Below are 72,089 nucleotides of genomic sequence, written 5' to 3' on the forward strand. Positions count from 1 at the left end.
AGTCGAAATCATTCTTACTCGTAGAATTTTCACTACTAGGATCCCTTCATAGCCATGGGTACTAATCATTCCCATCTGGTACTTGATTGCTTTGTAGCGGATCTAGCCGATTGCTAAGTACTTTCTCTTTCGAAACTTTGGGCAATTCAAAAACTTATACTCGGTAATACCGCACTTCAGACATTCTCCTTGTTTCCTCCAATACTCGGCCTCAGAGTAGTTAATCTTACCACAGTAATCTCAAGTTACATGAGAAATCACAACTTGACCAGTTTGGAAATTTCCTTTGAAATTCTACCTCATCCTGAGAATTATCTATTTTCTTATGCATTTTTTTTTCCAAAGTTGTCATCTTATCAGTTGGCTCTAGTCAAATACTAACTTGCTAGGCAGATCAAAGGATCAAAATGAGTAGTCATTCATAATAGAACTAGTCATATTACTCTTGCATACTCACTCATAAAGTTGCTCGAGAAGAAACCCTAACCTCTAGTTTCCAATAGTGCCCTATTTCATCCCTTCAAATCAATTCTTCTATTTCAAAATTAGATTCTCCACGAAATTCAGATGGAGCAAACTTCAAGAATCATTCTATTTTCACATCTCTCTTGATCCTTAGGTTGGCTTATCGGTCTAGAGTTTCGATACTCAACCAACCGTGCTGGAGCATCAATCGTATGGTCAATAGCAGTAGTTACATGATTGTTTCCTTTATTTCTAGGATTTCGGTTCAATCCAGCAGTCAATCAATAATCATCCCCTTGAGTTTGAGGTTGCTTAACCCCCCCCACGCTCTCGATCCATTTCACTTCTTTAGTCACTCATAAATTTAACATGTTTAAAGGCATGATATGAAGTGAGTGCACATAACCAGAGTTTGAAAAATGACACCTTTATCACGCCGAACAAATACAAGAATAGAAGGGGGACACCAAAATAATCGCAAATGTGTACATCTCAATCATGGGTTTGAAATCATAAAGCAGTAAAGTCAAGTATGTCATGTGTAATATTTAATTGCTTCAAAAGGTAGGAAACATAGTGAAACAAAACACAAAATGCAATGGCCTTCAAGCGAGTGCCACCCTGTCTATCTTTGGCAAAAACTATTAAAATAATTTAAATCACTAGTTTAGTAATTGGCGGAGCCAAAAGTCTTCACTACCTCCATAGGATCATTTTCATTTCCAGCACTAGGAGTTTTAATCTCATGTCCCTTATCAAGTATCTTGTCATTCTCCACTTGTTCAACCAAGGTAACACACCCAGTCATTGACTTATCCATCCGGTCTTTAATTTCGTGTACTACCCTAGCAAGTCAGTTCTTAGCTTTTTAAAGCTGCTCACTAGGAGTCTTTGTCTTTTCCTCGCTCCTCAAGTACCACAGTTTCCACTTCAAAATTCTAATAGTCTGAGCATCGACAATTGCCCTCGGTCCTCGTTTATCCTCTTGAACTACCCTAGTTTCCTTGAATAATCTCCTTCGATTATCGGTTATCGCTAATATCACATTATTTGGGTATAAGCAAGTCCTCTAGTAGTCACATAGAATTCTAGTTTGGCGAAATGAGTTATATCTCCAACGAGCTCCCTTAAGCCCTTCTCAACAATGGCCTCCATAACGCGTCCCTGAGACGGTTCATTACCACTGTTACCTTCCATAACTTACAATTAAAATTAAAAGCTTAAATGGGTCCAAGAATCTTAAACAAACTGGATTTGATCATCTCGTACTATCTCACATATCTCTTACAAGATCGAGACTCCCAACTGTCCATTAGTTCAAACCTAGGTTCCAATTTTCATCCCCACAAGTGGTCACCTTAACTTCCCAACCAGTTCCACAGTCCGGCATCCTAAACTTCAAGCCTAGGATACACTACAGAGATCTAAAGCCTAGGCTCTGATACCAACTGTGACGCCCCCACTTCTCCCTAAGGCGAACCAAAGGGTATCTGCGGGACGCCTGCCCAACTCTCGCCAGGACTCACGCAAAACATTCAAACTTATTACCAATCTAATGTCACAAGTACAATAACATAAATACAAAGATGCGGAAGCGTTCAAGTTTAACCATGGTCATCCATTATCCAACCCGTACATCGGGTGTTCAAAATACAACTTTAAACCCAAAATACCTTATGCCCAAATACTACATTCCAATTACAAAAGTACAACCCAAAACCAAGAGGCATAGTCAAAATATGATAGAAACCCTAAACAAAAGTACATCAGGAGGGTTTCTCCAATACGTCTCCGAATCCAGTCCTGTTAAGGAAAACAAATCTATAGGGTGAGCAAAACGCTCGTGAGGCCAAGAACACACATGCAAGCACATTGCTCAAATAACAATCTCAATTTACAAGTCAAGCAATAATATTGCAATAATTAACAATTCGAGCGGGAAAAGTAAACAGAAACAATTCAAGGATATAGTAGCTCTCAGGAGCTGAGTTCCACTTGCACGAGCAATAACCTCCACGAATTGACACTCCGTCAATCGGGTAGGTTTAGTCTGTAGAACTCCACTTAACCTGTCCCCTTTCACCTTACATACCCCTGTATCGGGCCCGCCTGTCATTAGTTTGTGGCGATACTATTCGAGTATGCCAAGCAAGACCTCTCATTAGGTCAAGCTTATATATCTCATGGTTCGCCAAGGTTCCCGACCAAACCCATGCCGGCTCGAGTCCAAGGTCGGCCAATGAGATTTGGGCGTCCCCCATGTGCACTTGTGTGTCGAGGAGATTCACTCCAACGACGTATGCAACTAGCATACCAATACATTTCATTCATTCAATGCATTTCAATCATTCATTCAATGCATTTCAGTCATTAAAATTTCATTTCTAATGAGAACGAATGTGGTAAAGTACACACTCGACTCCACTTTCAAGATTTCCAATTATTAATAACAATTAAACATGTAATAAGGTTACATACACCTGACACTCACCAAATATTAGGTGTGAGTAAGGTCAAGGGAAGTTCAAGCGTCCACCGGGGAATCCTCTTGAAGGTCCTCGTGTGTGCCTGAGCAAATAATAGTGAATTTATCATTCACATCCCAAATATCGAGGAATAATTCGTTCACTAGCATTAATCGAGGGAATTCCGTGAAAATGAATCTCAATTACTCGTAAATCGAGGTTCGAGTGGGGTTTGATAACGTTCAAAAGTATTTAAGTCTTTATCTAGGAAATCGGGGATAAAACGTTTAGATAATATCAAAAGAATAAAGAGTTCTTGAAAAACTCTATTTCCTTGAAATTGGAAAATTTCAGTTTTATTATGAATCTTTGAAAAATCGTAACTCACTCGGCACAAGTCGAGAATTGGAAAACTTTATACCGTTGGAAACCTCTTAGAAAGTACTATAAGTTCCTAGAAGACACTTTTCCATGAATCGAAGTGGAAAGTGCTCAAAAATGAGCTTGAAGGTACAGACTCGGTTTACAAGGCAGAATTAAGTTGGATTTCGGCCAACTTTGAAAATTCGGCACGATTCACACGTTGCAAACCGGCCTCTGAAATTTGTAACTCAATTAGAGTTGTAAGTGAGGTTTATAACAAAGCAAGCGGATCAAGAATCGGAGTTTCGAGTACCGAGATACGGTAACTCAAAGTTGGGGAAATTCAAGACTGGAGAAGAATTTCCAGATTTGAACCTCCAACACTAGAAATTTAATTAGGTATCGAAACGAACTTGGATTGGTACCAAAATTGGTATTATTTTACTCCTATGTGAAAGGTATTTCTCTATCAAATTTCAGGGAAAAATACCCTCGGGAAGGTAGTTAACTAATCATCCAAAGTTCCGGAAAATTTCTAAGGCAATCTGCCTTTTGACTTTCATTTCCCAATTCAAATCGTTTAACCAAGAAAGCTATCCAACCATGGTTCATTTGTGAAATAAAGGTCTAAGATACATCCATGATACCTTTGGTAATGGTTTAGCATCAAAAATTTCAATTAATAAGATCGCTCCCGGGTTTTGTCCCAAACCAGTCCAAATATTACGTTTTTCCAAAACAGGGCAGTCCTCTTGTTTTGGTCACAACTCTGTCAATTTAGCTCGGAATTGAGCATGGTTTATGGAGTTTGAAAATACATTCATAGGACTAAAAGTTCACAGAAGGAAACGTTCTGAAATTTGGCAAGCAACCAGCTCGAAATTGAGCCTCAAGTTGCTGCATCTACAAACCATTCCAGCAGATCCGAGAGACAGGACAGCTATCTTAAAACGAATGGTTCGGCTCCTACACATGGAATCAGAATACGCATTTTATACCGTTGGAAAGGTATGGATGTCTAGTTTCGAATGCCACTGACAGCACTCAATTTCGATATCGAAGGACAAAGTTATGGTCAAAATGCTACCGCTGGACAGGGTTATCCGAAAATAATTTTCCAGCTTGCCTAGTTCACGAATAAATTCATTTGCCCATCTAAACGTTAATGTTTTCCAATGAAAATTTTTACACATATAACATAACATATAAACATCAGGTTCACGCCAATAAATCACCAAAAATTGGCCTTATCATGGCCGAACAAAACAGGGGCAGTTTCGGAAATTTCTTGTCATGACCTCAACTTTGAGTTTCCAACAATAATACTCCATAAATCCATCATTTTAACCACTAAACTACCATTAAATCCAACATTAATCCTCTAATCAGCAACAACCCAAGTGTGGGAATTCATAGAGCCCACTTTTCAAATTTTCCAACAATATCAAGCCATCCATACACATGCAATAGCTTAAAGATGTATTTCTACCATCATAATCTAAGTTTAAGGTGTAGGATGAGGTTATACCTCCTTAGTGCTTTAAACCAGAAATTTTCGGTCCTCAAGAGGCTCCAAGAAACCGTGAAATGCAGCCCTTTAGTTAGCTAGATCCAACCTCCAAGTAATTTGCTAGATGGTCTTCAAGTTTGGTGAAGATTGATTGAAGTTTTGTGGTTAATTTGATGAAGAAATTTGTGAAGCAAGGGAGTGAGAGAGAGGGAAGGCTGGCCGGCTGTTGGTGAGAGAAGAAAGAGTGAAATTTGATCAAGGTTAGCTTCCAAGAGAAGATTAAAATGAGTGGTGTAAATTCACTCCAAAGTCAACCCTCATTAGGGCTCGTTTGGTGCGTTTAGGGCTCGATTTCTCTCGCGTTTGGTTCACTAGTGCACTAAACCTCTAATGTACTTATGTTCATATAAATATTATTCACTCTTAATTGTCTCGAAATAAGGGTCTAAAGTCCCTCAATTAAAATCGCGCGTGTGAAAACGCGTATCGCCAATTTGAACGCTATAACGCGAAACCTTCGAGAAATTCTTATAACGATTGTACTACTAACTATCACTTGAGTACTTAAACATAAAATTACCTATTTTAGGACCATTGTACAAGTCTTGAATATTCCAAGCCTATTGTACTCTCAATCGGATAAAATTTCCTAACGCGTTTTCATTTTTTCGCTAAACAAGCTTCCAAGAAAATAATTTTTGAAACGAGACACTTTAAAAATATAATGAAGCTATAATTCCATGTATTTAGGTCTAATAAGGATAGAAAATAATATTCGGGGCCATTGGCCAAATAAATAATTAAATAAGCTCGTAACTGGAGTTTAAAATAGGTAAATTTGTGAGTTCTTACATGAGTCGAGTATTAATTTCTCAATTAACTTTTCTTAATCTACTATTAAACATTCTTAATTCTCCAATATTAATACACTCCCGATTCAAGTATAGTCTCGAAAGACGTGCACTCGTTGTTCCAAACTAAACGAATTTTTGAAAAGTAAATTTTCCAACAAAACGCTTTAAAAACATAAAAGAGACGTTGTTCCATCTAAATGGATTTAAAATGGTCGAAATAAATAATTCGGAGAAAATGAGTGAATAATTATTTAAATAACCCGGTAATATTCTATAAAAATAAGAAAATTTTTGAGTCCTAACAAAAGATATATTTATAATTCAAGAATGGAAATTCTTTAGCATGTTATTGTTCAAATTCATATAATACGATACGATCTCCGTTATGTGACGAAACTCGTGATCAACAAGCCCGGATCATGATAGTGATATTCAAGTTTGACAGCGAATTAACCTCTGAAACTCGTGATTAACCTCCGAAACTTCTTGATATTATCTCAATTCACAGTCTAATGAGTTAGCAAACCAAGGTTTGGTAGAAGGCGTCACAATCAAATGTGTTTCTTGATTAATAAAACCAAGAATGAACACTCGAGAGAACCTCTAAAGTATTCAAAAAGAACTCACGAAAAGCTAAAAGAGAAACTAATACAATTTTCGTTATGTTACGAAACTCGTGATTAATTAGCCCAAATCGTAATGGTGATATTAAAGTTTGATAGTAGAAAACCTATGACCCAATCTAACCCTCGAAGTACGAATTTTTTGATATTATCTCAACCCACAACCTAACAAAGTTAGTGAACCAACATTTGGTAGAAGGCGCTACAATCAAGTACATTTCTTGATTGATAAGCCAAGAATGAACACTTAAGAGAATCTCTAAAGTATTCAAAAGGAGCTCACGAAAAATCAAGAGAGAAACTCTCAATTTTGCTGGAAAATTCATCTTGTTATTAATGAAAAATGTTTAAACTTTTTTATAGGCTTTTACAAGACACAAAATCTAATCAAACTAGGAAAACTAATGACAATTCTTGGCCTTATGTCTTTTTAAAGCTGGCCGACACTTAAAATCCTAATGTCCCTAAGAATATATATATATATATATATAAGTAGATATTTTAATTAGAGTTATCTCTCACTCCTATGTGGCATGTCTAATTCAAGAAAATTAACCGGTTATGGGTCATTTGGGTTTTACCCATATTCAATATTATATTATATATTTAAAAATTATCCCTAATTTTAAAATAACTTTAAAAATAACTAATCTTATGTTAATGATATATGCTTTCTATCAAATTATTACATAGAACTATAGTAAAACCTTTTTCAAGTCACAATTATTAAAATCTTACATATTCTATAAATTACTTCCTTTTACCATTATATTGTTGATTATTATTCAAATTGTTCATCATCTCCTCCCTTAATTGTGAATTAACTTAGTGCACAAAAAAAGAATTAACTATTACACTGATAGATTTACCAATGTTGTTGATTTATTGATGAAAAAAATGGATTGCTGGATCTTTACTACTTAATTAAATGTGAATATATACTTCTAGGTTTATGGTCATTATAAAAATTTTAATTATCTAAAAGAATATTTTAAAAAAAGAATGTCTATCAAGTTTTTGATATAAAATACATTATTTGACGTATATTATTATATTATAGTAAAAGTATGTAAACAAATTTTTAAAAATTAGTAAATAATTGAACATTAAGAATACATTAATTTTTAAAGTTAATATGAATGAACATGTAGCATTGTTGTTAATTTTTGTATTTAAATTATTCATATTTGTATAAATTCACAATAAATAAAAAAAGACCATGTTAAGGCATGGGTAAAATTCTAGTTGTTAATGAAATAACACAAAACACCTACTAATTAATTCGGACTTTAACTATGTGCAAAACTGTTTCAAATTTATTACATATACCACTTAATCAAATGACTAAAGTAAACAACTTTAATGACTTGCTTGTTGGACCACTTGAATCAAAGTAACAATTGAACGTTCCTCTTGATTAAAATTTTCAACCTTTTTAGAACCTTCAATTGATTCACGAACAACACGAACGAATGTGTTAAGTTGATCTTTAAACTTCTGGGTGCAAGCTCTAGTAAACAGTCTAACAGGAATAATCATTACTCACATAGTTTAAATCACTTGACACTTGGTCACCAACGTCTCCAATGTCACCATTCTTGCTATCATCATACATGTAATTGGAATGGAATATAGGAAAAAAAATCAAAGATTATAAGGAAAAAAAGAATAATAAAAAAATAAAAGGTCATGTGATAAATTTTCTCTAACCAAGGCATGATTTTTTTTTTGTGCTTTGTACATGCATTTGACTATTAGTCATGGAACAATTTGCATATTTTTTGAATTTATGAGTGATTTGTTACCGACCCCTTATTACAGAGAAGTAATATGTCATTCAGCCTTTGTATTTCAAACGTTAGTATAAAATTCCTTGCAAACTACATATTTACTATCTTATAGGATGCTATCTGGATAAAATATGGGGTATTTTACATTAATCATCTGTCTGTTGGTATTATTTAGTTGTATGTTACACATAACATCTATTTTCTTGATATTCTATACCACTTGAGATCTCTAATTCATGTACTTTTTGATGTTTTATTACGTGCAATTCAATTGAAGATTCATATATACGTACGGCAATTTTTAAATTATGTAGAATTTATTTCTTTGATAGTTATTTGATGCTTTTTGCAATTACATTTGTATCTTGATTTTTTTGGATTGTTCCATAAATATAGAAGTGAAGTAAGCACCAGGCACCAATAATATATAGCTGATATGTAGTTTAATTACATTATCTAAATGTTACGGTAGACCGCAGAATATGTTTGATATGATTTTTTGGTTTATAATTATAATTGCTTTAAAATATAACAAGAATGTAATCAATTTATCTCTGCTTGTAAGGATAAACCAAACCTTACAAAAATTTCTCAAAATTGATTGAAATGCACTCATCTTTAAAAAACTACCTCAAGAAATATTGGCCTTAATAGTGTTGATGCAAGTAAGGAATTATGGTGCCTTTTCACTACATTCAAGCCTAATTATCCCTAAGATATAAGGCATTACAATGAATGAGGCCATCCATATGCCCCAAAAAGAAAAAAAAAAAAAATGTCAATAGCTCATTACAGCTTATGTAAAATCTTATGTGAGGTCTCTAAAGAGATTAGTCTGACGACCAACCTTAACAGGCAACCCAAAATTTTGGTAGACTCTAATTTCACCTCCAAGAGTTGCTGCCACAATGACTGCACCCCAAGCAGTGGCTTGAACAGTATGACTTCCATTACTGTTTCCCAAATCAAAGGGAGACCACGAGGAGGACCAATATTGAGAATTTGAAGAGCTAGAAGCTGAAATGGAAGGCGAATCACCATATTTAATTGATGGACAAGCTGATGTAAATGATTCACTAATACCAATTCCTGAATCTATACGAGAGGAATTAGAAAAATTATCATCTCCGCAGCTAGTGGATCTTTCTAGCATGTTGTTGTTGTTAGTGTTGTCATCATCTCTTTTCTTGGGAAGAGGTGGCAAATGCCTCTTACTACTTTCTTCTTTGGTAGGAGAGCGTGCAGGAGATTTTGGAGGTAGAGTACTGCGTTTCGAATGCCTTTTTGAATGTATTTCAACCAATGGTGGCTCCTGCTTTATGGTACCTGACCATGGGATTGCAACCGAGACATCTCTACATTGAAAATGCTCATGAGATTGGATGGTAACCTTACTCTTGCCTTTTAGATCTTGGCGCTTCCAAATATAGACTTGACTATCTTCGCTTGCACTTATTACGTACTTTCCATCAGGACTGTATGCAGCTGGAATTTGACTATTAGTGTTTCGGAAACCTGTACCAAAGAAAAATTATTGTCATCAGTTCATAAACTTTTACTATATTTTAACTATTTAAAGTATACGAGAGGCTACCTTTGAATTTATGAGTGACAGCTAATCCATCTAAGATCTGAATCCGAGAATCAGCAGAACTAACCAATAATTCAGTTGGATTCCATGGAGCAAACTGTAAATAAATGTTTGCAACTGTTTATTGAGGGCAAGGGTTGTAGAAATTGAATATAATAGAATTTAGTACAATAAAAAAAGAAAGTACCTGGAGACCAGTGACCTTTTTAAATTGAGATTTTTTCTTGTTCTGGAGTTGAATTTGACCATTCTGCTCTAATTTGTAATCTTGTCAAACAAAAAACTAAACTAACATTATTACTACGTAGAACTACATTAACTAATTGATAAGATTAAAAATAGAATTAGATTGATCATTCGTACCGGTAATATTGTAGGATCGACAACTTCCCTTATGAGAACCAATTATGGCACCCTTTTGAATTCAAAATAAAGTTCAGTAGTAAGTTTGTATGCAAAGGAACTAGAGAATCATGATTATGAGACATGTATTCAAAGGATTATTACCTGGCCATCAGGAGTATAGCAAGCAGCGGTGACCATTTCATGAATATCAATCCAGTCCACCACTTGACGGTCAGATACATTCCATATACGAACCTTTGCATCTAGGGAACCACTGATGAAATAATCATCATCTACTGGATTGAAGTCTATGCATGTAACTACATACAATTTATTCATCAAAAGAAAAGAGAGTCAAACAATTTTTAGAAACAAGTGCCATTGATCTTTGCAAAATGTCAGAATGATCAAAAGCATGGCTTTCTTAACACCTTACCATAATCATTGTGTGCAAACATTTTTAAACAACTTTTTGTTTCCATGTCCCAAAGTCTTACAGTCTTGTCCATTGATGATGAAAGCAATTGCTACAAGGAAAACACAATCATATTAAGAATTATATATTGGAACCATATGAAAAATAAAATTTAATAGCTATGGTTTTTTACTTTAATACTAGACTAATTTTCTTCGTCTTGTGATTAAAACATGGCTACATAACTTCACTCTGATTTTAAATAAATTTTTTGAACTAGAAAAAGAAATTTAAGTTTTAAAAATATCATTCTAACCAAACAAACCTGATATCTTGACCAAGAAAGATCTAAAACATCATCTAGGTGACCACTGAAAGTGCATGTTGGTTTCTCTGAAAGCGCAAACACGGTTTCTGGTACGTGAGCATAATCAGGGATGGAGTTACTCTTTTTTTTATTTACACTTTTTCCCTTTTTCCTCTTTTCTGATGGCATGGGAGTAATTTCAGCTAGAGGAGGCCTATCTGTAACATTTGAAAACATTGGATGAACAGGTGTGCTATTGATAGATTTCACATCATCAAGTGGTTTCGTCGACATAACTTCACATTCTTGTACTTCCCATACATGGATTACTCTATCTTCTCCTGCACTCGCAAGGTAATGTGAATCTGTGCTAAACTTCATGGTCCATATAGATCCCTCATGTGCTTGAATTTCTTGACATAGATGCAAAGCTGTATATTCCTTGTATGATTTTCCAGTCTGATGCACTTTAACCCATTGGGAGGAATTCTTGCTAGTTTTCTGGTCCACAATTGAAGGACACTCTCTTTCTTTATCAACCTTTAATCCACTCATAGAATTTGCTACTCCTAATTTAATGTTCTTTAAAAGAGCAGCGCCCCTTCTTTTGCTATATCTGAAGCTTTTACTAATATATGAATTTGCTGAAATTCTTTTGCTCTCATCATCTATATTTTTTGAGAAATTTTCACGGCGCATCAACTCTTTCACAACAGGAGAATATCCCACGGATTTCTCAAATTCCTCCATGGTAAGCTGCTTTCCAGTTTGAACATCACTGAGCTTATTCCACATCCCTTGTTCGTTGGACTCTTTAACAATAAACTCCTTTCCAGTGTCTAAATTTTTTATCAAAAAGAATGAGCCAAAGCCACTGTCGGGAAATATGGATGATAGTAGCCCACCATTAGAAGATTTACATACCATTTTTGTAGAAGATACTCTGACAGGATGTGCATAAGGATATAAACCTGAATGGGCTGTTATTAGTACGGATAATGTTCTAGTGAGGCGTTGTTTAGAGACTGGACCAATTAATTCTTCTTTTCTTTTCTTAGTATTTGCAGAAAATGCTTCAATATCCCCATCTGATCTTGATCTCACCAACAGAATTGGAGTTGAATCTGGAGTTTCTTGCTTTGTTTCATCTTTCAAAGGAGAAGAAAATTCAAACTTTCTTGTAGAAACCTGACCAGTATCAATTTTTCTGGAAGTCGTTTGGACAATCTTAGCACTAGCAATTTTGAGAAGATTCTTGTTGCTTGACAACCCCATTCCGTGAAAAAGGCGCTTACGGCGCTCCTTGATATCTCCTGGCTCAGCCATCCACATGCCATAATCTTCCAACACGGGAGCAGAATTCGTTGCCACTTCAAAATCACGAAAATTATTGATGGGAACATAGGACTTTGATGAAATGCAAGAAGCAAAAGAAAGACGGCTGTCTTCAAATTCTTCATCATTATCTGATCCTGAGGACACCAAATCTAGAGGAACAACTGATGATATCCTATCATGGGATTCGAAGAATTGATCATCATCATCATCATCTTCTCCCAAGCCATCCCAATTCATCGTTAATGTTCTTTTGTACATTGTAGCACATTAGTTGAAAGAAAGTTTAACAAATTAAATCAAGAAAGAATTGGGAAGGAATTCATAGAACATATTTAATTTAGCGAATCTCTTCTTTTCCTCTATAGATCTAAATGGTACGGGACCGAGGAAGTGGAAGAGAGAAAAATAAGGGCCATGACCTCAATATTTTAACCGTTTGTGTACTAGTCTAATTGGTTGGAGAGAAATAAACGATCAATAGAGGTCGTTACCTCTCCTCACTTCTATTTTTATCTATTCTATATGTCTACATGGCAATAATATTTGGTTTTTACATTTTAACATGTTTATAATATTTATTGTTGATAAGTAAGTAACTAAAAATGAATTATGCAGTTAAATGTGTAAGTGAAATTAGCATATGTAACATTTTAATAAAGACAAAGAAAAATTATCATGTAATAAGTAAATACTTAATGAAAAATTTTACGCATGCAAAGTAGCATAAGAAGAATACATGGTATGCTACAAATATTAATTGGAATAACACATTTTGTTATATTTTGATTTATACATTGTTAAATAAGGGAAAGATTCCATATCTAACTTGTAATTTGAAGTAAGGCATTACTTATAGAGTAAATCTTATATACACTGATATTGTATACATTATTACCGTTGGATTTATGATATATGTATAAAAGTTGAATTTTAAATTCAAATTTTGCATATTTGTCATTCATTCAATACTAATAGTGTATAACCATCATTGTAGAAAAGATTAATCCTTACTTTATAACTTATTTAGTTATACTATTGTTTTCATTTTTAACTTTTATGATTTAATAAAATATTATATTGAATAAATTTTGATTTTAATTTGAATTTAACTTAATTAAAACAAGGATCTATCTAATGGCATCGGCACCCATTAAGATGTACTTTAGGTGTTATGATTTTGAAGAGGCAAGATTAATCATGGAAAGTATATAAATGTAAGGAAAGATAATAATTCTTAGTATGAGTATATATATGGTAGGTTGTGTGAAATTTAGGTATATTATCCTTAAAAACAATATATTACTAGTAATTCACCTGTGTATTTGCAGGAGCACTTTTTATGCTCTAAAGTTTTTTTTTATTTTTTCGAACAAAAATTGATATAAAATAGCTCAAAATACTATTTTATAAAATTTAATATACTAATTGTAACACAAACATTTAAATTAAATAGATTAAAAATAGTTAATTTATGATAACTTAATAATTCGTTTGAATCGAATCTTATCCCATGATTCAATTATGTTTAATCTAATTAATGATAGTATGTCAACATATGAGTAAAGAAGATATATTAGGAAATAAATGCACTTAATATTTGATTCTTTTACTATTAAAAATATTTTAAAAAGCAAACTTTAAATAATAAACTTATTATTTATCAAATTATTAAAAACTAACAAAACAAGTAATTTAGTAGAACATTTACAATCCAATGTTTATATAGATACCATTTTAGCCTACATTGAATTCCACTAGAAAGAGAGTACAAAAATAAAAGAATTTTAGGAATAGAATGATTATTTATACAATCTAAGTGGACTTGTATGAGTAATATACTAAAATTGAGGAATATAAATTCATTGAAAAATGAAAATTGTCAAACGTTTAGAATTGCAAATGAATAATCAAGTCAAATGATAGAAATATAATCAATGTAATTGAAGAAAATTTTAAAAAATAATGTTGATTGATTTAAAAAAAAGAAAAGCATAACTATCAATGTAAACATATATAATGTAGGGAATTAATAGATTTAAATTTGCTATAAATAAGGAAGTATTAGAATGATTAAAAAAAAAAGTGTTTGTCCAAATTTTAGTAATGATAATAAATGATCAATTCAATAATAGAAATGGAGAATGTGATTGTACGGAATTAAAAAAGGAAAGCTATTAACAAAAAATAAGACAAGGCATAAATTATACAAATGTATGCAAAGTAGGTAATTAATCGATTGTTTGAAATTTACTATAACCAAGAAAGTAATAAAGGACTATCATTAATTGTTATAAAAAAAATCCACCAAGAAGTATAAGCAAACACAAATTTTTCCTACATAGCAAAATAATAAAACTTCTTCCTCTTAAAAACTCGGGATAACCATTTTTTTTTTGGAATAACCAACTTAGTAACCTATCAAAGGAAAAAAAAAACTTCGTATGTAACTATGTAAGCATCAATATAGCATACTTTGTCCAAATTTTAGTAATGATAATAAATAAATAAGCCAATAACATGAATAGAAAACGTAATTAAAGAGGATTAAAATGAAAGATATGAGTTGATTGACAAAAAAATAAATAAGGTACAATCAATACAAATTTATATAGGATAGGTCATTAATAGATTGGGTAAAATTGACTATAAATAAGAAACTGCAAAAAAAACTATATAATTAATTGTTACAAAAAATCCACAAATCTATAAATGGACACACTTTTTTCTTCTAATTTAATTTGCCACATGGTATGAGAATAAAATGTCCATTTGGCAAAATATGGGAATAACTAACCCACCAACTTATCAAATCGAAATTGAACATTGTTTTACTATATTTATATGGAGTTTACTAATGAGTGCCAACTTAAAATTCACTTATCATGCCATGTATATATATATATATGGAGTTTACTTTTCCTATTTAATCTTACCTATTTTCTCTTGTATTTATTTACTTTTCCTAATTTATCTTACATTTCTATAAATATGACACCTAAAAATATATCTTAACGAATGCATAATGAGCATCAGTTAGGCAGACACGATTTATATGTATATGATTGTTCAATTTTTTTTTTGAAATTTGCTACTTATAAGTTGTAATGATTCCTTCATACATATAGGAAAAAAGTTTTATAAGTTTTTATTCAGTAAATAGAGTATATATAGTGTTTTAATATATGCTTTTTATTTAAATTATAGTTTTCTTAAAAATATCTCAATTATGAAAATCGAAACTTTATCCCTTAAAAGTAATTTATTGAATTTTGTAGTACATTTTTCATATGTTTGCTAAAAAATTTTAATGAGTGATTGTTAAATAAACGCAAAAGTTCAAAGCAAAGATGTATAAAACAATATAAGATTTATTAACAAGAAAACATGAAGATAACAAAATATAATGAAACCAAATATTAGCTTGAAATTATTAATAAGAGATGTAGCAACTCTTTATAGTGGCTTACAAGATAGAAGATGTAAAAATAAGAAATTTCATGATGATAACTAATGTTCACATACCGAAGTTGTCCTCTTACACTGCAAATTTACAATTCATCACAGTTTTACCTTTTAGCACTCTAGAATCTATCATCTATTAAAAGACAACTATGTTGACTTTCCTATATAGGACAAATATATTGACTTTCCTATAAATATCCTCCATTATCCTACCTTTTCCTTAATCTAAAATTAGTAGTATTATCCTAAGATCCTATGCCAATACACTTCTATCACTTTACTCTCCCTCATACCTTTATCAAAAACTAAAAATAAAATATTCTTGAAATAACCCAATTGACAAATTTATCTACATAAATTCTACACTTCTCTCCTCTTATCATTTGTTTCCTTTTGCGCCAAATCTAATTAGTTAACTCTTTTCTTATATTTTTTATTTTTCTTACCAAAATGAAGCAATTCCTAATTTCTTTGTCAATCTTAGCAAAATTGATAGTTTGTATCATTTTTAGAACTTGTGATTGAATGGAGAAAAGTTAATTGTTAGAATAATTTTAATTTTTTTAAAATTATACCTCTATTGTGAATTAACTATTTCTAATTTCTCATGCTTATTACATTAAAATTTGCAAGAGTTGTAATTGTTGATAATAGAAAAGTTATGGAAAGGGGAAAGAAAATAACTATAATTGACTTGTGAATTTTGTGAGATGGGAAAGGTTAGGGCACAATGACAGTGAAACATATTCTTCAAAAAGTTAATAAGAGACAGTAAAGCAGAAGAGGATAATTGTGAAGTGCAATTATCATTTGACTTTCATGAAAGATGTCAAACTAGTAAATTTTTTATCTTTGGAAAAATGAAATTAATTCAAGAATAACTAAATAAAAAGTATACATGTATATCTAATGTAGATACATATTATGGAACTCCTCTTGTTGCTATAAATTGTACAAAAAAATAACTAATTAGAATCAACAAAATTTACCTTTTGATAGATCGTCAAAATTTTTCTCCTATTTAAAAATATGAATTTAGGCATAATAGTGCACAAGAATGTATAAAATTTGATTTATCCAAATTAGAATTTAAACTTAGGTAAAGTAATCAAATAAGAATACCAACATAGGGTGCACACATGCTCATATTATTCTTTATCTTGCTCTTTTGGTATTTTAATGGTGGAAGAAAAGGAAAAACTAATATGAGAAAGTTTTGAATACTAAAGTTGACAAAAGTTGCTATAATGATAAATAGGATGTAGCATAAATTTTCTATTTTTTTTCACTAAAGGGTGAATCAAAGCCTTAAACAAATTATTTTTCCTAGAGAATTTGTTCAACATGTAACACAATCTTGAAAGACATTAATTTAGAGGTCCGCTTCAATTACAATACGATTTGAGAGTTCAAGATTTATTAAATTCATAAATTGCATATTGAATCCATGTCAAGATCTCTAATGTAGTTGTTAAATCTTACCAATGTATAATACCTTGCTTATCAAATCTTGTATGAATTTCTATATGTTTCTACTCGATTTTTAAAATTGTTGCTTAATACATACAAGAACTTAGATTTACTTTGAATGTAGATTTTCTTCCAATTCAACTAAGTAATCCAAATCTCTCTTATGTGGTTCATGTTATTCTAAAATGCAATATTTTGTAGTTAGTATTTCATGTATTGTCATTTGGTTTTAAAATTTGATACTAAAATTTTATTCAATTTATCTATTCATCATAAATCAGTTGCTTTATTTATTTACTTACAAACATTGTACTCAAGAATATTAGATGGAGTACTATACTTATTCAAAGAAAAAAAGGTACAAATGTTTATTGAATGCAATAAATAGGATAATAGGATATTATTTTAGGAAAATATCTTTATTATCTAGACTCATGGCATCCAATACAAGATGAAGTAATGAATCCTAAAATGAAAACCTAATCCTTTTTTTAACTTCTTATGTGTCATTTGGAGTAGTTTATTTATACAATATGATTTACAGTGTACTAGGTTGACATCATTTCAACACTCAACATTTTTAAATTTAATAAATATGTTTGTGTAATAGATAATATTATTATAGAAATTCTAAAGGCATTGGTATTTTCTTTTACCTATCTTTCTGAACTACTGCTTACAAAAAAAGATATAGACTTTTTTTATACATATATATGGATAGAAATTTCTTTGTTTGGTGGATATTTATGTGTACATCAATTGCATTCATCTACTTTGCATTTGCGCATTCTTGTCCAAGAGCTATAAATAAAAGTTAGTCTTTCTTTTTCTATTTTGTTTAAAGTTAGTCATTTTAACAGGTTGGTTGAATTTATTACCTAGAGTTTCTTTTTCTTTTTTCTTCTTTTAGTTAAAATACTACTACTAATTTATTTCCCAGCCTAAGAAGAAGCAAAATTATTTTTTAACATTTAATTCTTTTCCTTAACATAACTTCAAACCAAGTAAATTCTTTTTTTCTTGGTCTACAAGAATTTAAAAACTTAAAAGTACAAGTAATTTCTTTGTTTTACTAGTAGTGATATACAAAACTTTTTATTATTGGAAAGCTAGGAGCTCGTTTGGGTTGCTATTTTATGAAACTTTTGTAAAACATTATACTATAATAATTTGATATACGTGAAATAAAAAAATAATTGAAAAATATGTTCACAAAAAATGTAAACATTTTTTGAAAAATAAAAGCAATCCAAACAAGACAAATTTTGTGCTGATGAATATATGTAATCTAGTGTATTTGTGAGGGCATTCGTGTAAAATCACATATGTGTTTCATCATGCCAAAAATGCAAGTTTAGCACATACAAAGTCATGATGGCCTTATTTTGTGAAAGAGGATAGCAGCAGTATCTTTCTGGTCACTTTCAAGTCCCTAACCTTCCTAATAGGCCCCATGTTAACAGTATCACAAAATCTTTCTACCCCTTTTTACCCAAATTAGCTTGCCCTGGAAATTATGTTGATTAGTTCCCAGTTTACAAAAGTTATTTAAAGTTACTTTACCATTGAAAACTTGCCAAGTTTCATTCACTTCACAAATGACCAATTATTACCTAACCATCATCTGTATGGTCAAACGGATGTTCTGTCCATTAAAAACCTCTTCTTTGTTGTGGGTTTTTGTCGATTTCTTCCAACGAAGTGAAGGAGACAATAAAAAAAATAGAGAAAAGAAGAGAGAGCAAAGCGACAGTTGTACTACTACAAAACCAAAGGCTGCAACAAATGCAAGAACCACTCAAACGTAGCCTTCCAACTCCCAATGGCGGCTATTATGATCCTACAGCCTCCAAGCAAAAAAGAAAGGAAAGAAACAAAAGTAACCCACGAAAGCATTCATTCAATACATATGCATATATGCCAAGAAACAACACATCCAAACCAATTGTCCTTCAATATGAAAACGAGAACAAGAGCCACCTCTTCCAAAAATGTGACGAAGGAGGGCCAGGCCATGATTCCCTCCCTGCTCTCGAGGGGAATGAGGAAAATGGGCTGGGAGAAATCCCAATGAGAAAAGCATGAGGAGAGATAAAAAGAGGAGAAGGTAGAAGAGAGGGGACGGAGACAGGCGTCCAGGGGTGCCACGTGGTGGAACCTGATTGGTCTGAAGGTCCTGGCTCTTCCCTCCACAACAACCCATGTATGTTGTCAGTCAGTGTGCGTTGTGTGTGTGTGTGTGTGTGTGTGTGTGTGATGACCTATGACCCCTCCGTCGAATCCGTATTTGTAGCATTACACTTTCCTTTTCTCTCTCTCTCTAAACCTCACTTTCTTTCTCTCTCTCTCTCTCTCTCTATATCCCCCTTTCTATCTCTGTCTATTTATTTAAAGTCTTTGCCTCTTCCTCTTTCTCTCTCATCGTTCTCGTTTTTCTCATTAACCTAAGAAGCTCCTTTGCCCCCCTTTTGCCGTTCATTCTCTATTGGGGTCTATCGATTAGCATTAGCGAGATTGGGATTTCTGACCAAATTTGTGCTATTTTGGTCCATTTGATACATGGGTATGTGTTAATTTCTGTTTTTGCTACTGTTTTGTTACTTAAATTTTAATTTGAGCTGATTTTCAGGTGTTTTAGTGTTAAATTTGATGTGGGTTCTGTTGTTTTTGATTAGTTAATAATGCTTTTCAGTTTGAGCTTGTGAGTTTGTTGTCAAGTTTTGATCTTTATGTTGCTCCTGAGGTATAAGTGGAATGAGGGGTTTTGGGGGTTTTGAACTGGTTTGGAATGTACCGTGTTAGTAAAGTCATGATTTTTATGCTTTAATTCAGTTTTGCATGCTGTGATTTTTTGTCCGTTAAATTGTTTTTCTGTATCAAAAAGTTTTACTTGGTTTTCACCTTTGTATGGATTTTTAGATGGTCTCGTAGATTCAAAACTAGTGCATTTGGACATTTTGCTCAGGCAAATCAAATTTCCATTTGTGTTGTTCATTGATTTGGAAACTTTAGCTATCATAAATTAGCTTTGCACATTTGGAAGTTGATTGGATTTTTAGAAACAGTACATTTTTGCTAAATGTTCATGAGGTGTTGGAATTCTGCTGGAATTTTAAGTGAAATGCAAGTTTCCATTGCCTAGAAGATATTTGGTTTATGATGCCTCATTTGTCTAGTGAGTTGTATATCCTTCCAATACTCACTATATTTACTTAAATGCGCCTGCTCTTCATGTTGTGTATCTCATTCAGTTCATATCCAGTGGATATTGTGCTTTTTATGGAAGGGATGCAGCGCCCTTTTATTATTTGGTTGATGTAGCTTATTGAGTAATTTCATTATCGAGTTAATCCAAGCCACATTGTAAACCTTTTTGAAACTCTATTTTCTTTTATTTCCATAGTTGAGTTCCTGCTTTAGGTTGAGACTCCTGAAGAAAGAATCAATGATAGAGATTCTGGTGCAACTTTCTATGAAACTTGATGTCTATTGCACTAATTTAGGCGTCCATTTGAATACAATTGCCATTTCTAGAGATATAAGCTCTCAAAGTTCTATGTGCTTGCACATCTCAGCAAACTACCGGGGGGGCGGCCCTGCCCCCCGACTGAGGGTTTTTATTACAGCTATTCTACATGAAATTGGTCTAATGCGCCTTAACAACTTTTGCAGGGAAAGAATGTGGAATTCAATGCTTGAAGGATTGGTTGACTTATAACAGCTCTCTTGTTAATACTGCTGAACAATGAAGGAGAATGGGTCAATGACACATAAGATGCTTAATGGGAACTGGGTCTCAAAGCGCAAACGTGGAAAGCATCCAAGTTCAGTTGATAAATTCAGTGGCAAGGAAAGCAAGTCGAAAACCTTGGAATCTCCATCAAGTACTTCATCACAGCAAAGGCTGAAAAATGAAAATACTTCTGATCACTTATCTAGCAAGATAAAAGGGAATGATGGGGTTAGTTCCTGTTTTACATTATTGATTTCCACCATCTCCTTGTGCTCAGAGAAAAGGAATGATGTTTTAGAGCAAAAGATTCTTTTGAGAGAACACATTACTGATTTGCAAGGAGAACTTGCAAGATGAGAAATTGTATTTCAATTGGTCTTTCTGTAACCTCTCTCTATAGCATACTCAATACCTTTCCTGTATTACTTCTGGCAACTTTTAGGATGTTTACTTTCACCTTGTGCTTTTCTGTCTACTGAGCTGTACTTGATGGATATTGCTTTTTAGAAGTTTAATGCTGAAGAAATTATAGTAGATTTTATGAACTGCTTGTTGATATTTATTTTGGATTTTATTCTGTCATCCAGCACTATTATGTATGTGAGATCTGTGAACTTGGTGGAACTTTGATTTGTTGCGATAGTTGTCCAGGGACCTTTCATCTCCGATGTCTAAATCCTCCTCTAAAGGTATGTTTAGTTGATTCAGGGTAATGTTTTTACTCTGATTAATTTTTCTTCCTTTTTAGTTTTGTATGGCACATAACTTCACATTTTTTTTTTCGATTCTGTTTCTTTAAGAGAATTCCAAGTGGGAAGTGGGAATGTCCAAACTGCCGTCAAGAAAGTGAGCCTACAGAGCCAATTGTCCATCAAGATCCTATCTCAAAACGTGCAAGGACAAAAGTTACCATCGGAAAATCTAAAGCTGCTAAAAAGTCATCTGACAATAACAAGAAGTCCCAGATTTTAGGAAGCTCCATTCTTGGAAAGAAGAGATCACCAAGCAAGGAGAAATTTCCCTCATCTCATCAGGGGGTTGAAAAGAAGTTGGAGTGCTCTAATGATTTATCACGTAGTTCCAAGCCAAGTCATCCATCTCGGGATGGTTCCACTGAGGGTACTTCATCAAATGGGAGTGTAGACAATGACAAAAAGCCGGAGGTTTCTCTTGCAAAAGCACCAGCAGAGACTACACCTAATTCTTCTGCTAAGAAAGCTTTATCTTCATTCAAGATTTTGAGTTCAAAGATAAAGAAAGGGGCTTCAGGAAAAAAGCATGAATTCTCTTCTGTCCTTGCGCTGGAAGCTGCTAATCAAAAATCCAGAAAAAGAAATCTTAAGTTGAAAATTATTAGCACTAGTAAAAAGCGGAGGACTGACAAGGGCAGTTGTGTTGCAGATTCTTCTAAAAAACGTAGATTCCAAGCAGCCTCTGCATGTCCTGGAACTAGTAAATTGAAAGTGAAACACAGGACATTGGATCATGAGGCTTCTGTATCTCTGTCTGAGGAGGGTATTGAAACAGATGTAGTTAATCTTGACCTGAAAGATGAGGTACTGGATCCCTGATTCTCTGTTGTTCATCTTGATACTTATTCCTATCTTAAAGTTTTGCACATTGACGATGCCTTTTTCCTGCTGTTAAGAGAATGGTAATCATGATCAAGTCGTCGTCTAGTTTTAGCTTTTGATTGCCTCTGCTGACATTTGTTTTTCATAATCTTGGTTTGGCTGTCTACTTGAACATGGCAAACTTTTTGGGAGACGTCATTTCATATTGAATTTACTTTACTGTATGTGCTTCAGACGTTAAGCACCTTGCATGCAGAAATCCTTTTTATCTGGCTTTCCTACGTCTTCTCCCTCCTTTTCTTTTAGCCTAAAACAGGGCAAAGGTACTATGTATTATTTTGAATTAGTTTACGGTTTCTCTCTGTTTTTAAAGGTCTCAAGCATTTCCGATAAGTGTATGCCATTTTTGAGTATTTGGTGTGTTAAGTGATATTTAGTGTCTCATTGAACCATGAGCACTACTAGATTCCAGCAGATGCTTTATTCCTACAGTACTTGATGCACCTTCCCCCCTCCCCCTCCCTTCCCCCAAAAGGAAAATGTCATGGTACATTTATTTTCTCTTTAGTTACTTGTTATGAGTCAAAATGTTATTCGTGTTCATGTATGCCACTGGTTTTTATCCACCAACATTTTTATTGTCGATTTATCATGTTTAAGACTCCTTAGGCCCAAATTCAGCTTCACATTGACTTTTTGATCAAGTTTGAGGCACACAAAGAAAGGAGCTTCACCCATTCTTTATAACTTTTTGGTAAGCATCCTGGGCACATTAGAAGACCTTCCTCATACCTCTCTGTTTTCCTGGGGTTGGATTTGGTGGATATTTGAGGGGAGGGAGTATGAGATTGGTCAACTTCACTTCAGTGTCTACTGGTTGAAAGCTTATTCTAGCTTTGTTTATGTGGGGGTGAAGCGTAATATCCTTATGCAACAGTTTGAAGTGTCAATCCATCTTAGAAATGTAATAAAAGAACAAGTAATCCACGAATGGTGAAACACATATTACTATATCTTGCACTTTGAACTAAATTAGCTAGTTTATCAGCAACAAAGATTAGAGTTTTCTGGGTGTTAAAAGTACCAGAATTGGTGTGTATCCTTGCATTTAATTGAGGACTCATTCTTGCAACTTGATTGTATCTCCACCCACTCTACAAAATAAAGATGGAAAGGATTTTCAAAAGTTTTACTCCATGTATTAAATGTCCATAATCACCATAAGTTAATGCATAAGACACCTTGTCTTGGCAGTTTATTACTCTGTGAAATTCTTTATCTTCCATTGAATGATGCTTTCAATCTTAAAACCACTATTTTGGTAAAATGTTCTATAGGAGCAACCTTCGTATACTTGCTGTTCTCTGTTTTACATTTATACCATCCTTTTTCAACTTCTGTCATTGTGTTATTACTTCCTGATGCAGATGGTTTCTGAGCATCCAGCCCATCCATCAAATGCATTGCCTTCAGGAGGTAAAATTGCTGTCGGTCCATTTACAAATGCTGTTACTGTTCCCGACTTTCAGCAGGTACGTACTTTATAAAGGAACATTTAGATTTACTGGTTTACGGAGTTACCATCAGGTATGCTGTTTGTGCAGTTCCAGACTCTCTGACCACACAGAGATAGAACTTATTTGGGTGCTATTGACCTAATTCTATGATTTCTTTGTCGGGTTTTGCAGGTTCATCGGGTTTTAGGTTGTCGTATTAAAGTGGATAAGACAGTTTCTTCTGGAAACCTTCCTGTGATGGATTCAGATTCCCTGTCTCTGGAGGATTCACATGTTCCAGAAGATCCAAATAAACAGCCTGAGGAAACTCCTGCTATGTTAGGTATTAAATTGGATAAGACAGTTTCAGCTGGAAACGTTCCCATGATGGATTTAGATTCCCTGTCTCTGGAGGGTTCACATGTTTTGGAAGATCCAAGTAAACAGCCTGAGGAAACTGCTGGTATTCTACCTACAAATGGGACCAATGCAGATGACTTTGCAAATGTCTCTCTGGACATTGACAACCTTTCTGGTGTAGAAAAGAATAGCAATTCTAGAAAGGATAATCTGCAAGTCTATAGAAGATCAGTGACTAAAAAAGTTAAAGAGGCAAGTGGCATGGTTTCAGTGAATAAAGATTCTGAGTCCTCTGGTTTGAAAGCAGTGAATACTAGGAATCCTGATGACTCCTTTGGAAATGTTGGAGGGCTGTTAGGGACAATGAGAAGGTCTCCAAGGGAGAATGCTGATGTTAGTTTAGAAGCTGATGGTGAGAACAGCATCTTGAAGAACTCTGAAATACATCCTTCTCATGAGGTTGAAGGTTCAAAGGAGGAAGTTAAAGATGCTAGCGCAAATTTTGCTTCTAACATGATTGTGAAGGAGTCAATTGTAACTGCGTCCTCCAACCAAGTTAGAGACACCTACGAATTTCTGGTAAAATGGGTAGGAAAATCTAACATCCACAACACTTGGATCCCTGAAACTGAGCTGAAAATACTGTCAAAAAGAAAACTGGACAATTACAAGGCAAAATATGGGTTAGCAACAATAAATCTTTGTGAGGAACGGTGGAAACAGCCTCAACGAATAATTGCTATTCGGTCTTCCCAAGATGGTTCATCTGATGTTTATGTAAAATGGATGGGCCTCCCTTATGATGAATGCACATGGGAAAGAATGGATGAACCGGTGATATCTAAATCATCCTTTCTCATTGATAAATATTATCAGTTTGAAAATCGAGCTTTGGAGAAAAGTGTTTTCAAGGATGACATACGGAGGAGAAAGAGTGATTTGCAACAAAGTGAGATAGTTACAATCACAGAGCAGCCTGAAGAGTTGAAAGGAGGTTCATTGTTTCCGCATCAGCTAGAAGCATTGAATTGGTTGCGCAAATGCTGGCATAAGTCCAAGAATGTGATACTTGCTGATGAAATGGGGCTCGGGAAAACAGTGTCGGCCTGTGCCTTCCTATCATCGTTATACTATGAGTTCAATGCTTCGCTGCCTTGTTTAGTTTTGGTTCCTCTTTCTACAATGCCTAACTGGATGTCAGAGTTTGCACTGTGGTCCCCTAATGTTAATGTTGTGGAATATCATGGGTCTTCCAAAGCTCGAACCATAATCCGAGACTATGAGTGGCATCCCAGTGAAAGTCAAAGCTTGCAGAGTAAGAAATTAGCTTCTTATAAGTTCGATGTCCTCTTAACTACATATGAAATGGTTCTTGCTGATTCCTCTCATCTTCGTGGAGTTCCTTGGGAAGTCCTTGTGGTTGATGAGGGACACCGCCTGAAAAATTCGAGCAGTAAACTATTTGGATTGCTCAATACATTTTCTTTCCAACATCGGGTGTTGCTTACTGGTACTCCTCTTCAGAATAACTTAAGTGAGATGTATAACTTACTAAATTTTTTGCAACCAGCTTCATTTCCTTCTCTATCCTCATTTGAAGAGAAGTTTAATGATCTCACAACTGCGGAAAAGGTGGAGGAATTGAAGAAACTTGTTGCCCCGCATATGCTTCGAAGGCTTAAAAAAGATGCCATGCAGAATATTCCCCCCAAGACTGAACGAATTGTTCCAGTTGAGTTGTCATCTATTCAAGCAGAATACTACAGGGCAATGCTTACAAAGAACTATCAGATTTTGCGCAACATAGGAAAGGGAGCTCCGCTGCAGTCAATGCAAAATATAGTGATGCAGTTAAGAAAGGTTTGCAACCATCCTTATCTCATACTGGGCACCGAGCCTGAATCTGGATCTGCTGAGTTCCTTCACGAAATGCGAATAAAGGCTTCATCAAAGTTGACTCTGCTGCATTCAATGCTCAAGTTGTTATATAAAGAAGGCCATAGGGTCCTTATATTCTCCCAGATGACGAAGCTTCTTGATATCCTTGAGGATTATTTGACCATTGAATTTGGACCGAAGACATTTGAGAGAGTTGATGGATCTGTGTGTGTCGTTGATCGTCAAGCAGCAATTACACGTTTTAACCAAGACAAAAGTCGCTTTGTATTCCTCCTATCAACACGCTCTTGTGGCCTTGGGATCAACTTGGCAACTGCTGATACTGTCATCATTTATGATTCTGATTTTAACCCGCATGCAGATATTCAAGCAATGAATCGGGCTCATCGTATTGGCCAGTCAAATAGACTTTTGGTGTACAGGCTTGTTGTACGTGCTAGTGTTGAAGAACGGATCTTGCAACTTGCCAAGAAGAAATTAATGCTTGATCACCTTTTTGTCAATAAATTTGACTCACCAAAGGAGGTGGAAGATATTTTGAGATGGGGAACAGAAGAACTTTTTGGAGATTCTTTAAGCGTGAATGGAAAAGATGCAGGTGAAAACAATTGCAGCAAAGATGAAGCAATTACCGAAACAGAACATAAGCATAAAAGGAAGACTGGTAGCCTTGGTGATGTGTATAAAGATAGATGTACAGATATAAGCACCAAGATTCTGTGGGATGAAAATGCTATTCAAAAGTTGCTTGATCGTTCAAATCTCCAGTCAAGTTCACCTGATAATGCTGAAATGGAATTGGAGAATGACATGCTTGGTTCAGTAAATGTATGAGCTAATACTCTTGTCCTCATATTGTCATTATATTTTACACTTCAAGTTTTGCGTGTGGATTGCTACTATCTCTAAAAATTATTGAATGTTTGGCTTAGGGTCACCTTATGAATTGCGAAATCATGTTTTTGGATCATGGAATCACCGCAACACTGAACCACTATATCAACTTTATCGCCCTTCATTTTGTTTTTTAGATGATTTAATTGTTAGCTGCTGGCATTAGTTAAGCCCTTAAGGTTATAGATAACTCTTGAAGCATATGGTTCTCCCTCTCTCTCCCTTCATGGGCTATTCTTGTCTCTCTTAACTTATATACCATTTAATTATGCATGTCTAATATCTCCCTTTGATACCTAAATATGGAAGCCGAGTGGAATTGGCAGTGTGTCTTCTTTTTTCTTTTTTTTTTTTCACAATTAGGGTACATATGTCAATTATAACTGGAAGTGATTAAATTACCTTTTTTCTTCTCCTTCTGCCCTTCTCTTTCAAAAAATGACTAGAGCTTATGCTTATATGCTTTAAGAGTCAAGTTAATTATGAATTACATTACAGTCTCACCATTTGATAGCAAAATCTATACCCAGAACCCAACTCTGACATTGTGAACCATATTAGGTTTGAATGTAAAGAATTAGCTCATTGTAACTTTTCTTGTATAGTAATATGAATTCATGTTTTAGTGATCTTTCTGCTCCGCAAACCATCTCTGGTAATTTCACAGAGCTCCTCTTCCTTGCCTATATTACTTTCTGCTTATTAAAGTCTTTCAAGAAAACTTGAAAATGTTCACATTTTATGTATATATGTTTCCTCAATGTCTTGTGCTTATTACACCTGCTTAGCATTTCTGGATGTTTAAATGTTTCACTGTGTAGCTATAAAATTGTAAACTTATTGAGGCAAAATTAATACCTTTCTATTGATCTGATCTCTGTGATTTTTCTGAATTATCATTCAGTGGAATGATGAGCCAACAGAAGAACAAGCTATAACAGCACCTGTTCCCATGGTGACTGATGATACATGCATAGAGAACTCTGACAAGAAAGTGGATAATTTAGTGGGTATTGCTGAAGAGAATGAATGGGACAGGCTTCTTCGAGTGAGGTAGGGGTCCATTCGTCTTGTCATTCCACCTCTGTGTTCCTTGCATGGTATAGTGTAGTTCTATGGTTCGTTTTATGTAATGTCACTTTTTGGGCTCAAAGTTTTGATGTTGAACAATGTCAAAAGTTTCAACCAATGTAAGAAGAATGAATTACAGACACTGTCCTTTGAATCTCTTTTTGGGTTTGTCTAATAACACTAGTGCAGTAATGCTAAAGTGCATCTTAATTGACAACTAATGAATCAGACTTAATGTGGAAACTCAAAATCAATGATCATCAGCCAATGTTTGAGCAGCATAGAAATCTACTTCAGTCCTAAAAGAGTCTGGCACCATTTCTGCAGCAATTTGGCTTCTCAATTTTATAGATGGTTGAGGCTAGAAGTTTCAGTTGATGTTAGTATTAGTGTCCCTCATAGATGTACTTGAAATAATAAATTTTAAGGGAGGCAAAAGTATAATGAGGACCTGATATTTATCAAATATGTGATTACAGTAATTGGTTGCAACTTTTGTTGCTGCAAGCATCTAAACAAAACTGCTATCAAGATGGTAACAGAGGAAGAATCCTAAGGTCCTAACGATGATTAATGAGATGGAGTCATACCTATAGAACAGATTGTTATCTGGACCTTCTTGAACAGGGATTATACTCTAGCATGCAGGCTTCACATAGAACATTAAACCAAATACAACTCTATTCTTCTTTCTGTTTCTGTTTTTCTTTCTTCAAATCAAAAAGATTGACCAATGCAAATTAAAGATCAAAGGTAAATGTTGTAGTAGGACTAAGGGTATTGTGGTGATACTGCTTATACTTTTGAATGAGAATATAGCTCAATTTGGTTTTATTCAATAGCTAGCAAGCTGTCCAATAAAATCTTGTTCAAGTCCGTAATAGTATGTCCATGTGCTTGGCTGAAATGAAACAAAACTGTTTGGCCTATGAAACAGCACTTCAGCATATAGTTATATTAAATTGCTCTTTCTTTTTCGAGTACTTGACCTATTAGATAGAGTAGTAGCTCCAGAGAAGGATCTTGCTGTTATTATTAAAGAATAGATATCTTTCCATGATAAGTTGAGGCATATTCTGTTTACTATAATTTAATAGGTATATATTTATGAGTTATTATAGTAGCATAAATTATGTGATTTCTTATATAAATGCATTACCTGTAAACTGTTGATTTCTTGGGAGGAATCTCATATCCTGGTTCCATATGCTGTCTGGAATTTATAGGTGGGAGAAGTACCAAAGTGAGGAGGAAGCAGCTCTCGGTCGAGGGAAACGCCAAAGGAAAGCTGTTTCTTATAGAGAAGCATATGCTCCCCACCCTAGTGAAACATTGAGTGAGGTAAATCTTGTTCTTCTTAACTTCTCCTCTGTGGTTTTCATACTTTTAAGTTACATAGAAGTTTCTATTGTGAAAATTTATATTGCTTAGAGATGCACAATTCAAGCCATAGTCAGACCAGTTGCACCTGTCGTTTGACCATATGCCGATGCTAGTTTTGAATCTTTTATTCTTGGAGCTATTCGGATCTAATTACTTGTTAATATATGTATTTTGTTTCCATTTATTTCTTGTAATGTTGAGTAAAGAAAAGTGGTAGCACAAAGTGTAACTTGGTCATATTTGATGGGCTTTCTGCCTGACAAGCATTTCAACATCTAATGGACTGTTGAAATATCTTTTTACGAAGGTAATACTACATTTTTTTGGGCTCTCTTTTTTTTTTTTTGTTGGGGGGGGGGGGTGGTGGTGGTGGTGGCAGAGAGAGAACTCTTGCTTTCTTGAACTTGTGGAGTTCAATTACCAAGTTATTCATCATGCCTTGGGATCTACAATGGACCGTCATTTAGGAAGCTGCACTCTCTGTAAGCTGGACTAGTTTTTGGTGGTGTTGCTTGTTTCACTGATTAGTTTTAAATTTCTGGTGCATCTTTTGGTTTCTTTTAGATGCTAACCTTTGCTAGTGTTTGGCAGTTTATTCTTACTGTCATTGGTTTCTTTCATCTTTGTCATCGGGAAGCACCATGAAAATACTGTTGAAATGAAAGCTAACCTATTTTATTTTTTCTCCAATTCAACGCCCTGCCCCCGGGGGGGGGGGGGGAGGAGGTGGGTGACAACCACCAACAAGGAAAGCCTACTCACAAGGTCCCATGGTCACTGGTTGTTGGAAGATTATGTTTGTGTGCACATATCTGGAGGTTGTTGTCTTGTCTATCGGCTATTTCAGAAGCACATCAATAATGTGGCTAAAACAAGCCATCTTATACCTGATTCATAATTGAAATCTTGAAGGGAATTGCATTGCTGTTGCAGACAGACAATCTTGTTTCGTTTGTTAACAAAGGGAATTGTGTAATTGCTTTGAGCTTTATCTTAGTGGTTCTTTATTTCATGACCTTACAGAATGGGGCAGAAGATGAGCCAGAGCCAGAACCAGAACCAGTACGGGTGTACACTGCAGCAGGACGTGCTTGGAAAGAAAAATAGTGAGTTTATCATTGTTTAGTATTTCAAATGTTTTACTTTTGGCCGATTTTTATGCTTTAAATGTAGAGGTCAATTGCTTTCTGAACATACATGGCAGTAAACTGTGCAGCAAATATTGTTAAACAATATTAAGTTGCAATCTCTGTGATTAATTTGCCTAGTCAGATAATATAGTTAGCACACTGGTGTTTTGATGCTGTAGATTTACTTTGTGTTCAAGGTTTCGATATTAAATTTGCTTGTTCCTTTGCAGTGCAAGGCTTAGTGCTAGACAGAAAGCACGTCTAGCTAAGGCAAAAACTGATAAGGCATGTGGTTTTGGGGGACTATCCAGGCCAGAGACGCTTCCTCCACTCACTGCACCCAATGCCCAGGATGGACACCAAAAGACTGCATCATTTCTGCTTGTTGAAGATAGTGGTTCTGCAATAGATTTTGTAGATAAGAGATCAGTTCAAATGCCTGAGAGAACAAACAAGATCGAAAATCTGGGGAAAGTACAAAAGCCAAAATCAGATGTTCTACTAGATCTTCCAGTCAAACCTAGTGTGCAACAGTTCCCTTTTGGATCGCCATTCAGTCATCAATTACAAGGGACGAGTTTTATGAGCTCAGCACCCAGCAACAATTTGTTGCCAGTTTTGGGACTGTATGCTCCTAATGCAAGTCAAATGGAGTCATCACAGAGGAATTTCTCTAGATCCCACTGCAGACAGAGGAGGCCAGACTTTGGACCTGATTTCCCATTTCCTGCAGTTCCTTCCTCTGGGTGCATGAATGCTATGGGTGTTAAAGGACCTGAGACCATCTTAGGTGGATACCAGTTGCCAGATCTTTCATGTGATGGTTCAGAAAAACATTCAAAGCCCAATATCCCAAATAGTTTTCTCCCGTCCAATCTGGTAACCCCTCTCTCTCTCTCTCTGTATCTCTCTCTACAACTTAGTTAGCTTTGTTTGCTCACCATTCCTACTGAATTTGCAGCAACCTGCACTTGATCTTAAAGGAAAAGGTCGGGTGGATGATTTTGATAATTCTGGTGCCTCCTTTTCTAGCTTTCGAGAAAAATTGTTGCTACCCAAATTCCCTCTGGATGAGAGTCTGCTGCCAAGGTATCCATATCCAACCAAGAACCTTGCGCATGCACCCCATGATATGTTTCCCAGTTTGTCACTGCGATCAAAAGTTGTGGATGCTAACTATCGTCCTGAACTACCAACTATGCCATTGTTGCCAAATCTCAAATTTCCCCCACAAGATATATCCAGGTATAGTCAGCAAGAACAACAGAAGCCTCCAACATTGGGATTGGGTCCAATGCCACCTTCATTTCCATCTTTTCCTGGAAATCACAGAAAGGTGCTTGAGAACATTATGCTGAGAACAGGATCTGGATCAAGCAACCTGCTCAAAAAGAAGGCGAAAATGGATATCTGGTCTGAAGATGAACTAGATTATCTGTGGATTGGTGTTCGAAGACATGGACGAGGGAATTGGGATGCCATGCTACAAGATCCAAAGTTAAGATTTTCCAAATATAAAACTGCAGAAGATTTGTCAGCAAGATGGGAGGAGGAACAGCTCAAGCTCTTGGATGGCCAAGGATTTCCATTCCCAAAGGCATCGAAGCCTTCAAAAGTTGCAAAATCTTCCTTACTTCCAGGCATATCTGATGGGATGATGACACGAGCTCTGCACGGAAGCAAGTTAAGTGGGCCATCGAAATTTCAGAGTCATATCACAGACATGAAGTTGGGATTGAGTGATCTACCTTCCAGCTTGCAACATGTAGAACCTTCTCGTAATCTAGGTCTTCCTGGTGATCATATTCCACCTCTTCCGCCTTGGAATATGGACAAATCATGGGCCAACTTTTCTAGAGACTTGATGAGTGGCCCCTGTGATGGATTGATGTCTTCATCAAGTATTCCTAGAGACTCATCATTCCTGATGAATGCATATGGAGCGAGCGGCTTGGCTCCTCTTGGTTTGAAAAGCTCTAGCAGCTTGGGTCCTTTTGGTTTGAATAGCTCTAGCAACCTTGATTTGGAAGGAACGGAGCATGAAGTTGGTGCTGATAGATCTGGGAAATTGCCAAGCTTTATGGAGAAACCATTAAACATTCTGCCTGATTTGCATAACATAGGACCGGGTGAATCTTCTGGGTCAAAGTTGTGCTCTGATTTTAACAAAGTTCAGAGCACTTGCGATTCAAAGGGTAAAGAAGTGGTTGAGGAATACAATTCTTCAAGGAGTAGTCTGCCTCACTGGCTTCGAGAAGCAGTGAATGCTCCAGCAAAATCCACTGAGCATGACCTACCGCCAACTGTCTCTGCCGTAGCACAATCAGTTCGCCTGTTATATGGGGACAAGAACTCTGCGATTCCTCCATTTATTGTCCCAGGCCCACCTCCATCCCGACCAAAGGATCCGTGGCGAAGCTTAAAGAGAAAGAAGAAACAAAGATCTCGTAAAGTGAAACAATGCAAGCAGGATGTTGCAGGAACCCTCGATGATGTCCAGAGCAGCTTCCTGTGTGAGAATGTTGCTTCAACTTCTGCTTTGCAAGAGTTGCCATTTCCTCAGGTTCCAGTATCAGTAGCTTCTACTACAGGACATCCTTTTGTTGAACCCCACAGCAGAACTCCACCTTTGAGCCTCGACATGATGAATCAATTATCTTCATCAACAAATACAGCTGGTGAGAAGAAAATGGCTACCCAGTTGTCACCTTCTCCTGCAGTGCTTCAGTTGGTTGCGTCATGCACTGCACCAGGTCCATCAGGAATGGCAACTTCAACTTTTGCCGACCAAGGAAAACACTTGGATGGCCAGGATGAACAGTCAGCCGAGAAGGTGAATGAGAACATGTGGGGTCAGGGTAAACAAGATCAATCTGAAAGTCACGATTCCAGCAAAACTCAGTCTGATCCTGCTCGAGCTAGGCAGCCTGATGGATGTGAAATGTCATCTGAGGGAACTGTCTCAGATCACCGTGCAAGTGATCAGGAATCATAGACTGTATCTGGAGAATGTCAGTCAATTGGGATCTGGACATCTACTCCATGTAACTAAAATTATAAACCTGTAGTATTTGTCAAAAATTTTTGTAGCCACGAAGGTTTTAGTCTTGAGCTTTTAGGATGTTTTTCACCATCGTGTATAGCTTATATGGGTAAGGTTTAAATATAGGATGCTAAACTTGATACATTTGCCTGTTTATGATTCCTTTTCTTTACCAGCCCTTCACCTGCACTCCTTTGCCCAGAGCTGCCCACCAGCACCTGAACCCAGAAAAGAAGGAAAAAACCCTCTTACCCTCCACCTGTTCCGTTTCTGTGGCAGTTATTTATTCCTGTCCCTGATTATAACTTTCTGCTATGATGAATTGAATCCAGCTGACTTTATCTTCGAGACTAAACTTAGTCGTTTGGCTTTTGGGGTTGTTTGCCTATTCATAGCGTAGAGAGTTTTGTTAACATTCCTTTCTGGTAATGGAAATGCTTGTTTCAAGTACAGGGAAAATAACCAGCTGCCTCGTACTTGAGGGAATAGTAACTGTTCTATAACCAAACCTTCACTGGGTTTTGGTGGCTCAGTGCAGTTTTAGATTTCTAGTAGCATAGCGCTGCACAGTTAAGAGAAATCCCATTTTTTGGGGTGGTTTGGGAGCTGCTCTAGGAATGCTTTGAATGAAAAGCAGATTAAAGAACAGTTACCATCGAAAAGGAATTAAGTTTTTCTTTGGATTGTAGGTTGGGGGTTCAAAGTTCATTTGCAGTGAAAAAGTTCAAAAGAAGTGCAAGAACACTCTTTTGGTCTAGTCAGATTTGTACACTTGTTAGTTCCTCATATAGTCTCTTTAGTCTCCTCTTTGTAGAATAGGATAAATTAGGTTATAAAAATGTTATCGCTGCAGGAAAAAAAGCAGATAAAATATCAAATACTTTACTTCCCCGGATATTTAACATGTTAATTTGGTTTCTAAAGTGGATGTGATTTTGGTCTTTTAAAGTGGATTTGTATTTGTTAAGGGGTCTAGTCAAGTTTGTATACCTGCTAGCCCCTCACACAATTTTTTTAGACTCTTTCTCTTTGTAAAACATGATAGATTAGGTTATAAGAATGTTATTGTTGCAGGAAAAAAAAAGCTGATTAAAGTATTAGATACTTTACATTTCTCAGGGTATTTAACATGTTAATTTTGGATAACTCGTTATTCCAAATAATTTTTTTCGCTTGCATCATACACACTTTTTTCAATTCACCTTTTGATATTTTTAATCACCTTTTTATTTCACATATGTCACATCACAAAAAGTGTTACAGTAATTATTCTGAATAACATTTCAAAGCAGGATGTGATTTTGGTCTTCTAAAGGGGATTTGTATTCGTTCTACAACGTACACGTTTTTCCCCAAAGTCTGACCATCTAACAAAGACAAATGATATTCCTAGTGCACCAACATTAATTCCATATGAAATTTCTTATAAAATAACAATTACAACCTTTGCAAGTCAAAACTTATATTGATCCTATAAAGGGTAAATTTGTCATTATAAGGAAAAATGTGTCGTGGTAATTAGAATTATACTTTTGCATTGTGTATCTTCACTATTCACTAATTAGTACAAAGCTCATTATTTTTAAGTTACATTACTTATCATTCATCCAAGAATAGCATCGCAAGTAAATTTATAATCATTTTTAAATAAAAATTCAAACCCTTGCTCTATACAACTAGGGTTGAGGGATTCATCGTCTATCAACTAAATTTAGATAGCCAAAGTGCTGGACAAGTACATGACACAAAAGCTTAAATGTCTTTGATATATCAATTAGTTTGATACCAAAAAGACTTTGGTCCAATAGCTATCGGGATGGACTGAAGTATTTTTTAAGTGCAAGGTCAGGTTCTAATCCTTCGCCTATGTTCTCCCACCCCACTTCACCTTACCCATAACATATTTCTAGGCTAGAACGTTGTTATATATACATATACATACACATATACACACACACATATATATATATATATATAGTAAATCTTATATACAGCGACAGTTTATATACAGCGACCGTTGTTATCGTTTGATTCATAATATGTGTGTAAAAGCTGAATTTCAAATTCAAATTTTACATAGTTATTATTTATTCAATACTGATAGTGTATATATTGTCAACGTAGGAAAATTAATCATATATATATAATTAGATTAACTACTTTTGCCCCAGTAAAATTAGTCAATGTCATGTACATTTATGATTTATTCTCTCAAACAACATTAAAAGCTTTAGAAAAAAAAAAGAATAAAAGATCCTTAAACCAAATCGAAATGTTAGAATATTCTAAAATATCGATCAGTCAAGACTGTTCAAAAAAAAAAAAAAAACTAAAACAATAAGACTCCACCTTTACTGACCACCGAAACCCAAACTTCATCAAACCCTCAAAATTTTCAGAAGAGGAAATGGGTGGAAAGGGAAAGAAGAAGAAACCCCGCCCGAAGATCAAACAAGTATGGCGAAGAAAAGACTCATCGGCAGCATCCACGTCATCGCCGCCGCCGCCGCCGTGGGCGGACTTGCCGCGGGATATAACGGCGAATATATTGCACCGGCTGGGTGCAATTGAAATGCTGGAGACTGCCCAGAAAGTGTGTACAACTTGGCGAAATGTGTGCAAGGATCCTGCCATGTGGCGAGAGATTGACATGTATAATTTGGGGGATCTTGGTTCTATGCCTTATAACTTGGAAACCATGTGCCGCCACGCTGTTGACCGGAGCCAGGGCCAGTTGGTTGCTATAAATATTGAGTATTTTGGTACTGATGAATTGCTTGAATATATTGCTGAAAGGTATATTTTGTCTGATTCAGCCCACTTGCTTTCGTTTTTCTACTTTTAAGTTTGAATCGGGGGATTTTATTTTTCCGATTATGTGTTTGTGGTGTGTGAACTCATTTGCTTATAATGCTACTAATGTAGGCGTATGAACAAACTTGACAAATGTAGTTTATGTCGAAATGTTACCTTTACCTAGGATTGAAGGGCCTAAATAATGTTCAGAACAGAGTCATCTTTGTACTATGTATCCACTTGTACATCAAATTGACAAGCTGTCACACAATTAACGTACAACCAATGAACTGTTTGGTGTATAAATAATCTTTGAACATTTAACAAATGGTGTCTGCTTCAAGCTCTACATGTAACATGGTCGTAGGGTAGTAATTGTTGAAGATTCTGCGCCGATATAACTTATTGACAAATTAGATCCCATGTAGGCTGGTTAGTTGATTTGTTTCAGGGGTTGTACCTTTCCAGCACAGGTGATGATAATAGATGATTTGGATGGTTATCTATGAGACCCTGTTTATACTATCATTGAACTTTTAGTCCCCGATAGAATGGTGTTACACGATTCCTCCACTGGTCTTGATGGGTGAATATTTTTGGGAGCTTAGGATAGACTTATTTTGAACTGAATTTGTATGATCATTTCTTGTCTATAATTAGTTCTTTAAAAATACTTTAGAATTGAGTGTTGATTTTGACTTGATAATGTTGTCAAGTAACTGGAAGTGATACTCTGATATTTTGCATTTCATAGCATGATGAAAGGTCTCCGTGTTCCTCTATAGTGTAAGAGTAGGATATTACTGTTAGAAAAAATATTTTTGCCAATGAGGCCTTAGTCTAGTGGTTAAGGTTAAGGTCCCAAGGATTAGACGTCCTGGTTTCAGATCCCTCCTCCCTCCACACTTCTTAAAAATCTTAGCCTCTCCTGCTAAATTTTTCCTTTTTTGTTGAAAAAAAAGGTCCTCTATGTTCTTATGTTAATGTGTTTGATTTACTTTCAGTCTTAGTTTTAGGCTTCAAAGATGTTTGCTGGAGCTCATACTCGCATCTCTGCCACAATTGCTTTTTGTATAAATTTTCATTTTCCTTGCGATTGATGTTTAGAGAGACAGACTATGTGTCGTGTGCATGTCTTCCTTTTTATTGTCATTGAAAGCTATATCAACTATTAACAAAGGTATAATCTTCTAGGTTATTTGGCTCAACCCTTATGCACTAAACCAGTTGAATTGTCCTAATATCGTCCTTTTTGCATGGATGAATTGTATCTTTTTCTTTTGTTGCTGGTTCTTTCCATCCTGAGTGTTTTCGCATTATTTTTCAGATCAGGTCAGCTCAGACGCCTTAAAATTGCGTGTTGTTATGGTATGTGTTACGAAGGTCTGATTGAAGCTGTTAAAAGATTTCCTTTGTTAGAAGAGCTGCACCTTATCTTTACAGAACTGTCGAGTATTGAAATAGTCGGTCGCTCTTGCCCTTTGTTGAAATCATTCACATTGAACCGCACTGGGCGTAGACATCCACGTGAGTGTGATGAGGAGGCTTTTGCCATTGCCAAAACCATGTCTGGGTTGCGCCATCTTTCGCTTTTTGGAAATGAGATGACAAACGAAGGTCTGCAAGCTATTCTAGATGGTTGCCCCCACTTGGAATCACTAGATGTTCGGCAGTGTTTTAATGTTTACCTTAGTGGGGAATTAGGAAAAAGATGTGCTCAACAAATTAAAGTTCTGAAGCGCCCCTATGACTCCACTGAAGGTTATGGATGGGATTCAACAATATATGATGATGACTCATTTGATGGCTACCCATCTGGATTTTCCGATCTTGATTTTTTCTCTGATGATGATGAATTTTATCTTGATTATGATGACTATACTCGTTGGGATCCCGAGGACTCTGACCTTGAAGAGTTGTTTGGATTCTACTAATGGATGGTGAGAAATGCTTTAATATGAATATGTCGCATGTAACTATTTAAGCTCTCTAGTTTCAATTTGCTTTTAACAATTCCCCCGGTTCTGGAAGGCAATGGCAGGTGAGGGAAAGGGGATTGATTACCTAGATATTGTTTCTTTTAATAAGAATTCACTTTCTACAGATGTACTTGTAAGATTTCCAAAACACTGGCATTTTGAATGGGCAAGAGCAACTAGTTGTTGTCCAGCTTAAAGTCCGTGCTTTTGGATAGATACTCTCTATACGAGCGAGCTCTGCCCTTACTATTCCCAAAAGTTAATTGTGCTTGTATTTGGGCAATGACATCAGAAATGGCATTTGTTTGGTGCTTACAGGTTCTTGTCAGCTGGGGCCTGTCAGTCTGCGATGCCACCCCATCTACTGAAGCTCTTAGGAAGAAGGTTTCAAAAGGCTGCCTTCTTTTGTACCTTCCTTGGCTTCTCGTTGACTCTGTTGATAAGCTGTTCGTTTGACTTTTATTGAGAAGGGGTGCTTTTATGTAAATAGCTGTATTGTGTTGCATTTTTTTTTTTTGGGCGGATTTGGGCCATGCATTGGAACTGCTTTAAGTTGGAATCTCACACCTTCCCCATTTTCGTCAATCCCTTCAACTCCCAAATTGTTAAAAAGAACAGTGGCCTGTTTGGGACGTACGTCTACCAGTAAACTTTAGGTGAAAAATCTAATTAATTATTTGGGTTTTTGGATAGGAGTTTTTGAACATTTGCTAATCTCATTATACGGAGTATTCCTTAGGTAAAACCAATCACACATCATGTTCTCTATTCCTTTCACTCGTTTCTAGATCAGTTTATTTGTCAATATATTGGTTAAACAGGTGCCAGCAAATGGACCAACCGTGGATGTTGCCAACCCTACCCTAGTCCAGTCCGATCAAATCCCATTATCCTCACAAATGTTCACCCTCCCATATTGGAAGCCTCTGCTTGCCTTGCACAAGCTTAGATGGGGAAAGATGAACATGATCCAATTAGTAACATGCATATCAGAAAACCCACTAATTCAACCACTGATAGAAGGTGGAAAAAGAACAAATGGCATGATAAGACGCCTTATAAACTGACTTGTGATTTCAGAAGCACGACCGTACAAGTTGAATACATGAGAAAAGCCAGCTCTAGCCACCTGCTTCTTAGTCAATTAAATTCGCAACAGATGCACCAATTTGCGAGTTTCTAAGGAACTTCCAGACAAGGTTAGTATGTAAAGTTTCCTCCTATCCTTTTAAATACGAGGTGACAAGGCTTGCAGCTTGAGACCATTTATTGCACTAAATATTCACCACCGCATTGCAGATTCAGCTTTTCGAACACATGAATAGAAATTTGATTAAATGGCCAGTGATAAAAATTTTTCTGTGGCCCTTAAACATACATGCCAAGTACAAGATGAAATCCAAAAACTATATCGAACAATAGAACCTCTCTCCTGCCAGAAAGACATTCTAACCTGCAATTCACTGACAAGTCAAGATTCAATAAGGTCCATTTGGCACATGCCCATTAGCAGTGCGATATATAAAGATATACAAATCAAGTTGCATCCAGACAAGGACAATTCACATTGCTCCAACTCACTTGGGCAATTTCCAATTTCTATGCCAACTTTTTCCAACATTAGCAAAGAGTAAAATGAGAAAGAAGAAGAGATGGACGGATAGAGAAAATGAACAAGGATAATACCTCCACATACTTGGAGCTTTTTCTCATTTCCAGTATCACTAACTCCACAGAAAGAGAGAGAAGGGGAGGGAAAGAGATTCTAATATCAGTCAGCATCATATGTACTAAAAAGCCATGGAACGTACATCAAAAATTCTAATCAGTTGAGGGGACAATTCTGGCAATGGTCACAATGTGCAAAAGTAACATCACAAAAGGAAGCCTCATTAAGGAGAAAACATCTCACAAGTACAAATCACTGGTAAATGCTAACATAGATTATCAAAGGCAGCCAACCAACTACATCCTCTCAGGTGAATATCTGACTTCAATGGCGATCTATAAAATTCCTGCACCAAATGAAGCAGAATCATGGTTTTTACATCAGAAAGGAACTATTTAACTTCATCATCCAACAAAAGCACTAACAGGACAGTAAATGGAATATTAGTGAATATGATTTGCTTTCACTCTACATGCATAATATCAGGCTCATCCAAAATTCAAAGTTGGACTCGTGCAAGAACATAAAGCCATCCAGCAAACCAAATTACAAAAGGAAAAAAGGAATTTATAGTTTTTCCTAGTAAAAAATAACCAACTTAGCAGGTGAAAATAAAATGCTGACCAAAACCATGAATCCCTCCCACTTTGTAGCCCAATAATGCAAAACAATAGGCACTGCTCACTCAACCGCTAAATTTGGATATTTTTTTTAAAAAAAAAGAAGAGATCAGTGTCAAAGTATCAGAGTTAAACTAACATGATACAGAATTGACTCGCTTGTCAGGTCCCAAAACTTGCTCTCAAGAATTAATAGCGCGAATAGCAATTCGTCAAATTTTAACTTGAAAAAAGTTCAAGAAGTAAATTCCTTGTGAAAGCATATGGTTATTTGACTTGCAAATTTTATTGCTTGCTTTCTTTGATGTAGGTCCCAAAAATCTAACACTTGGAACAAAATCTTAAAGAAAAACAAGCACTCAATGCTTGACTTTACAGACAACATGTTACTATACTGGAAAAGGCCCCTTCTTGTGTAGCTCATAGTATTGGATCTTCTCTCTTCTTTGGCAAAATTAGGAAGAAGAGAACATGAATGTCCAAGTTGAAAAAGACACGCAAGCTTTGAAGGTAACAGATACGTTGTCTAAATCAAAATCCTACAAAAGGAGGAAACAATTGTAGATAAAAGAAATTATGCACCTAAATTCGCCATCCCTTGACCTTGTGACCACTTCAATGATCCGTTTTGCAGGTTAACACTAAATATGGATAACTCCAAATTAAAACAAAATTTACAACCATCAAATGGGACCAACTAAATTGTTTTATGGTCCATACAGATTTAATATGAAGACTCTAAAATGCATCGCAACCATCTACGAAGTGCCCACAAGGGAACATTTAAACTAATAATCGTTTTCATCAAATTTTGTAATATGCTTCTAAGGACCTTGAACATGCACATGAGCATTTGACAGAAGATGCACAGTGGCAAGGACAAAGAGTCCCAACACCACAACTAGCACTGGTAATAAAACTAAAGAGAAGACCATATGAATGTTCAATTACCGCCCAAAATTCTATAACTGACGAAAACATTCTTCACTAAATATCCGCATAATAAGCTGTTTAAAGATCTTAATATCCCCCAAATATTGGGTTTTTACATTGACCAAGAAATTATCCAGAGGAACAACAATAAACAAAAAATACAATATACCAATTTGAAATGTAATAACACATAAACCAACAAGCACTAGCCAAAAAATTCCGGTATTGCGTAGACACCAGCAAACATTTGCATCAAGTTTTCAAAATGTGATTCACCAAATTTTCTTATAATGCAATAAGGGGTACCCCAACTTCTGCCGTCAAAAGACTGAATTTCACCAAGCTTCAAATAAGATTATAAAAACCTAATCCACAATGTACCTGATAAATCATATTCTCAACTACTGCTGGTTCTGCGGTGGAGCATTAGGTGGAGGCGGCATTCCTGGACGAGGTGGTCCAAACACACCACCAGGTGGAGGCGGGGGCATACCGGGACGAGGAGGCTGAGACTGAGGTGGAGGAGCTCCAGGCATCCCAGGTCGAGGTGGTCCAGGCGGAGGTGGGCCCCCTGGCCTAAACTGAGGTGGTGGAGGAACCATAGGCCTCTGTCCGAACTGAGGCGGGAACTGCCCAGGCGGAGGTGGGCCCCCAGGCCTAAACTGGGGCGGTGGCGGCATAGGCACCGGCCCTCTCCCCATAGGTGGCATAGGTGGCGGTGGCATTTGCCCTCCAGGCCTCACCACCTGAGGCGGCTGCTGCGGGTACGAAATCGGAGGAGCCGACACCTGAGGAACCGCCGACCTAGAAATCTGCGGCTGCATCATCCCCGGAGAAGGCCCACCAACTCCTCTAACCGGGCCAGCAAGACCGGGCTGTGCCTGAACAAGCGGCCCGCTGGGAACACCACGGCCCGCAGCCCGACCAATACCCGGGCCAGGAATTGCCGAAGCAGCTGAGGCAGCTTTAGCACGAGACTCGTCGGGAGGAGGAGGGCCTTCGACAGTCATGGAAATTACTTCTTCGCCCCTGAGGAGGACGAGGCCGAGAGTGCGGCGATCCTCTCGTTCTTCCTTAGTTTTGGAGCCTTTCGTAGGGGGCAATTTCCGGAACTCCTCGCAGTCGCCGAGGACGAGGTTCATGTGACGGTCGAAAGCCATAAATTTTCCGACCAATTGACGGCCGTCTTGGATGTGGACCCGCATCCGGTAGTTGATGTACTGAAGCATCTTGGAGCTCTTCGACATCGACATTGTTGCTGGGTTATGGCGGAAACCCCCGGAGCTGAAACTTTTGTTCTCGAGGGTTTTTCGTAGTTGTTTGGGGGGTTTGGGGGGAAAGGAAGGGGAGACTAGGGTTTTGTAAAACAAGACAGTAGCATTGGTTTTAGATCAGCGTTACAATTGGGTTTAAATGGAATATTGGCAAGATAATTATGGGTGATTCTCTAATTATTGGAAAGTTTGGAGGCAACAAGCGGAGAATGTTGATCATTTTTATCGGTCAATTTGGGGTTTGGATCCATTGTTTCCGTTTGAGCTAATTACTATATGCACCCTCAGAAAACTTTTCATTATCACTTTGTGTTTCTCATTGCTCATCCACAATCTTCCTACAATGATTTTAGGCTTAATCTTGTATTTATTGACTATGTATACGTTAATACATTTGGATGTATGTTATTTATATTTTAATTTTAATTTGAATTTGATCTTTATTTTGACACATGTAACGTGCGTAAAAAATGTTAATGTATATACATTATCAGGGTATTTAAAATTAATTTAATTTTATGCTAATGCGGTGATTTTGTTAAACATTTAGAGGTTTGATAATACGAAGAATTGAGATTAAAGATTCTCTAGAGATGTAGGAAATTTGGGTGAATTTCAATATTTAGAGGGTTTCAATTGATGTTCGCATTCATCATGATTATCCATCCATACACTAAATAGTGAAAAAGTTTGAAACATATGCGTTGTATGCACTCACATTGTACTTCAGCAAATGAGGTGTTTTATGGTAATTAGGTACAACTATTTGATATTGAATGAAGACTTTAATTATTACACTTAGATTGGGTGATTGAGGAACAATTATCTTTTAGCCTTGAAAACTTAAAAAGACTTACTCTTAACTAGTGAATCAAAATTTGTAGAGTTTAGATAAAACAACCCCTCCCAAAAAAAAAAAAAAAGAAAGATATTTAGAAAGCAATAGATAGTATGAATTATATCTTAGAAAAATGATTTTATACTTTGGGAACTTTATTTCTTGGACTAATTTATATATGTATGTTGTATCATATCTCCTAGCATATTTTACTACAAATTAATGTGCTCAGAACATGCAAAGAGAAACATAATAGAGAAAAATATGGATATTTCTCCATTGTCATTTAGCATAAATGATTTTTTAAAAAAGAAAGTATATCTTTATATAAGATAATAACAAAAACTAACCTTATATGCACTAACAATAAATACAACGCGACTGTTGGGTATGTTAAAAGTAATCAAAATTTCAGTTTATAATTTAAATTCGGGTCAATTATTATCTATCAAATGATAATAATATATACATTATCAATGTATAAAAAATAAGATTAATTATCATGTATCAAATAATAATAAAATTATATACACTCTCAAGTGTATAAAAAAAATTTAATTTTAATAAGAATGGCACTAATTGTGTTTTATCGTACTCTCCTAAAGTATATTCGTGAGACAATTGAACCCAAGCCCGTGACCGAACTTCTGGACTTAGCAGTTGTCCGACGTTACCCCAAGCCCGTGACCTAACCCCCCAAGCCCGTGTCCAGCCCTAAGCCAACTGAGCATGTAAGAAAGTACACTGAGAGGCAAATGCCATGCCACTTGTGATATGGGATTCGTATCCAATTGCATGTGAATAATTTTAACATTATATAGTTAGATAATAGGGTAAAATCTAACTAGCCATGGCCACAAACATGAAACAAAATCAATTGAAAACAGCTTCTTGGTCCAGAATTATTCTGCAACGTAATAGACTTGTGGGATAATTTTCATTTTTTTTAAGACAACGTTGTTTTGATTTTATGATTTTTCTAACCATAAAACTGAGTGAGCACTCGATAACACATCTAAAATTCACCTAATACATATACTAAAATTTATTACCTTTCCTTATATTTATATACTTTCCCTATTTAATCTTACCTACCGTATCTTGTATTTATTTATGTTTTCTAATTAATGTTACATTTTGGAAAACATGATAGCTGAAGAACTATATCTTAGACAGACCCTTGATTTCATACTTACCTATACTTGGTAGATAATTTTTTTTCAAATCACATAGCCTGAATCTATTAATTTTAAGATGATTATGATCTTCACTTGAACACATTAACATATTGGAGTAGGGTAAGAGGTTAGTTATACATTTGATTGCCAACACAATTATGCAGTCACAACCTAGCTTAGTGCATTAACCTAGCTAGTGATTTTTTGATACTTCATTTGAGATTAGGCATTTCCTTTTCCAATTTAGTTGCAGCTAGTCCTAAACACAACATGCTTTATCTCATTATAGTTTCTTTGAGATCTTCCCATTTGTTTTCTGATCAGTTTTGCACAGAAGCATGTGTAGATTTATTCAAATCTCTGAAATTTGACATGAAATTTGGTTTTAAGCCTAAATTACACAGTTTCTGAGCGTTGAAAACTACCACGAGTTTTTCAAACAAATATAACCTAGAGCAAGAGCAATGACATCAAGAAATATTCTGGACTTTTCTTTAATCTTTAATTTTCAAAATTTTGATTCCTCCAAGAATAAAAGGTGAATTGCTATTTTTTCTTTTACTCTTTCTCTTAAACTTTTTTTTCTTTTTGGTTTGTTTCTTACCCTTAATTTGTCGCACCAACTTATATATATGAGTATGGTTATATATAAGTTCGACCCTTGTAACAAAAATGAGGAATAATCCAACAACCCAAATAAGGGTTGGGGCCTGAAGTGGAACCAGGTCCTTTTTTTTTTTGACAAAAAAAACTAGTACGAATGCATCAACTTTGATACCTTGAAGGTGTTACCTTAGCACATGGCACATGCATCCCAATGCCAAACATTATCTTATACCTCTCTTACTCTTCCACTCCTTTTTCACTCTGACCTACCACAAACTGACAATCCGTCGCACATTTTCAGAACACCCCATGTTTTGAAATTGACACCCTCGCTCGATCACCCAATGCACCACCAACTCGTATAGCAGAACAATGAAGATCCATGTGCCCCAAAAAAGAGCCCCAAAAATAAGAAAAAGAAGTAGGAAAAAGGACTAGTAATCTTTTTCCATCTCCAATTGCCCTTTGTCGGCTCATTCACATTATTCTGCTGCAAGTAATAAGTGCTTACACAAGAAGTCCACAACTCGAATTTTCTCCCACTTCTTTCTGTTAGTATTTCGGATGTAACACTTGAGTTTTTGATATTTCCCTTTATGGAAGATTGTCTTAAATATAATGACTTTTCATAGTTATTATTGACATGGTATAATTTGATCGTGCAAGTTTCTAGTGTCACTGAGGTTTTGAGCTTTAATCCCTGTTGTCTCGTGCAATTAAAAAATAAGAATAAGAAAAAGAATCCGAGGAAGAAAGAAAGAAAGAAGGAAAAGTAAATTCATTTCAAAATCTAGGGATGATCTTGATTTCCAAAACTGTATACAGCAAATTGCCATCTAAAGGCATGATTGACATATATAGGGCTTTGGTAAAAAAACCCAAACTGCATTATACGACTTTTTTTTACTAGTGGGAAGTTGACACCAGTCTTTGGCAATCATTTCTTGGAGTGGTTGCAACGAACCTTGAAGAAAAAGCATAGAACTTGTAATAATCTTCATCTACAATGCTTCCTGAGCCAGTTGTGTCAAAGTTCAAGGAATAGCTCATGGGATCGTACCGGCATTGGAAGGATGATTGTCTACTTGTAGAACAAAGCATTTTCCTTTGTTTCTTGAGCTTCCTCATCAGCCTTGACAAACCACAGCAGTTTGATGATGGATTATGATCTGAGGCTGATGAAGAAGAACAAGTTGTGGTGTTGGTTGAAGAAATTGAAGTGATTTTTGACCATATTGCCATCTCTACCATTTGCTTTGCTTTTTTCCTCTCAATCTTTCCTTTTTTTGAGCTTAATGAAGATGTATGGACCAATATGTTTGTTGGGATGGAGCCTTGGAGCCGTGGAGAGGGTTGTGGGAGATTGAAAAAGAGGTTTAGCTAAAGATGTGAACAGGTGGGAGCTGGGGAGTGAAGAGAATAGGATCCATCTTTGAATATATATAGGGCGGTGAGGATTGAAAGCTGCATAGATAATCCCAAAAGAAATAGTTGTATATTCCACTACTTATTAAGATAGAAAAGAGAAAAGGAAACTCTTCAATGGCAATAGTGGGAATAAGAGCTTTCCACGTTAGAAATTCAAAAAGCAAAAGATGAAATTAGGGGTTACATGTAGATAAAGAAGACTTTAGTCTTAGGCATGCATCAAAAGATTTTGTTGCAGACTCATCTATTTTGTAGGATAGGTTTAGATACTAAAAGTTCAAAGAATACATTGGATAAGTAATTATACACTAAAGACTTTCTAGTAAAAGTTGTCAAAAAAAATATTTATACAATAACTACACTTATTCACTAGACCTATTTCGCCATCAAAAGACTTATTGGGGATAAAGCTCCATTAGCAAATGATTTCTAAATGGATCCTGAATTGATTTTAGAAGGGAAATTTCGAGTGTGTTTCGATAGTAGTTTATTTGTCAAATTTTATTTGATTTTACATCACAAACACGTTTTTCAGCAACGTTTTTATCTTTTTAATCATCTTTTTATTTTACATACGTCACATAAAAAATAACTGTTATAGTGTTTCTTCAAAATATTATTCCAAATAATCTCCTATCTATTTTCGCATTCAGTTTCTCTCTGACTTTTCGAATTAAAAAAATAAAAGCGTATTCAGTTCTTCTCAGTTGACATCTAATCTGATGCAAATAATTTCTGTGGATTCAATTTAATAGTAGGTGGAAGCAATAAAAAATAGGACGGAGTCAGTAATTTAAGGGCAATAAAATAGTGCCGCTGAAGTTGGTCAATCGGCTCCTTGACTATGATCTAGACCTCTTTTTTTTTTTTTTTTCTTTTTTTTTTCCAACCAATGTGGCTACTTTTTTATTAAAAGCAAGAAAACCAAAGAACACAGACTTCAATGAGAAACAGCTCGAGAACGAATAGCAGGAGTCTGCACCTACTTCATCTGTTTGCATAACTGCCGGTGAAATTAAAAATTCGTAAAAAAGTGAAGCCAGGGCCCACAGATAAAGTTTCCGTTGAAATATTATAATATAGTAATTGTTTTTTTTGGCTGAGAATTATTTATTTTCTCAATCATTAACATTTATAATTTTTACCTAACATAAAGTGCTAATTTAAAAACTCATATGTGTATATTATGAAAGAGAGAAGTCAAAAAAGGATCTATAAGATGCATGAACTACATATTGTAATTAATCAATCAGTAAATTTTAGGTGATTAAGAATATATTTAACCTGCCATTAACAGGGTGATATAAATCAAATCGTGTGGAACGATTTTCAATAATTCACTAATGAAATTTGCTTTTTATTTTAAAAAAATATTAATTCGATAAACTCCTAAAGTTAAATCCATTGAGAACCAAATATAGCCTTACCTAGAAGAGCATTTCAGCTTTTGGGGACCGAATTAAGATATTATTAACATACCATTATGGAGCAATGAATAATTCAGAATTCATATTCCGTAGTTTGGATTTCATTGGCATCATGTGCTGGCAGTTGATTGTCTAAAACGCGGTTTAGAAGAACGAGAAAGAAAACCAATAGGTTCTCACTTTTTTTTTTTTTGGGGTGTATTATCACTCACTATTATATTGCCAATTCCCAACATTATAAAACTACGATATAGTCCTTGATAAAGGTGCATACTCAATCGCGGAAGTCTACTTGCTCCTTTAAAAATAAAAAATAAAAAATCGAGTGACGTTACTTCTTCGGCCCCAACCAAGGATATATGCATCTAGGGATTCTTCTAGCATCTAGCTACTAGAATAAATTTTCCTTCTCTGCGTTCAATTGCATCTGAAAATGACTTGTAAACCTTATTACGATCCTTCGAAAAAGTGGATTGATGGAGTAATACTTGGGACTAATTTGAAACTTGCCTTTAAACCTTAAAAGTTGCAAGATAAATCTTAGGAAAAATGATATCAATAGTCTCTTACATTTTGCATTTGTAGTTTTATGGTTCCATACATTTTTTTTTTGTCAAACTTTTTATTTCAACGAATCGAAGCGACAAAGGGCTGAATCTCAGAGGATCGTGGCAGCAAGGCCACTCTGCCCCTTATAATACCCCGTCGCGTTTATGGTTCCATACATTTATAATGCAGCATTTTAGTTCCTTATAAATGAAAAACGTGCTATTTTGGATCTGCGATTTATTTGTAACCACATTTTAGCAAAAAAAAAAAAAAAAAAATCAAAGTGTCACGTGCCCGAAGTAGTAAGGGCAAAAAGGGTAATTCACCTACTTTTTACCCATTTGCACTTGAATTCACTACATTTAACATGAATGCACTTCATATCCAATAAAATCTATCTCATAGCAGGAGCAATTATAGAATTTGAAAGTCTTCACCATTGTATTTGCAGCAGTGATCCGTAAGACAGTTGGCTATGCCGGCGATTGGAAAAAAAAAACTTTTAGTTAATCTTTCTTAAACTCAATCTAAATCGATATGAGCCCTAATTTTCTTAATTGGGTTCAATCGGATTCGTTGTACACTTCTAACTCAATAGATGATTTTATTAATGTGAAAAGCCAGTGCGAAATTTGCTAAAAGTCAGTTGAGTTGTCTATTTTGCCCTTATTATTTCAAACGTGTGGCGCATCAATGGCTTGTTCCAGCCAAAATGTAGCTCAAAATATTATCGAGAAATTAAAAAAGTATCTTTTTTAAAAAAAAAAATTTGTGAGAGACCAAAAAGATTCATTTTAAATATAAGGAACAAAAAAAAATAAACACAAACTCCGAGGCACGATTGATATCGATTTTTCTAAATTTTGATTTGAAACACTTTTCATTTAAATTTATATTTTTTTTGTGAGCACATTCAAAGTCTTTCATTAGTTTGTTACGTTGGTTACCATCGTTCAAGTTGGATTTTTTTTTTTTTTTGCAAATGCTTCATGTCAATTTAACCTGAACATTGGAACGACAAGGACACACAAAATTGATCATTTGGCCTCTCCATGTGCTTTAATTTGTGCTACAAATGCTGTACATCCAGCTTCTGTCCATCACGTGACGGCCTCAGGCTATTCTCAATCTCCGGTCTCCTACTGTACAGTGTACTGTGTCTATTGGATTAGCTACTCCTCGTCTTCTTCAAAGACAACAAAAATTGCAGTCCCACTTGATTGAGACTGTTGACCTCCAATTTCCATGCAGCCTAACGGAATCATGTCTGGGTGCGGTTGGGGTGGCGCTGTACTCCAGGCGCAGGGGATTAGTCAGGCCGCCTTCGGGTCTTGACCCGGACACCCCTGTGTTGACAAAAAAAAAAAAAAAAAAAAAAACGGAATCATGTCTTTGTCTTGGTTAATTATGATTGATAGGTTATGCAGTGAATTTTATGCCTTCTTTTTTTTTTTTTTTTGAAAGTCGAGAAGTTACTTATAAATTTTGTTGTGCCTGTTGTTTTTATCTGTAACGTGTATTCAGGACGCGTTATATTTATTGATAAAATATTATATAGGTTTGATGTATTTTTCATAAAATTTTTAAGAGAATAGAGTGCATATTAACGTTTACAACTTTGAAACTTAAAATCCAATAATCCAGAAATTATCTGTCATTTTGTGTATTTTTTTTGAGAATCCAATGTTAAAAAAGTCCTTCAATTATCACAAGTTTGGTTAACCAAACTAATCAAGGGTGTCACCTTTAAATTACACTTACTGCCAACCTTGATAGGTATAATCAGGGACGGAACTACGGAGGGACAAGGAAAGGCCACCGCCCCAAAGTTCTTAAAAATTAGATTTTCCTTCTTTAGAAATTTAAGATTTTTTTAAAATGGATTCTTTATAAATTTAAATTTTCACCCCGATAAAATTCAAAAATACTATATGGTATATGCATAACTTTAGATATGTTCAAACTCGTCCCCTCTTGATAAAATTTTCTAGTTCCGTGTATGAGTATAGATTAGGGATGTGTTGGATTCAGTAGGTAGAGTAGTGTATTTGTCTAAAATTTCTCTCAGTATACGTAAGTTATTGTTCTTAATATTTGTGTAGATTAATTGTACTATTTTTTTCTTGTATAATTGTCTGTATTTATTCTAAATCTTAGGTTAATTGTCATCTTGTATTGATATCTCGATTAAATTGAAAAGGACATGTTTAGGTAGGAATCCTGCACCTATTGAAGGAAAATTGACCATGGTCCCTTGTTTTCAGATGCAGGCCTTGTTCGGAAAGCAATTTTCCAAAGAAAAATTACTACGTTTTCCCTGAATACATTTTTCAATCACCTTTTTATCTCACGTATATCAAATCGTTACAGTAATTTTTCTATAAAAATCCAAAAAAATGCAATCCAAACATGACCTTGATTTGATTAATATGAAGTTATCATATTGTAACTTCTTCTTTGAAATTAATTTTGCACCTGCTTATCTTTATGGACCACTAATATTTCCAAAAAAAAAAAACTTTATGGACCACTAAATAAATTATAGTAAGGCATGAATTTAAAGATATTCATTTGAACTGAAAAGTAAAAAAAAAATGACAATTACAACTAGACAAATGGATTACAGTTAAATTATTTCTCATTACTTTAGCAAGAAAGATGCTCAATAAAAGTTGGTCAATATTCCATTGATCTAAGATCTTCATACTTTAGCTTTCTAATCAGACTGCTTATGATTGATTTCTGTAATGACTGACAAATTTCGTCATCTTAATTGAGCTTTTTCCGTTAAGAAAAAGTTTTTTAAGTGATGGATTAAATTAGATATGCTGACGTTGATTTTTGGGGATGTGAGTCGGAGTGGGTCCATAAAACTTTGACAAATGTCTGTGATTCTGACAAATCCGCGTAGCATTTTCAGACAAATATTAATTGTGTTATCCGACAAATTTCAAGAAAAGAAAAGGAAAAAAAAACCAGTAGCAACATACGTTCACCGTAGCCTTGGGATTGGTTCGGATGGTATCGAAATAGTCTAATTAGATCCCGAAATCATGTATTTGAATGACCTCTTTATCGTTTGTGTATACTTGAGGGGCGGGAAGTCATGTGTTTGAATGACCTCTTTAGCGTTTGTGTATCTTTGAGGGGCGGGGTGTACAGACATAGAGAGATTAGTCTGATAAAATTATAATACTCCTTGTATTAAAAAAATATATATGTTCACCATAAATCCGTTACCATTTCCTCGACTTGTTTTTTTTTTTTAAATAGACTTGTATGAAAATTGAGACTTAGGATAAAAAAGAAGAAAGGTTTCATCAGAAGAAAAGTACTAGTTTAACAAGGATTTGAGGAGGGTGCAAGTTGTTAAAGTCAAACAAAGTAAAGTTTCGTTCAAAGCACCTTTATAAAGGAAAGTACGAAAATACATTTTCCAAGGTGTTACCTTGTTGGATTTTAGAGGCTAGAATTGCTAAGCATCCCAAGCGAAATTTACTACTTTCTCTGTCTCAATGAAAATGCTATATTTTTCATTTTGAAATATTTCAAAATATTTGTCATATTGAAAAAGTCAAAACACATTTTAGTTTCTCCTTCCAATATAGTTCTTCCCTTTAATCATATGCATATTACTATTTAAATTCAAAATTTTGAAAGAGAAGCTCAACTATCACAATTAGACCACTGTTTTTAAAAAGTTAGATTCTCAAAACATGATAAAATGATTGGGACAGAGGGAATACATTTCTTTACCACAAATTGAGAGGGATAGGAGGGTTTTTTTTTTGTTCGGGGGGTGGGTGGGGTGATTTTTTGATATATTAATGCTGAAAGAAATATAGGAGAATAAGAAGTAAAACCATTCTCTTGTCTTATCTTTTTACACATTAGTCATATAGTTGTAGGCACGTCATTATTTATTTATTCTTAGATATGTAGCCTGTAGGGTTTAAGTTAATAAGCCTATAAAATTTTGCTAAGAATAACTTTAAAAAAAATGCTAAGAATAACTTTAAAAAAAATGCTAAGAATACCTATTTGAAAACAGTTCCTTCTGTATGCAAGATTGTCATGCACTCATTTCCATTTTTTTCTCGTATCCAATATAATTATCTAGACATTTTAAAGAGCTTCAAAATTTTAATTTGGGTCGTATAACAGAAAAAAGAAAAAAAACAATTTTCAGTCCTGTACATTCTTTGAACTTATATAACAACTAGCTGTTGAAATTTCTCATTTTATCTTTACATCAAAAAATAAAAAGTTTAAATAATCCTCTTACATTTATACTCATTATATTGGGGACCGTTTCTTCATGGAAATTTGCAATTGAACTGGCCTTTTAGCTAGCAACTATGTGGAACTAGTTAAGTATCATCTTTTTTTTCTTTTTCTTTCTAGTTTTTGTGCATCTCTCCAAATTGTTAGTCTTAGATACACATTTTTCCATGGGAATCTTATTCAGTCATTTCTGCTACCATGCAATGAATTTGGAGAAATCTATGTTGGTATTTTTGTTCTTGTGCTTCTTGGTCAAACTCAGACCATTATATATTAAGAAGATCGTAAAGCTCTGAACGATAAAATACAATTTGCTCATGTGCCACAACGTGCGAGGGAATAGCACAGAAGGGATTGCAAATTTGTTTCGGATTGTACTTATTTTTCTTGATTAAATTTTCTCATTTAATTTCTTATATTTATCAAATACTAATCCATCGACTTTACTTTCTTAATTATTTTTCATTGAAACAGATCCTACAACAATACTGATTATGCTGATAATGTTTAGGTTTACCATTCATTTCTTCATAAATTAAAAAAAATTAGTCTAAGCAATAGCGATTTTCGACAAGCCAAACATTTTTTTTTTGTCAAATTTCAAACATGGGAGCTCAATTTTATGAATTTCGACTCAAACTTATATTTTTGTGATTCATATTCTCTTGAAAATTAATCAACTACATTGCAAAATGGATTCATATTTCATTAGCAGTCATCTACAGGCATCTATAAATTGCAATTTCACCATAAACTTTCCATCCCCTTGCCAGTCTCCATTTTTCCCCTCTCCAAAACCTTGAAGCAGTTTAAATGTTTTATTCCAAGGTTATGCAGACATGTGAAACTTTAAAAATTCAGTAGCAAGTTGGTCATATTCCTATCCTGCTTAATTGTTTTAGAGCAGATTGTGTGCATATTTGCAGTCACTCGTATCTAGTTTCGTGTTTAATTAAGGTTACAAACAGTCGCAATGTCCCCTAGTATAAGTTTGATGATTATAGACCTATGCAACCTAAAGTCTTATGTAGTATTATTGTCTTCTAGAGGTTAAGATTTAGACCGTTTGGAGACAAGGGCCAATGCAGTTGGGGTCTGGTACGATTCTGCCCGATTGTTATACTATTTACATTATTTGATGTACAATTACATTATATTATTGTATTCAAGGTAAAAGTGATATATATGAATAAAATATTTGACATATATTTAGTACAATATTATGAATATATGATGTATTTGTACACCAAAAATTTAAATATGTATGAAAACTGGACGAAATCCCACAAAATACAATCGTACTAAGTCCTCTCCCGTGTTCTCAGTTTCAAATGAAAAAGGAATTAATTGGAATAACAAAATTAAACTCTTTTCAGTTTACAGGAGCAACTATACTTATATTGCTTAAGCTCCCCTCCTCTTCTTATGTTCGAGGTTCTTTCATTTCTTATCGTTTGTTCACTTCTTTAATTTTTTTTTTCTTTTTTATGTTTTAGCATTATCTTAAAACATATTCTTCTTATTTTGACTGCTTAAATTTTACGTTTCAATGGCCAGGTTTTTCAGAACATGTTATTAAAAAATTTTAAGCATGTGTCTCAACTAACTACATATTTCACAAACCACATTTAGTGTGAAAGATGTTACAGTAATTTTTTTTTAAATAATTTTTTTTAAATCACCAAAAAAAATTAATTGCTTTTTCCAAATAAGCTCTTCCTTTGGGGAAAAAAAATTCAAGTATTATTCTATATGAAAATATATAAGATAGAAATAGCTTATGGCTTTACTTTAATGATTAATTGCCAGATTACACTAATTTGAGATGTTACAGCAGAACAGGCCTGTTTGTCAAGAATTGAAGCTGCTCGTGTCTTCCCTTTTTTTATTATGTGATGCATAGGAATGTGCATTGACCAAATTTGAAATTGGGTGAAAGTTTTAACACTTTGTCTAGGGGGTCATGTGCCTTGTATTCTTCTCCGATGTGCGGCTCTGAATATTTTAGGCAAGTCCTGAACGAATTTGGAGATTTGAACATGCCTCCAGTATAAATAGGTATAATCTCTACGCGCTGGTCATCTGAATTAAATTGAAAGCTATCCAAATTAAGATACCATTACAATAGAAATTTACTACTAATTGTCATTACTTATGGAGATAAGATCATATATTATATCTTTAATCTCTTAGGATTCCTCTGGTTGTCAGATTAGAGTACTTTTAATTACTGTTTCGGACTTATCTTGTATTCCTCTCGTCTTTAGATATGCGTAGAAGGTGGTGCAGTAGTCAGGAGAGGGTTTTTAGAAACTTTTTCGTTGTCAGATTTAGAGTTTGAATCTTGCATCGAACACCTGGGATGAAAAGAGATGAAGAGTGTCGGAAAGATTGAAAGAGAAAAAGAATTTAAAATACATAATGATATTCACGAATGTTTAGATTCGTATTTGGAATACTTCGTCTCTATGATACTTTGTTGCTATTATTAGTAGGGATTGCAAAACAAATTAAACTACTCAAAATTCAAACCAAATTCAGTTCAACAACAGCTTGTTTAACTTCGATTCGTCATCTAAACAAGTTGAAAATGAACCTGAACACTCGGATTACCTATATCTTGGAAGAAAGATTAAGAATCAAATTCTGGTGAAAAACAAAAACCATTATATTATTGACCCCGTCCATCTCCAAATGCACATTAGGTTCATAGAATAACTGCTTTAATCGTAAAGATATTAGATCTTTGTCACTGCTACTAGGTTCATGGCACTCGGTCTATTGACTTGTGAAAAAGCAGGTAAGCGCCAAAACGGCCGGGCGGACAATTCCTCCAACAAACACTTGGCACAATCATTCATTTTCATGCATGTATGATGTACCCCTCACCATAGGGAGGAATTAATTCAGCCAACAGAGATGCATTAATATCTCTTGTTTTGTCGATAGAGATGCAACAAATTTGGTTCGACTCCAAGAACCAGTTTCATCAACTTCATGATTCAAAAGATGTAGACAAACTGATAAAATGACAAACATAAAAGCCATGAACCTCATATTTCTTGTGTCCCACGGGCTTGACAAATAGATGGGTAGATAGATGCTGAGAATGGTCCTATGAACAAACAAATTGCAATTGTACTACAATTTCTGGACTAGATTTTGTGGTGATTTTATATCATCGAGTGGGATTTTAATTATTTACATGAGTTAGAACTTACAAGTTTTATTACCATTCTCTTGACTTTTAACATCTTCCACTGTGATCAAAATGTTGATGAACCGATTGAGGATAATAGTCTTCATATTGTTTAATTCTTTTCAATATTTTAGTCGACATTTGCTATTGTGCATAGTGGGTTCTTACTTCCAAGTAAGATCTAGGATTAATAACACTTTGTCCTATCAACTAAAATAATACTCCCTCCGTCCCACTTTGATAGTTCTGTTTCTTTTTTCACACAGTTTAAAAAAAAGTAGTTAACTTTATTGGAAAAGTAAATTTAGATTGCTATTTTCCTAAAATACCCTCACATTAAATAGAGTACAATTTTATGGAAACTTGAATTGATGGTAAAAAAAGAATCAACTCTCATTAGATGGGGTAGGTTTATAGTAATAACAACTTACATTGAATAAGGGCATTTTAGAAAAATTAAAATACAACTACATTCTTCAATTGGAAAGTGGACTACAATTTGGGACAGACGAAAAAGGAAAACAGGACTATCAAAGTGGGACGGAGGGAGTATACATTTTGTCCTTCCAACCTAAAGAAAGCTATATATGTTTTTAGAGCCTCAACTCTCAGAACAGTAAAAGAATTTTCTTTCAAATGTATATTATTTTGGTTGAAGGGCCGGGGGAGGGGTGGAAGCAAAGTGCAATTACTCCCCTAGTACAAGAAGGCAAAGTGTTATTGACCCAATATATGACACAAGGTTAGAGAATTACTAATAAACTTCACTAAGGTATGAATTGTGTGTATCATGATGAGGAGGGCTACAACATTTGAGACATCGAGCAACGAAGAGGTATGATTAAGTTGGGAAAACCAGGCACATTAGGCCGGCTGGGTGGTGCTTGAGGCAGAAGCTTAGGGCATAGGTATAATTAAATTACCACTAATCCAAAGCTTAATAAATAAACTTCTGTTCACGATGTTAGAAGATTCATGAACCAAGTAGTCTTTGTGTATGGAGCTTGACAACTGAATGTTAAGCATAGGTATAGGAATAATACAAACATGACAACAACTAAACTGCAATGCAATTGTTGCGTGGAAGAGTGATGGTTACTCATTAGGAAACATAGGTATGGTGCATTCACAAGGTCTTTTTTTTTTTTTTTAAATGTTGTTTACTACTTTATGAGCCTAAAATACGGATTAATTACGAAATATTAGGACTAACATACATTATTTATTATTTTACAATTGTCATTCTATCAAGAGAGTGGCTAAATTAGTTGTACCACATTATACAAGTTAGACTCATCCATTTTGCATACTTAGAGAGCCACTACTTATATCCCTTCTTGAAGTTGTAACTAACAAGTATAACTAGTTTAAATGGATTTTCTCCAGTAGTCTTCTAATTGTTTTTATATGGTTAAGTAAGTTGGCGTGCTGAAAATGCATGTATAGATGAAGAATTGAACATTATTTTCTTACTCTAATCTCCATAGTTAAACTAATTTATTGAAGGCTTGATTAAGCATCATGCTTTCATTTCAATCATTTGAGTGGTAGATTCTCTACTACACAGTTTATCATGTAGCATATCATTTTGGGACTTGCTTAAATTCAATGCATCTAGGAAATAGAACAAAAAAGGTTGCAGCAAAAAAAAAAAAAAAATTGTTTTCTTTTGTTTTTAAGAATTTTGGTTGGTAAGGAAAAAGATACTACTGATTTTTGTGAAACCGAGATTATTATTTATGATTTATCCCATTGATTTGGCAAAAAGTACCCTTAAGTAGATTTGCATAACAAATTAAGGGCTGGCTACGAGTATCCTCTCATATTTTACTAGTTTTTCCTTTTCCGTAAATATTAGAAAAGCAAAAATTTTCTTCTGCTTATCTTATTTTGACGATATGTTGCTGTTGTTAGTCCACTGATAAGTAGTAAGAAAATGATTTAGAGGTGTATATGCAAACTACAAAGCTTTTGAAAATGTGACAAATGGATTAATTTTTGCTAGCTTATTAATTTTGCAAGGTGGAGACACAATGAAGTGGGGAAAGAAAAAAGACAATTTAGAAAGCAAAAGTGATGCACTCTTTAGTCTTGGGGAGTTTATTTTTTTTTATTTTTTTTTTTGAGATTTAGTCTAGGGGAAGTTTTGAATAGTATAGGAAACAAAGTTTTTTTTTCTTTTTTCTTTTCCTCAAAAAGATTAACTTTTAATGCTCTCCGTGGAACTTGTCACAATGCAAAGCTCCATCCGCACAAAAAAAAAAGACATATTAATTCAATCAATTGCAAAAAATAATTACAATAAGATGTAGGTACCAACTTATCTCTTCTGAATATGAGGTCACTTTTTGTTGTAATTGTGGTTCATAATTTGATATGATCACTAGAATATAAAAGAGGGGACAAATTGTAAATGACTACAAAGAAGAAGAATTTGTTTGAATCCTAATCAACAATATTTTTATGGTAGGAATAGCTCAAAAGAGTTTGTAATGAAGAGAAAAAAAAGCTTATATATTTTTCTTTTTTTGGTTCACCATCTAAAGTGAATGCTAGAATAAAGAGGTTAAAGAAAAAGGGGTATTAAGGGTAAGAAAATGGGAAGAAAACAGGGCAATCTTAGTTGCCAGATAATTCACAAGTGGGAGAGTTGTGTAAGGCCACATACTATGAAAGAGCAGCAACAAATGTGTGAAATAAGTGAATAGGAAGGTAAGAAGTGATTCTAGTATTGCTGTTTGCCACAAAGAATAAGAGTGTTTGATGATTTTGAACATGGATGCTGGAAAACTTATTTGTAATAACAAGAGAATGGTTTTCCAATGTAAATGTATTTGAACTATGGAGGTGGAAGCACTTTCTGGGGAAAAGTTTCAGAATTATTTATCACATTACTTGTTTATATGTAAATTTGTTTCTCATGTCATATTGAACGCGCTGGACTGTTTGTGTTTCATTACAGTGTTTTACTCGTGTAAAATGTCCTATTTGTATCAAGAGAAGTGTTATTAGCTCTCTGCTACAAGTTGCTGCATAATTTCTGAACTCTCTGCTAAAAGTTGCTGCATAATTTCTGAATTCATTAGCAGTAGCGAGAATACTGAGTTTTCACATGCAAAATTGCTTTTGAAGAACATTGTTTTTAATGCTTCATCGGATTACTTAGTGTGGTACTTTTTCATTATTGGCTTTTGAGAAGTGATTATTGTGCACTTACTTCTTTCAGAAAGTATTACTCTTTAATCTAAAGCAATCCAATTGTAGTTTCTCAATTTCGGTTGCTCAAAAATTGTTCCATTTAGTGTTTCATTTGTGCCTTTGATGGTTATTACAGCTTCATGTGGTGAATTTTCCTTTTTCCTCTTAGTATCTTTTACATGCAGCATGAATCCTGCTAGAACTGTTACATGGCAGTTCTAAAGAACTTTTTTTTTTTTTTTTTGTCATTCCTGACCAGATGGGTGCTCTACACACCCGTCTGGATTTTTTTAGAAGAGCCACTTGTTGTGGCAATTGGTGGGAGGCAATATTTGAAATCTTGACCTTTCACGCCACCAGCCCAAGCTGGTGGTTTTCTAAAGAACTTAATACACCAGTTTATTGACTGTGTGTGTGTGTGAGAGAGTGGCTCACTTCATCTCCTCAAATCCCAGCTGTTGCGTTGGTTCCTTCATCCATAAACTCTTCGTGTCTATCCTTCTTTTTTTTGGGGGGGGGGGGGGGGGTAGACAACTAAGTTTCTGAGATTCTTTGGCCTCATTATCTATTGAATGCAGTAACATGTAGCATGAATTTCCAACTATAATTATAGTTGAATCTGATTTTTTTTTATGACTTTTTGAGTAATAGTTTGTTCTCCTGCACTTTCTTACGTGTTCGGTTGTCTGTTATGACTGCATGCTGTATTTATGGTTGACAGGTCAAAGTAAATAATTAGGTTAAAATGCAAGAAGAGCCATCCCTCAAGGGAACTTGACCTCGAGCAGCCGTCTGGAAAACAAGACGCAGATAAGGGAGAGAATAGGCCAGATACACGCGTAAGCACAAACGATATAATATTGTTGTTGGCATGTGTAGTAAATATGGGGGCATAACAAAGAAAGTGCAGGTTCTGATTTGAATGGTAGAGCAAATATTAAAGACCATCTGTTTGATGCAGATGGGATGGCTATGAGTGTGCAAAAGAGTTTGATCTTCATGAAGGCATGGAAGTTTGAGTCTAGGAAGCTTTTTCATGTTATAAACAATATGCAAAATCTATTGAATTTGCAGCTAGCCGACAATCTAGAATATCCGGGTAATTTGTTGATGCAAAATTTGTGTGTACCAGATATGGCGACAAGCGGGAATGTAGTACATTAGAAACTGCAGAACCTCTTGCAAATGCAGATAGCATGTTTAACGTTCCAGTGAAGAGAAAAAAGAGGCAGAATAAATAGGCCCTCGACAAAATCGGATTGCAAGGCATGCATGCAGTAGCGGAGCTAGGAATTGCAATTAGGGAGGGCGACTCTTTGTTATTTGGACCAAGTCCAAATAACTTTCAAATATTATTGTTTGAGTCCTTGAGAGGGGGCAAAGTGCAAATTTTTATCAATATTTTGGAGGGGGGTAAAACAATATAATAAAAAAATTTTTACTTATAAATTTTTTTTATAACAATTGGAGGGGGGGCAAAGTGAAAATTTTTATCAATATTTGAGGGGCAAAACAATATAATAAAAAAATTTTTACTTAGAAATTTTTTTTTTTAACAATTGGAGGGGGGCGGTTGCCCCATGGCCCCCTTTCCCTCCGCCCCTGCATGCATGCATGTGAAGAGAAGGCAAGATGGACGTTGGATTATTCAGAGTTTCATAAAAGAACATAACCATGAGATATTTCCAAACCAGGCATACTACTTTCTAGATTATAGAAACATACATCTGGCTAGCAGCAACTTGATATGTTGCATGCTGTTCATGCCAGGACAAAATTGACGTATGTAGCAATGTCCCGACAATCTAGTAATAGGAAAAAACCTGAGAATAAAAATGATGGAAGCAAGGATTATAGTGGTCAACGTTTGGCGTTAGAGGACAGAGATGCACAAGCAATGCTTGAACATTTCCTGTGTATGCAAGAGGAGAATCCTAATTAATTTCTTCTATGCACTTGATTTGAACCAAGAACAGTGCTTGAGAATTGTATTTTGGGTTGATGCCAAAGGTAGGCTTGACTATGAAAGTTTCAACGATGTGGTTTCTGCCTTTTATTGATGTAAATCATCACTTCCAAATTCTATCTTTTAGTTGGCTGCGCATTGATTGGAGATGAAAGCAAATCTACTGTTGTGTGGCTGATGCGAGCGTGGCTTCGAGCAATGGATGGACAAGCTCCCAAAGTTGTTTTGACTGACCAAGATGTGATGTTGAAAGAAGCTATATTTGAGGTCTTTAAAGACTCTTGCCGCTGTTTTTGTTTGTGGCATGTAGTGGGTAAGATTCAAGAAAAGCTCAGCAACATGACAAGACAGTGTGAAGATTTTGTTACCAAGTTCAATAAGTGCATCTTCAAGTCAATGACAGATGAGCAAATGACTCATAGTCATGGATTTGAAAAGAGATGGCCGAAAGTTGTTCAAAGATTTGGTTTGGAAGATGACTCATGGATTCAGTCCCTGTCTACTACACAACGTTTGGAAAGTATTAGCTCTCTTTTTGAAAAAAATTATCCAGCGGAAAGTATTAGCTCTGTTCCTTTTGAAGCCTATTTGTTGTATGCTTTGAGTACAGGTACTTTTGATTATTGCCAAAGCATATATATGCAAGTTCAACACAGAAAACCAGGGCTGAAAGAGCCATATATGCAGATGAATATTTGACCTTGTTGCAGTGAAAATGCAATTACCCTGTAAAATTTGGGCACTGGTGGATGGGCTAGAAACTTTCACCAAATTGCACCACTATAATATATAATAGTAACAATGACAACAAAACAAATAGATAAAGAAATGGATATATATAAAATAGATGCTCTGTTATGACACCAAAACAAATAGATAAAGAAATGGATAAATATAAAATAGATGCTCTGTTAATCCACTCAGCTAGCTTTATTTCACTGAGCCATTTCCTTTCATTTTATACCATATCAAAGTTATAAACTTAAAGCCGTGGCACTGGAAATACTTTTAAGAGTAAATTGTGGTATAACATGTCAGTTGGGATCCTCTGTGCCACTATTCGGTGATAAACCTAGTGCCAATCCCACTAATCACGTGATGGTAGAAGAAATTTAAATAAACAACATATGACAAATTAAATAAATAGAACACTTGGCATAAATATAGAAGTGGCACTGAATTGCCACTGAAAAAGTGGCACTGAGGATCAACCTGTTGCGTGAACAAATACTACCATAGAATTCAAAAAGGAAGCCTCAAGTCAAACTGAAGCATGAAGCATGCAGGTTGTGTTATTTCTCCCACATATATGTCACATAATTATTGCTCTATAAGGCCAGCAGCAAAGCTTAATCAGTTAATCCTCACCAAAAAGTTGCTACTCCTTAAGAACCAGCATCTTGTACTTCGCCATTTTCCAAGTCCTGTTGGGGATGAATTTCCTCAGGAGATATATTTCGTCAGGACTCACATATTTTATCGATTGCCAGCTAGCAAATGGCAACGAGATTTAGAGCAGACCATACATTGAAGAGGATCAAGAAAATTCCGAAGCTGATTGGTACAAATTGTTCTCGTCATCTGGCCAGACAGGATTTCTCATGAGGATGATAATTAATGCACAAGCGAGGCAATTGACAACCCTCAAAAACAAGAGTTAGTAATACACGTAGTGTTTTTTTTTTTTTTGGTATTTTAAATGTAAAAGTTCTCTACAAAATACACGTAAAAGTTCTCTAAATGTAGAGAACTTTTACATTTACCTTTTACTTTTCCTATTTGCTGTCATATCTAGACAAGATAAAAGGAAATTACTTTCATCTACTCAACTAGTATCATTTCCTTCCTTCTCGTATACTTTCCACTACTAAGTACTAAAAGGAATATATTTCTTCTTCATTTCTATTTTCAATAGGAAGTTGCCTTTTTTTAACCCCAAGGGCTAAAATCTCATGCACCAGATGAGTTTTGATTCTTTTAAAATTCGTCAACAAATTTTCTAGCCATGAAAATTTTCTGGTACACACAAACCTACGCGCACACAGACATAATACACAGTGAAAAATATATGTTGTTCTAACATGTTTGGCAAAACTTTTATAGTTGTATCAGTGCAACCGATAACTTTGTAGTATACGTACTGTGATGGTCATAGATTAACATCTTATAGTGGTTTTTTATTTTTTTTGGTTTATTTTGGCCTCCAGGATCTAAATCAGTGTCTTACTTCATCTAATTATAAGATTATAATCTCCTATTGGATTAGTTTTATCATGGCTTCGAGTATCCGAAAGGCAACTAGGAATAAGGAACTGGAAAAGCTTGGGCAGAGGCAGTGTGGTTGTACTTTAATTCGGTTCTCTAGGGTCGTTGTACTTATTACGTAATTTAGTGTATAATAACATTATGAAAAGAGCGATTAATGTCGTATATTTTGTAAAAATTAGGGTAATCAGATAATTATTGGCTGCTTTTTTTTTTTTTTATATTGATATCTATATTTATACGTCAACCTCCAAAAAGTCATGCATTTTTAGTGGATGAGATTTGTCATTAAACACAAACTAAGAAATATAACCATGTACATTTATTTATAGTTTACGTACAACACATAAATTTAAAGAATATAATATCCTTCCCCAATCATATATGGTTAAACATCTTCAATGAATTAGCATAGGAAGCTCTAAGATTTGAGTAACATTTCCCAGGCATATTTTGGGTGGTTAACGGCCAATTGTTTCGCGAGTTCATATTCTTTCACCAGCAAGCCTGATCTACGACTAAGAAGAGCAACCATCATAGCGTAATGCTCTGGTTTTTTTCCACTGAAATGAAGTATTGCCAATCTTCACCAACTAGAACAGAAAGAGCACACGCAGTCATGAACAAGTGCCATAATCTGCATTGTGTCCAAAATAAGCATGCTACAAATAGTTGAAATAACTATTCTAGTATACTTACATCTCAAGAAAACAAGGAGGATGGAAGGCTTTATTATAGTGATTTGTAGCATAAATACTACACAATACTATGTGTAACGAGTCGGAAAAAAAAATTGTAATCTGGAGTCGGCTTAAAGAGTTAGATTAATAGGTAATGTATGTTCCTTGAGCTCAATTGAGTGATGCCACTGGGGCAGTAATTGTGGATATGTTAAAGCGAAGACATGTTTTGCTGTTTATATAAAGCTGAACTTGTCTGTACCATTTTTCGTGTTTTTGCAATATGGTGTTTATGCTCATTGAATGAATCCTAAGTTGAAAGCTCTGTACAAGTGAACCCATAGTGCCTTCATAAAGCATTCGTGCTCTGCTTCTCCGAGTCTCGAAGGTTTGAGCAGGGATGATTGATCATTTGTAGAATGACTGTGCAGACCGTTGCCGGACGAAGTCTGTTTATGCATAAAGAGAAAAATGCAGTTTTGGTACCCAAACTTTAACACGTGAACAGTTTTAATTCCCAAATTTTGGACAAAAACAAATCTAGTATCCAATTTTTCGACTATTGAGCACATTTAGTACTCTTGACGGATTTGTCCCAAATTACTACTGAAAAAAATTATGTGATAGTCATATGTCCGGCAACTATTGTATAAAAAATGCCAAAAAAATGTAAAATTTTCTTCTGAGACTAAGTTATCACGTAAAATATCCTTTTGATACTAGGTACTAAGTTTAAGGGCTAATAATTTTATCAATTAAAATAGTCTTCTGACACTAAGTACTAAGTTTAAGAACTAATTATTTTTTCAAAAGGATATTTTACATTTTTTGGCAATTTTTTATTAATAGTTGCTAGATATGTGACTATCACGTGACTCTTTCACGTAATAATTTGGAAAAAAAACCGTCAAGAGTACTAAACGTGCTCAAAAGTTGAAAGTTTGGATACCAAATTTATTTTCATCCAAAGTTTGAGGACTAAAAATGCTCATCTGTTAAAGTTTGGGTATTAAAACTGCATTTTTCTCTATGCATAAATTCTTACTGTATGAAAAGAAGGCTGGCTCTGAAAACGTAATGAATACAATTAAAAGTACCACTAAGTGATTTTCAAACCCAGTATTCCATCATGGCTTCATCTAATCTGATCGTCCAAGTACTCCTATCTTGCACTAAATAACTGACTGAGCAATCAGAATCAAGCTATTTGAAGATTAATTGTATTTTTGCTCATTGTGGTTAATTTTTTGTCTATCCATTTCTGTTGTTATCTTTGGTGTTTAATGGGAACTTATATAATTAAGCTTGATTCTTGGTCTTTTGTAATTTAGTTGGTTTAGCCCATTCCCTGTACGACTTTGCATCAATTCAAATTGAAGAATTTGCATAATGTGCAGTTTAGTTATCGTTAGCTATGTTACTTGGACTCGGGTGCTGGGGTCGGATACGGGTGTGTGTCTAAGTGTCATATTCGTATATTTGAAAATTGTAGGATCCGGAGATATGTGTCCAATTTTGGGTAGGGGTTCAGCAGTGTGCTTCTTAAACTCATAGTGGATAAGAATTTGAGAAATAAATTATTCTAAAATTTATGCACAATGATGTATAAAGTGTATTTTAATAAAAAAAATTTAATTAAATGTGCAATTAGGTTGAAAAAACCATAAGCTTGGTTAGAAAGGTAAAATTTTCAAGTATGAGGGGCTGAAATTATATTAAAAAATGCAAAATTATAAGGGGATTAAGTTACTTTCTTAAGATGATAATTAAAATCAAAATACAGGGATTTTGTTGCAAAATAAATAGGGTAAATTACATTTTACCCCCCTGTGATTTACCCTTTTTTACATAACCTCCTATGGTTTCAAAAACTATACATAACCCCCTCATAGTTTGAATTAAAGTGTCAAAGTAACAAAAATATTCACTCGTAACGGAACTTCTAAAAATGTCGAAATTACCCTTATAAATACATGACACATTAACCCCGTATGATTTTTATATTTTACCATATAACCCCTTTATGGTTTAATATTTTACCATATAACCCGCCTTATGATTTTCAAAATATACACATAACCCCCCTTGGTTAATACATAAATTTCAACTTTACATAAGGGTAATTTTGACATTTTAGCTGACGCCGTTATGAATGATCATTGCCGTCACTTTGACACTTTAATCCAAACCATAAGGGGGTTATGTATAGCTTTTGAAACTATAGGGGATTATGTAAAAAAATGCTAAATCACAGGGGGGTAAAGTGAAATTTGCCCAAAATAAATATCATTGTCAAACCCTATATTCCTCATCCCTCATTCCGCGGTGCCGTCACCTCGTTTACAGAGCATTTAAAACGAATCAAAACTGAGCACCTTGTCAGGACGAAGAATGATTGAAATTGGGAAGTGAATTGTAATTGAAATTGGGAATTAGTGATGATTGGATGAAATGATTAGAAGCTTAGCAAAGTAAGAAACGGTGTAGTTTGGTTTAGTAGTTAGAGTTGGTCAGAAACTAACTGTTGATTTGTGAATATATTGGTGGGGTCCGCGACTGTAAGCTGAACAGAATTAGCAACAAGAAATTCATTCTTATCTCTTCTTAAGAATAAGCTGAACAGAATAAGCTTCCAGAATCATTTCTTCTTGAACCATGTCAAGACGAGGCGGGAATTCAAGGAGTGGCCATAGTGGTCGGCCTGGACACATCCACTTGGATGTGCATGGAGTTGGTGCTTTGCAAGGGGCTCATCGTCTCTGGCACTTCATCTGTTTTGTTCGCTCAATTTTGGGATTAATTGAGAGCATGATAATAGGTGATAAGTGAATAATTTGAGCTATATTTGAATGACATTTTATGTTATTTTTAGCCACTTTGACAATATTATAAGAAGAAAATGAGTTATTTTGGCTATAATTAATTTAAAATGCTCTTAAGTGTTTAAATGGAGTTTTTGTCCCTTTTTACTAGCATTTTGTCCATAATTTTTATAGGAATTGGAAATAGACTTCATTTGGATGAAATCGGAAAGTTGATAATTTTGATACATTTTCGTATTTTGATTATAACTTGAGTTACAATGATCGGATTGAGATGATTCTTGTACCTAATTCATAGATGATTCTTGTACCCAATTCTTGTACATCAAAATCTAGTTTAAAGGTTTTCCAAGTCAAAAGGCCGAATTATAGTAGCCAATTTCTATGGTCAAAACTGAAACAAGGCATTAAGTAGTTAAGGGTATTTCAGTCATTTCTCAGCCTACACAAATCCAAATGAGGTGATTCTTGATGCATTGGAAAGTAACTCAAAGGGCTACAAGTTTTCTGTTTTGGTCAAGAGTTAATTCAGATCCAATCATCGAAAAAAGTTCAGTTGAAGTTGATGAAAAATTGGAATGACCTTGAAGACTGAACAGAAATTGAGAAGCAAAGCAGGGGAGCAATCCGACCAGATTATGGCTGGATTCTTGGCCAGATTCAGATCAGAAATAGCTGCTCTCTATTTGCACAACTTGTTTCCTTCTTCAATAATTCACAGCTATTGATGGATGTGTGACAACCACTTTGCAGCTGTAAAAATGATGTCTGAAGCCTCATTTCTTGACTACATTCATCTATAAATAGCCATGGAGTTGCAAGATTCAAGAGAGTTTGGAGAGTGCAAGAAATACAACTAAAATGTAGCTCTTACATTTTCTTAGTGTTAGGTTAGTATAGTTTAGGATAGTTTAATTAGTTAGTTTATCTTTCTTGTTTATTAGTTAGGCAAAGATGAAGAATGAGATGAAGATGGAGGAGATGAACTCATGTGACAAGAGTTATATTTCTTTCCAAACTCTTCATCTTTTATACTTGATTCTATTATTTAGTTAATATACAAGTTTGGATTCTATGTTTATTATGTGTTTCTAAGGTTTATGCCTTGGGTTTGGTTGAATTTTCTATGATTGTTAGTGTTTATTATTTGGTTATTTGATGCTATTATTTTGAGCAAATTATTTAACACTTTTGCTCCTCAAATCATGATTAATTTGGTACCATTAATTGTGATTATCTAAATGTGTTGTTTCTTCAATGAAAATTGAGATTTAACACTAGTTCAAGAAGTACTAAAACTTATGGAGTACACTCACGAGAGTAGAGGTGCACTTATATGGCTTTAGTGGCTTGTTCCGTGCAATTTCATAGAAGAAATGAATTTGTAACTAATTTCATAACCACGAGAGTAGGTATGGATTAGTTATAAGTATAGTTGATTCACTATGAGAGCAAGTTTCACATGCATAAGAAAATTGTTCCATAACTATCCAAGATAGTAGTACACAATGATCCAAAAATAGCACTTGCATGAATAGTTAGGGATACCATAACCTAAGGAGCTTTTATTTTCTATTTTCTTACATAAAGTTAGCATAGTTTTATTTCTTTTAATTCATTGATCGTTTAAATAATAGAAAAATTTTAGTAGCGCCGGTATTGTCTAATCTTTTTCGTGGGATCGACCCGATATATGCCCTAAACTACTAAATTGACCTGTATACTTGCAGTCAAAATGAGTATAAATTAGATTTAAACTTGTACACATATTAAAAACCCATCAATAGGGGCAATGGTTTTGTGGGGCCTTTTACATGACAAATTGGGGGTAAATTTCCTCTTACCTATCAAATTAGTCATTTTTCAATATATTTTGTAGGATTTATTAATGATACCATCACAAATATTTATTGGAGGTCATTGAATTGGCTTGAGGCTAAGAACATGCATTCTTCTTGATTGGAGGTTTAGCTCAACAAGATTGGATTTGGCATTAATGTGATATGTTCTTCATTTTTACCTATGTGTCATATATTTCTTGATTTACTTAGAAAGTTGAAATATATATGAACTTGTTAGTTGCATTGAATCTCCTGAGGGCTGTTGAAAGTACTTAAAATGCTAGATCCTGAATTTTATCTTTGTTTTGTTTCTTGTGTTAATTTCAGGTTAGGAGTTGTTGTGTTGGCTTTTGTCATTGTTTAGTCCTCGCAATCTTGTTATGCCTTGGATTGGAGTGTGCATCTGCTGGTTTAGAGCAACATCATGCACTTCATATGTCATTTACCTTGTGGCGGCTACTGCTACTTCAGGAGCCACATTAGAAGTGTTGGTGATTGATGTGCTTTGTCATCGCTATCAGATTGGACTGACTTGACGTCATTTGCTTGTTCTAATTATGCCGGCTTAGTCATAGCGATGGGCCATCTTGTGCTTGCTTTAACTGATTGCATTTTGTATCGTCGAGGACAGGAGTTTGATTTGTATTTCTCTCTATTTCCATTACTGTTTGATTTCTGCACCACATGCAATGTGGTACTGCAAAGCTATTTTCCTACTGAACCTTGGTATAGCCTTTTATGTGCTAGGCATGGGACTGTGCCTTTAGTTGTCCATCATGTCTCTGGTGATGTAGTGAGTCTTTCTTGTCCGTCACATACATCAAGTTGCCTTGAACACTAGTGTGCATAAAACGTGTATTTATAGTATTCAAAAGTGGTTATGTTAGGCAATGACTAATAATTTTTATTGATTTGTCTAACATTTAGGATTTGCATATGGGTATGGCATAGATGAAATGTATGAAAAACAAAGAATATATTACAAATTACTAAAAGGTGCTTGAAAAGCCAAATCTAAAGCAATAATATTAACTCAATATGTTCCAGAGAACCCATAACACATTTTATAAAATATACTAGCCCATATTCAAAATACTAAATGACAAAGAAAGAAGAGAAAAACTTAGTGAAAAAAAAAGAGTTAGGTAATATACATAAACAATATACTAAGACATGGTTTGGTTGGAAGACATGTGAAGTAAAGAAAGTAAGGAAAATGGATTGATAAGGTCTTTTGTCTTTAGATTGATTTTTGAGAACTGAAAGTAGGAGTGGGCAAAAATATCTATCAAGCCAAAAACCCGCCATATCCGATCTGATCCGAAAATTAGGATACCTGATCTGTATTATTTGATTAGGTCAAAAAAGGGTTGAGTACTTGTTTAGATACAAGACGGGTTAGGGTCACATAATTAAAAACTCGAGGGTACCCGACCCGTCCTGCCCCGCATATATATACAACTCATATTTATAGATTTAATTTAATATACAACTCATATTTACGTATAAAAGACAACACATCAAGTGTGCCCTAAAACTCACCACCCTATGACGAGTCATAAAGCCACATTTCCTCAATATAGTTACTTGTTTTACTAAATTTCCTCTTGCTTATGCAATCATCTACCTACATTCAACATGCTTATAGTAAAAAACATCTCAAAAAAGTCATAATAATCTTTCAAAGCATTCACCCGAGGTTATCTGGATCCAAGAACTCTATGCTTCATAACATGCCTTAGTGATTAAATTAGAATATTGCACCATGAAGAAAACCTATTTTTAAGTCCATGGAGAACATCACTCAAAGAGCTATAAAGCTGCCTCAAGTAGTAGAGGGTTAAGCAATTCATCCTGAACACTAAGCATCGAGTTGTTACTTGACAGGGGCCGAACCTGTGCAATAATAAGTACCTACTCAAGAAAAATACATATTTTGTATATAGCGGTGAGTAGGGTCGAATCCACAGGGACTGGGGATAATTCGTTTCTTCTAGAGTCCAAGGTATGGGGGGTTTTGGATTAAATGCTAACTAAATAAATTAACTGCAGAAAATAATTGATTAAGAGAAATAATTAAGGGAAAACTCTAGCCAAGGGTACACTTCAAAAATGGTTCAGGCACTGATCATTGATTCACAGATAATTCCACATTTATTAATAGATTAGTTATAGTTGTCATGCACGCGATAAACAACCAACCTTTCCTTAATTTCCCGATAGTTAAGGTACAACCGTTAACTATTTCTCTAACCCAAAAACAACCCTAGGTACGACCGTAGGATTTAATTTCTAGATTGCATTAATAACTAGAAAGGCCCAATCCTAACTAACAAACGCGCTACGAGGGTTTGTTTAAATTAGATCGTATGTTCCCCTGACATAAACCCAATTACGCCAGTTGCTACTGAGATAGGGATAACGAACAATTACGGATTCAATTACCCCTATTTAGCAAAATAGCCTATATGAATAATTAATTATTGCGCACTAATCAATCATTCACACGAGCTATAACGGTTAAAAGCAGGAAACATATGAATACCAATAAATGAAGGAAGCAATTAAAATAAATTAGATCTCACAGTAATTGTTGAACCAAATCTTCAGTTGTCCCTTGACTAGAAATAAGTGGCTAGTTCTCCATTAATGGAGAACCAACCTATTCGAAGCTTACATTTGCTGTCTCCCAAATTCCGTCCAAAGAAGAAAAGTAAAAGACTCAAAATAAAAACCAAAGCAATTCTCCTTTTCAAAGTCGGCCAAAGGAGACAAAAGTGGAGACCAAGTCTAGTGCCCTCACGTCTCTTATTGTTTCCTGCCCGAAGTCAAACAGGAGCCCTGGCCAAGTAGCACTCCCGCGGGATCCGGCTTTCTCTTTTCTTTTGTTTCCTATTCAGCTTCTACTACTCCCTCAAATCTGTGCAAAGGAAAATCAAAGGACCAGAAATTGCTG

General features: G+C 34.9%; 5 protein-coding genes across 8 annotated transcripts; 2 read left to right on the top strand and 3 right to left on the bottom strand.

Annotated features, from left to right (window-relative positions):
• Positions 1 to 8,878: 8,878 nt before the first annotated feature.
• On the bottom strand, positions 8,879 to 12,324 carry LOC113783159 (WD repeat-containing protein 44-like). The gene is made up of 7 exons (XM_027329225.1): positions 10,747 to 12,324; positions 10,443 to 10,533; positions 10,169 to 10,326; positions 10,025 to 10,076; positions 9,849 to 9,928; positions 9,665 to 9,758; positions 8,879 to 9,585 (listed from the first exon to the last, which is right to left on the bottom strand). The coding sequence occupies exons 1-7, from the start codon at positions 12,322 to 12,324 to the stop codon at positions 8,879 to 8,881; spliced, it is 2,760 nt and encodes a 919-aa protein (XP_027185026.1).
• A 6,579-nt stretch (positions 12,325 to 18,903) lies between these two features.
• Positions 18,904 to 33,896, top strand: LOC113748452 (protein CHROMATIN REMODELING 4). 3 transcript variants are annotated; one of them, XM_027292011.1, is made up of 11 exons: positions 18,904 to 19,201; positions 20,671 to 20,959; positions 21,319 to 21,420; positions 21,532 to 22,287; positions 23,733 to 23,837; positions 23,994 to 26,888; positions 27,859 to 28,007; positions 29,252 to 29,366; positions 30,432 to 30,514; positions 30,769 to 31,417; positions 31,500 to 33,896. In XM_027292011.1, the coding sequence occupies exons 2-11, from the start codon at positions 20,744 to 20,746 to the stop codon at positions 33,531 to 33,533; spliced, it is 7,104 nt and encodes a 2,367-aa protein (XP_027147812.1). In that variant the 5' UTR covers positions 18,904 to 19,201; positions 20,671 to 20,743; the 3' UTR covers positions 33,534 to 33,896. The 3 variants fall into 3 exon arrangements, with proteins under 3 accessions (XP_027147812.1, XP_027147813.1, XP_027147811.1); XM_027292012.1 differs by having other exon boundaries at positions 18,904 to 19,171; XM_027292010.1 differs by lacking the exon at positions 18,904 to 19,201 and adding an exon at positions 19,318 to 19,561.
• Positions 33,897 to 35,912: 2,016 nt separating this feature from the next.
• On the top strand, positions 35,913 to 39,029 carry LOC113783356 (F-box protein SKIP19-like). Of its 2 annotated transcripts, XM_027329469.1 has the most exons (3): positions 35,913 to 36,377; positions 37,705 to 38,317; positions 38,675 to 39,029. In XM_027329469.1, the coding sequence occupies exons 1-2, from the start codon at positions 35,989 to 35,991 to the stop codon at positions 38,309 to 38,311; spliced, it is 996 nt and encodes a 331-aa protein (XP_027185270.1). In that variant the 5' UTR covers positions 35,913 to 35,988; the 3' UTR covers positions 38,312 to 38,317; positions 38,675 to 39,029. The 2 variants fall into 2 exon arrangements, with proteins under 2 accessions (XP_027185270.1, XP_027185269.1); XM_027329468.1 differs by having other exon boundaries at positions 37,705 to 38,992.
• Positions 39,030 to 40,017: 988 nt separating this feature from the next.
• On the bottom strand, positions 40,018 to 42,957 carry LOC113783061 (small nuclear ribonucleoprotein-associated protein B'). Its single transcript, XM_027329083.1, has 2 exons — positions 41,960 to 42,957; positions 40,018 to 40,371 (listed from the first exon to the last, which is right to left on the bottom strand). Exon 1 carries the CDS (start codon positions 42,829 to 42,831, stop codon positions 41,980 to 41,982), a length of 852 nt encoding a protein of 283 aa, XP_027184884.1. The 5' UTR covers positions 42,832 to 42,957; the 3' UTR covers positions 40,018 to 40,371; positions 41,960 to 41,979.
• Positions 42,958 to 46,229: 3,272 nt separating this feature from the next.
• On the bottom strand, positions 46,230 to 46,865 carry LOC113783703. The gene has a single exon (XM_027329911.1). It carries the CDS (start codon positions 46,723 to 46,725, stop codon positions 46,381 to 46,383), a length of 345 nt encoding a protein of 114 aa, XP_027185712.1. The 5' UTR covers positions 46,726 to 46,865; the 3' UTR covers positions 46,230 to 46,380.
• Between the last annotated feature and the right edge of the window lie 25,224 nt (positions 46,866 to 72,089).

The sequence above is a fragment of the Coffea eugenioides genome, chromosome 9, assembly GCF_003713205.1.
Source record: "Coffea eugenioides isolate CCC68of chromosome 9, Ceug_1.0, whole genome shotgun sequence".
NCBI lineage: Eukaryota > Viridiplantae > Streptophyta > Magnoliopsida > Gentianales > Rubiaceae > Coffea > Coffea eugenioides.

What these genes read in the sequence shown, in the direction of transcription:
- LOC113783159 (XM_027329225.1), bottom strand. Translation starts at nt 12,324, where the DNA reads ATGTACAAAAGAACATTAACGATGAATTGGGATGGCTTGGGAGAAGAT. An exon ending in TTTCTTGGTCAAGATATCAG is followed by an intron (nt 10,534 to 10,746) that starts GTTTGTTTGGTT and finishes TTTTCCTTGTAG; the next exon opens with CAATTGCTTTCATCATCAAT. An exon ending in TCGATCCTACAATATTACCG is followed by an intron (nt 9,929 to 10,024) that starts GTACGAATGATC and finishes TTGTTTGACAAG; the next exon opens with ATTACAAATTAGAGCAGAAT.
- LOC113748452 (XM_027292011.1), top strand. Translation starts at nt 20,744, where the DNA reads ATGAAGGAGAATGGGTCAATGACACATAAGATGCTTAATGGGAACTGG. An exon ending in CTGTTCCCGACTTTCAGCAG is followed by an intron (nt 23,838 to 23,993) that starts GTACGTACTTTA and finishes CGGGTTTTGCAG; the next exon opens with GTTCATCGGGTTTTAGGTTG. An exon ending in ACATGCTTGGTTCAGTAAAT is followed by an intron (nt 26,889 to 27,858) that starts GTATGAGCTAAT and finishes ATTATCATTCAG; the next exon opens with TGGAATGATGAGCCAACAGA.
- LOC113783356 (XM_027329469.1), top strand. Translation starts at nt 35,989, where the DNA reads ATGGGTGGAAAGGGAAAGAAGAAGAAACCCCGCCCGAAGATCAAACAA. An exon ending in CTTGAATATATTGCTGAAAG is followed by an intron (nt 36,378 to 37,704) that starts GTATATTTTGTC and finishes ATTATTTTTCAG; the next exon opens with ATCAGGTCAGCTCAGACGCC.
- LOC113783061 (XM_027329083.1), bottom strand. Translation starts at nt 42,831, where the DNA reads ATGTCGATGTCGAAGAGCTCCAAGATGCTTCAGTACATCAACTACCGG.
- LOC113783703 (XM_027329911.1), bottom strand. Translation starts at nt 46,725, where the DNA reads ATGGTAGAGATGGCAATATGGTCAAAAATCACTTCAATTTCTTCAACC.